Here is a 72089-nt window from a genome sequence, read left to right on the forward strand (position 1 = left end):
AGGTTATCAAGCTCAGGGCTCACCACCCTAATTATCCGATCAAATCTATTCGATTGAATAATGTTGGATAATTCACATCTAAAACTTTTGATGACTATTGCATGTCGATTGGGGTTAAATTTGAACATCTAATACCTCATGTTCATACCCAGAACAGCCTGGCAGAGACATTCATTAAGCATTTACAAATGATTGCTCGATCATTGATCATACGTACCAATCTCTCGATCGCTGCTTGGGGCCATGCAATATTGCACGTAGCCATGTTGGTCTGCCTGAAGGCTATTGCGACCCCACCATATAACCATTTAGTTGGTTACCAAATACGAACCCGACATATCGCATCTACGTGTTTTTTGTTGTGTGATCTATGTGTCGATTTCGTTGCCCTTACGTACAAAAATGGGGCCTCAGGGAATGATGGGAATCTATTTCGAATATGATTCTCCTTCAATCATTCGTTACTTAGAACCTTTGACAGATGATCTGTTTACTGCTCATTTTATGGATTGTCACTTCTATATGACGGTATTCCCGTCATTAAGAGGAGATAAGAACATTAACATTCATGATGAACGACGCGAATTATTATGGACAACTCCCACTTTGTCTCATTTAGATTCGCGCACCGCTCAGTCTGAAACTGAAGTGCAGCGTATATTAGATCTTCAGAGTATAGCTCAGAGCATACCAGATGCTTTCATCGATCTAGCGCGAGTGACAAGATCACATATTCCAGCTGCGAATGTGCCTGCAAAGATGGATGTACTAAATGTACGACAGACTTCTCTCCTAGAGGCCCAGGACGACACTTTAGCTAATCCACGTACATTAACGACTAGCCAATCTTGTGCCCTACACAAAAGCGTGGCAGACCTCTTGTTCAAAGGATTCACACCTCGAGAAGAGGAAACCCACGACACAGGCCCTTGAAGAGCCTACCGTGAATCTGATTGTCGCCTACTTATTCTATCCAACTTATGAGGAAATTCTATATTACAGAAGTGTCCTTGAAGAGACAAATCTACCTCCCGAGAATCGTGAGATTTCGGTCTATTATGCTAGCTTGGATGATGTTTGGCGTAGAAATAAGATGATCATGATGATGTTTGGTGTAGAAATAAGATGATCGTCGACGATGCAGTAACTATTAAGATCATGTTGAGTGATGACATTAAACCACGTATTGTTGATGAATGTCGACGTATAAACAATTGGTCAAACTAAAACAAGCAATCAAAGTCGAACTCAATTCGTTTACGAAACGTAAGGTGTTTGGACCTATAGCTCCTACTCCTCCACATGTGAAGCCCGTTGACTACAAGTGGGTTCACTAGTTCTGGATGTGATTACTTTTCGCTACCTTATTAGTTTGGTAGTTTCCAAAAAATTGAGTATACAACTGATGGACATAGTAACTGTATATCTCTATGGGGTTCTTAGTATGCAAATTTATATGAAAGTTCTCAAAGGACTTACATTGACTGGATCAAATATTTCTAAACCCCAAAGCATGCTCTCAATTCTGCTGAGGCGTTCACTCTACTGTTTGAAGCAATCCGAAAGAATATGGTATAATCGTCTGAGTGAGTATTTGACTAGTCAAGGGTATGTGACACAACAAACTATGCCCTTGTGTGTTCATTAAGAAGTCACAATCCGGTCTTCCAATTGTTGCAGTATATGTCGATGACATGAATCTCATCGGAATTCTTGAAGAGCTCCAGAGAATTGTCGCGCACTGAAGTCAGAATTTGAGATAAAAGATCTAAGAAAGACTCAATATTGTCTCGGTCTCGAGATAGAGCACCGTTTGGATGGAATCCTAGTACATCAATCAAATACACCCAGAAGGTGTTGCATTTCTTTAACGAGGATAAAGCGAAGCCTTCAAGTACTCCTCTAGTCTTTCGATCGCTAGATACAAAACGAAATCCCTTTCGTCCAAATGAGGATGATGAAGAGATTTTGGAGCCTGAAGTTCCTTATCTAAGTGTGATAGGTGTTTTATTGTACTTAGCTCAATGCACTAGACCCGACATCTCCTTCGTTGTTAATCTTTTGGCAAGATATAGTAATGCACCACATGCAGATGCTGGACTGGTGTTAAAGACATCTTCTGTTATCTTAAAGGTACTACGGATCTGGGCTTGTTCTATCCCTACAGATCCTCAAGTGATGTCGCAACCCCCTTATCTCGAGTCGATTCTTGCCTTGTTGGTTATGCCAACACATGATACTTATCTGATTCGCACAAGGCGTCCTGTCAAACTGGTTATGTCTTTACCGTTAGAGGCACCGCAATCTCTTAGAGGTCAACTAAACAGACCTTAGTTGCCACTTCGTCTAACCATGCTAAAATTCTCGCCCTGCATGAAGCAACTTGGGAATGCTTCTGGTTGAGAGTAGTTGTAGGCCATATTCGAAGCTCCTACGATCTTTACCCCGTCATTGATGTCTCGACGACGATCTATAAAGGATCAATGTTTCACGTTTTCGTCATGTGAAAAAAAAAACAAAAAAGAATAAAAAAAGAAAGGAAAATAATACTTTTTATTTTGTGATATTACAATTAAGGCTACTGGAGTAATGCGAAGTCGTTAACATTGAGACCCTGTGAATCAAACCTAATACATTTAAATTTTTTTATATACTAAAATGTGGAGTAGTAAATTAATTGCAAACTTGTCATTCACAATATAAAAATTTAAGATCTTTAACTCACAAGTGAAAGTAATACTAAAAAACCATGATACTACGTGGCAACGCATCTACTTATAAGTGTATGAAAATATGACTAGGATTTACAGTGCTAATTGACAGTATGCCAAAAAAGAAGTTAACAGTAGACTGTAAACACGAAAATCTTGTAACAAATAAAACAAGAACACGTACAAACTAATAATTGTATTAATGAGTTTAGGGTTACAATCTCTTAACAAATTGAATCCTCTAATTCGATCTCCGAAATGTAAAGTGTGGAGTGTTGTTGACCCAATGGTCGTGTTAACTTGATCTCGAATGAACGAACGCCTCAAGGTTTTGGCTTGCAGCGATGGAAGAATTGATCGTGTAGTGGTGCTTGACTAGTTATTTTCCACCAAATGTTGACATGTGTCCTCAATGACTCATCCGCCCTTGCATGCCACGTAAACCCTCGCATGCCGAAATTTATTGCGTTAGTGAACATTTATTTTCATCGAAATTTGCATGTCTACATAGACATAACCAGTTAAAATTATTTAATTAATATTGCAATATATTCATTTGATTATCTGATAATACACATCAAGAGCTTAAACAACCCCCAACCCCTGGACGCAAGCCCCTCCTCACTACACTCAAAATGCTCTAATAGTACACAGCAAATTACAATGCCAGCCTGAGTTATTCCGGCATATGATACAACGGCAGCTTCCCATAACTTACAAACAAATTATAATGCCGGCCTCTGTTATGCTGAAACTCAAAAGCTACCTCGTCAAGTAAAAAGAAGCAGTTCGTCTCAGCACTCCACAAGCCACCTTTCATCACCAGTAACCAAAATCAGTGACCCACACCACGAAATGATGTTTCCATTCACCAAGGCTTGCGAAAGGCAAGAGGCCGCAAAACACTGGAAGAAGCAGAAACAAAATAGCAAAGAACACCACTTGCCGGATACAGTATGGCAACCTTGTTTTTCTTTTTGCTCCTTGGGAAACATCAACTGATCCATACAGGATAAGGTACAAGGTCGATGTAAAGACATTACATAAGAAGTGCAAAGCGCAAAAAATCTCCCACCACATAACCCAAATATTACCGTTCCCTCCCAATGTGTCTATGCAGAACTTGCCCGCAGTACCACACAAAAGTCCCAACAGCAAGACTATGTAAGTTACTGGCATTATCCGTTTTGCAGTTGCTGAGCAATGGAGGAAAACGAAAGTAATTGCAACAATCGTTAAGAGACCAATTAGCGCTCGAGATACAACTTGAACCTTACACCATAGAACATTAAACCATGAATTGAAAGATGTCATTGGATCCCAGGCTTCCCATCTCAACCAAGACTTCGACCCCTGAGACAAAAAAGAATCACCAAGATTTCCCAGACAACTTAAATCAATGTTAGTGCATGAAGTGGAGAAACATCATATTTCACGCATATGATTTTTCTTCCAGTAGAATAACTACAATTTCCAAAAGGTTTGGGATTGGTTTTTAAAGTTGGCCACGACGTTCAGTTTTTATAAACTTACAACGCTAAGTTTTAGAATTTCATGAATTTAACCTTCGGTCAGATTGATCATTACTTCTGCTGTTTAAGTTGATGTTGTGGGAAGCTAGTGTCTATCATCTTACGAGAATAGAGTATGGTATAGATCAACCGGACGAGGTATGCATAATAGTATTTGCCTCAAGGAGGAATCCTAGAATTCCATTTGTTTTCTGGGTTTGGAAAAGTGCGGATTTTCAAGAATAACCATACAAGAACAATTTTATTAATATCTTAAATCCTATTAGTTTTGACCTATCTCTGTGCTTTTAAATTTTTTATTAACTTTCTTCCCAACGTTAGCATAAAAAATGAATTTCGTAATTGCTACATCACCAATTAAGCAAGACTTAACTTAATCATCATGAAAGCTTTTAGTTAATGTAATCTTAAAACTTCAGGGTGTCAAATGCTAACATTAAAACCTTGTGGTCCATCTTGAAAAAAATGTAGTTTATCCTAAAAACCTATACAACAGAATGCAATAATAATCAAACTCAACTAACCAAATTCTTAAATTCTAAAGATTTAAAAAGTTACATAGCTGAACCCTGAAATTATAGGTTTAAAAGAATAAAACCAAATGAAGTGAACCTAATTTCTTAGCTTGAATCTAAGCCCAAATAAATAAAAAATTTATTTTAGTACTGGTCATCGGATAGTCTTCCCTCTATAGTAAAATCAAATCCTAAATATTTTCATATGAGATTTTCTCACCTGCAATCGATTGATGATGTAACTCTATGAACAATCCAAAGATCCAAAAATCTGAAGCCAATGAATAGTTCTGGCTGTTTTTGAAGATCTTTCTATGAACGCGACCAAGAAAGAGGTTGTTGCTGATTTTTCATATATACAGCTTAGTATGAGAGATTTATTTTTCCTACATAATGTGTCTTGGTATTTTTCCTACATCAATGCATACACAAAAAGAGTGTAGTGGAGATGAGAATGCTTCGTTGGATGTGTGGGCACACAAGAATTGACAAAACTAGGAATGAGAATATCTGAGGTAAATTACGAGTAGCCGAAATTGAAGACAAGATTATAGAGAATCGGTTAAGGTGGTTTGGACATGTGAAACGAAGACCTACAGACACTCCGGTTAGACGATGTGATTACAAGATAGGGGCTCAAGGCCAAAGGGATAAGGGAAGACCTAGGAAGACTTGGAAAGGAACTCTAAGGAAAAACTTGGACTACTTAGATCTAACAAAAGAAATGGCACAAAACCGAGCACAATGGCATTCTAGGATTCATATAGCCGACCCCACTTAGTGGTATAAGGCTTTGTTGTTGTTTTGAACTGTGTCTTGGTATTCTCTCGCATTGTAAACAATTTGCAACATCTTGTCAACAGGATTATGTGTACTTGTGTAGGAAAGCCAAGTCATAGCAGTACCGACAAATAAATGAACCTTGTACCAAATCAGATAAAGCCACAGAGAAAAAGGGAAATACCTTTTTTGAAGGAGATGTACAGGATGCAGTTCCTTCTGTAAGTCTTTCATATGAATAGACATAAACACCATACATCAGGAATCCAGCCATGACAAGCAAACCAAAAACTAGACAGTCGTTACACCTTCGGAGCAGCTCAGCATGTCTGGTGTCTTCTAATTGACTCTTAAACTTTTCAGCTTTAAACGATTGCTTTGATATGCCCATTGCAAATTTTGATCTTTCTAGTTGATTAGAATCATAGTGGAGATCCAGCTGTGTCTCTTTCATCTTCAGTCTTTGCATTGTAAGATTAAGCTCCAATGTTTTGAGGTCATTTGCACGGGCTTGCTCCATGACAGATTTCCCAATAGTTTTAAGAATAGACTGGTTGGTTCCAGATTCAGATGTCCTTGGGAAAACACAAGCCAACTGGTTTGTTTGCCCATGCAAAGAGAGCTCCAGATTAAGAGAATTTGTTAACATATTCTGCTGTACTTCGTCTCTATAATTTAAACGACCCAGGGTTGCATTAGTGTGGGGAATCTCTTCTGAGTGACAATCTTCTATAACAGAACTGCTTTCTCTTCTTAAACAATCATCATGCTCGTCATGAGGCACACGTAGATTTGACCTGTCCATGTTTTGGTGGCTTGAGATATATCCCCTGTTTTCTGTAGATGATTCCTTGATCAATTTTAGAGTCCTCAAGGTGCTTCCAAATGATTCTTCAAAGTTCCTGATAAAACAATCATATGTGTTCCCAAAATCCTGTTGGCACATAGGCATTCAAGGAAGATAAATATCACTTTAGCATCTAGGACCTGTGGGGCGTTGATTATGAACTACAAGAAGGAACTTCTAAAACCACTTTCAATGGATGAATCAGCAGTTAGGTCTGGCTTACATTGGCTAAAGATTCTCTGACAGCTGAAGCACATATCTGCATTACAGAAGATAGATTATATTAGAAAGAAAAAAAACACTATTATGAAGGATAGCGAAAGGAAAAGCTCAACCCCACCATTACAGACAGACTTCACTTTTTGTGTGACAACAATTCCATCAATTGAAGCAAAATGCCTCATACCACAAGCCAAAATGTCACTAGAAGTGTGACTTTTGCCATATGAACATGCAGTTTTCATTAGTAGTAAACAAGTAATAGTCAATTACATGTCCAATGGACTAACTAACTATAAATAGTGAAGTTTGAAAATGAAAGAAATTAAATACAAACAGATAACCGATGGTGTAAGGTAAAGCTTATTGTTGACGTAGGCCATCTAGGATGGAACGAAGAATACCTTAGCAAGATGATCAGATGACATCCCTCCACCTAGCTCACCATTCCTTTCCAGAATCTGGAATAAGAAAGCATCGGACCCAAATTGTCAATGTTTAATAGTTACTGAGAACAAAAAGTGGAAATGAAGCATAGAAGTTATCTCTGAAAGAACCACAATTAGCCAGATAGGAATCACCATGTGAAAGTAATAGCCGGAGAAGAATGACCACATGAAACTAACACCGGAAAAACCCAGGAGCCAAGACTAAAGAAAAGAAATTAAAGATGAAGACCAAATGAATTTTCAAAAACACGAAAAATACAATAATACCATGTGAATAAAATACTGTTTCCATCACAAAGTAATAAAACTAGAACATGTAAAACAAACACCAAGCACCTTCAACTGACATAGGATTTCTACGTTTAGCATGGACCACATCTGTAATTACATCCTCACAAATCCATTTCACTGAAGCTTTACAGGACCACAACATGATATCCACATTCACACGCAGGAGCATATTACTTAAGAAATAGAAGATAAAGATACTATACTCATAATCTATAATTCGCAAACACCAAATCACGTTTAAACCAGAAAAGGAATCGCTACATAAAGAAATACCAACAAGCCGCAACCCCAGGCTAATCCAAATATGTTCCATATTTCCTTAAAGAGCGACAATTAACAATATTTTGTACATATAAATCCCCACCAGCCAATACCTATTTAACCACCACCATCAATCCTTGTAAAGAAGCTCATTACTATTAAACATGAAATCAAAAGACACAAACTTTATATCAATACAACATTGTGAACTACAAAAATAACGCAGCGTTGGCCACCAAATCCAAATCATCCACGGTTCAATTTCAGAAACTAGCGACAGAATTCTTTGAATTAAACCATAAACCCAGCTCACAGTTACCTAGCTACGCAAACTTCAACTGCATTAAGCCCATTCCAGAGTCCAATAACAAAAAAATAAACTTCGTGAGAGTTGAAGAAGCCGAATTACAAACAACTAATGCTTAAATGTCACAACTTTTCCACAAGCACCACAAACGAATGTCAAAATTCAACTAAAGATATGAAATTTACACATGAACATCAATTAATTATTAGAAACCCACAATTTCGCAAATCAAACACAGAACAAATACCCACCAAACAACCAAAATAGAAAAAATGGGACCTGGGCAACAAAAGCTGCAATTGACATCCCCAGCCGAAACGCAATCTCGTCTGCATTAGGGTTTCTTCGAGACGCCGTGGAAACCACCTTAGGGGTTCGGCGCTTGCCCGCCACGCGTGTTCCTCTGACAGACGAACCCGAAGATGTTGAAGCAGAAGAAGAGGATGACGCTGCAAAAGGGTCTCTTAATACCCTCTTCTTCGCCTTCATTTTGTTCCTGCCGATGGGTTTTTCTGGGCTTGCATCACCCGGCAAAGGGTTTGGGACCGCCGGATTTGAAGGGTTGGGGTTGGCATCAACGGTGGTGGTGGTGGTGGTGTTTTCATGGTCTGCGGCGTCGGGTTGATCGGCGGGAACGGAAGGAGTGGAGCCCAGGGGATGTAGAGAAGGTGAAGGAGAAAAAGGGGCATCCATGGAACGCAAGGAACGGTGGGAAAGGGAGCAAATTTTCCTTCATAAATATTTGAAAAGTAGTCAAGTCTTCTCGATACGGTTTTGGTTTGGGAAATTTTATTTAAATAGATGTAATTTATTTCTACACCTATTTGACTTTTTTTTTTTTGAACAAATCGATATTATCTACGCTAAGGGGAGGAGGTGTCATCTTTTGCGAGAGTTAAACCTAAGACCTCTCAAAGACCTCTCACTAATCAGTGAGGAGGAATGGAGTTGAACCTAAGACCGCTGCACTACCCCACCAAAACTGAGCTACCATTTGATTGAGCTCATCACAAAATGTTTTGGGCAACAAGAACGTCTGCATTGTATACAATGTAATTGCTTGAGCAACTGATTTTATCAAAATTTCTTTACCCACACTACTCAACAATAATCCCCGCCATCCATTCAACTTCTTCCAAAGCCGATCCTTAATATAGGCAAAGGTTGCTTTCTTGGACCGACCCACCAGTACAGGAAGACCAAGATACCGTTCATGAAAATCCACTCTTTCCATTCCAAGACAATCAGCAAGCAACTGCGCATCAAACACCGTGAGGTTGCTACTAAAAGCCACACTACTTTTTGTAAGATTCACAGCCTACTCAGACGCTTGTTCATAATATCGTAACAATCCTTTTACCTGTAAGCATTCCTGAAGCGTACTCCTAAGAAAGATGAAGTTGTCATCCGCAAACAGAAGATGGTGAAACACTAGGGGCCTCCTTACAAATCTTAACTCCTTGAATGCGCCCTTGTGCTTCCCAAGAATCAAGCAACGCCGACAAACCCTCTGCACATAACACAAATAAAAATGAAGATAACGGGTCACCCTGCCGTATACCGCGTTTTGGTTTAACAAACCCCACAGGTTCCCCATTGAGCTTAAAGGAATAGGAAACTGTAGTAATACACATCATAATCCAGTTAATCCATTTAACTTTTAGCTAAACTATTAATATCTCTTTAAACCTAAATTTATTACCTATTATACCCTCATTAACCCAATTCAATATGTAGATTTTTCTTTATACCCATTTGATTTTTTAACTTTATCTTTACGCCGTTTGAAAATGGACACTGAAAATTGGGGTGTGAATTCTGTGACGACCCGTCCCTAATTTTCATATGTAATTTCTCCCCGAGTATGTAATTTAACGATTATGCCCTTATTGGCAAGTGACGTGGACTTATCCCTATTGCTTTCCATTTTAGTTCTCGCAATCGTATTTAAATTGTACACACTAGTACGAGTAGACGTAGATTTTAAAGTGTAAAAATATCTACTTCGGATAGATTTCGATTTCCTTTTATTGTAGGAAATCTAACCTATCCATTGGATCCCCTTTTTATCCTACCCATGCACCCTCCATTATTTCACTCCCTCACCTATCCCATCTCTTCTTTATTTTCTGTCCCCCCCCCAATCAGAAAAGCATTTCTCTCCCTATCTTCTCCCTCTCCCTCGCCGCACTTCTTTTTCTTCTTGCTCTCTGCAACCTTCACAAAAACACACCAAAACACTCAAATGTGAAAAACAAATTACACCATTGTGATCATCTCAGTCCCACGATCACAACCATGTCCTTGAAATCTGGTGTGGACGAGTTTTGACTCACCAACTCGGAAGTTCGACTCGGCGAGTTCGACTCGACAGTTCGACATATCGATTTTCAAGCCATTCATGGCTTAGGTAAGCCTTGAGAAACCCTTAGAACCTTCATTTCACTTCTATGGGTTGTTATTGATCTTTTGTTTGTGTTTTGAACGTATGGTTTCACCCAAAAAACTCGAGAAGAAGGAGGACCTGCGTTTTTTCATTCAAGAACCGTGGTCACTTTCAAACCATTTTTCTGGTCAACCTCGACCACAATTGGACTCCTACTAGTTACAAACTTATTCTCTACATTCCTAACTTCATAATGGCTTTTGAATCACTGAGTTTGGTTAAGTAACGACTTAGAAATCAACTCTGGAAGTTAGGAAGAAAATTTCAGTTTTCTGGAAAATTTCAGCCGTGGTCATTTGGCCACTTTCAGGCTAAATTTCCGATTAACACGGGCTATATTCAAACTTTCTGTGAAGTGGGATCGGTACACCACATTCCTAGCTTTAATTTGGCTTTTGTACAGTGTACTCGCGGGCGCATGGGTTTTCTGGCAGCCCCTTTGGGCGACGCATGTGGGCACGTCCGGCCTCCGGTCAGCGTGTGGTTGACACGTGTGTGTTCGTGTCGTCAAGTAGATCGATTTCATATATTTAAACCCTAGGTTTGAGCAAACTATGGGGGTTTTATTTAGGTTTCCGTTATGTGCTTTAATTAATGTTATTTTAGTTATTTCACATATAGGGGAAACTTATCCCGAGATTTACGAGGCCAAGCTAGGCTCGAGGGCTACGACTTAGCGACGTACTTATGAGTGGGCAGTTGTTTTATACCTATCCATATTTATAGTTTCCATAAATGCGTATTTACTTCACTTTTATGCCTATATTGCCTAGTATCATTATTGTGACATAAATTGTGATAAATGTTGCTATATGGTTGTGATATTACTGTCATGGCATTCATACATATTTGTATATGCTCATCTTGCTGCACCCGGTGTTAGTACTCGCCCTAGGGCCAGGGCCAATCCTTCACGTGTTTGTTCACATCCACACCATTCGCACACCTTGGATCCAAGTTAGGTGCCAGTCCTGTCGCGTAGATTGCACTAGGCAATCCAACTTGTATGTGATGTGCTTCTGCGCCAGTATTCACGTCATCGTAGTACTAGAGCATATTGATTACACCTAGTCCTGTTCATGTCAGAAATCATCTGTTCGAACTTGTGTGTCAGCTTAGATGCATGAGCACTTAGCTATATTTGATTATCACATGATTATTACTGTGGCATTCAATACATCATTACTTGGCATATTTCTGATTAATATACTGCTTAAATATTATCGAATTATCGTTTAGATACTTGAGTAGTATGTTTAAGGAAACTATACTTATTTTACGGCGAGGGGTTAGTATTTTCAAAGTTAAGGGTTTTGTTATAAGCATTGTTTTACCGACTCACTCAACTTTGTTTTTTGCCCCTCCAAGACCTAGATAGCTGTACTCTTTGTGGCACTCGAGGAATTCCGATAGTTCTAACATTTCCTTCTATTTTAGACGTACAAACTTATCATTATTATGTAATAAGTGTACTTTGGTTGCTTTGAATACTCCACTGTAGTCTCACTGTCTTACGCTCTGAATAATTGTAGTGGGTTCATCCCACGATTGTGCACTCTTTCACTATTTAGTTCTAATTAGTTTTAATTTTGTTCACTTTTTGCATCACTTACCCTTGTTGATACACAAAATCAGCGAGGACTTTGGTACAACATAAAGTGTTAAGTTTGTGACCTTCGCTAGATTGCTCCAGTCACTGTGTGGATAAGTATGTAAATGGATAAGGACAGGGAAGCAAACACAAGATGTACGTGGTTCACCCAGATTGGCTACGTCCACGGAGTAGAGGAGTTTTCATTAATTGTGAAGGGTTTAAACAAGTACATAGGTTCAAGCTCTCATTTAGTGAGTACAAGTGAGTGATTTAGTACAAATGACATTAGGAAATATTGTGAGAGAATGATCTCTATTTATAGAATAGAGTTTCTAGTTTCATTCTGACTTTGACACGTGTCATGTTATGATTGGCTTCTGATGTTGACACGTATCGCGCTATGATTGGCTTCTGATGTCGACACGTGTCACACTGTGATTGGCCTTCTGGTTGAAGGGAAACTCTTCTGGGTCCTTAACGGTATAACGTTGACCGGTGCTCAGTAGTTTCGGGATTAGTCAAGTATGGTACAAATAGTGATCCCTTAAGTTCCCGAGTGAGGGAAGCTCCTCGGTTGGGGACTTGCAAGATCCAAGCCATTGAGTAATCACGAAACTTCTAAGTACCGAAGTGTGGTATCATTTTCACTTGCCTTATCTGTCTTATACGTAGATGTGGCATCTTCTCTGGAAGTACTTTTCCTCTATCCAGGGGAGGTATCTTTAACCGATGAAGATGGACAAGGTAATATATCAATTTCACTTGAAGCTTACTTGTAGTTTCGGGCTTGGTCAAGTGCGATACAAAACCCTATAGTAGGAGTCCCCCAAGTCGCCGAGCTAGGAGATTTGCCGAAAGAGGTAACAGAAAGGGTAAGCAATCAGACTTCCAAGCAAGCAACCTGGATCGAAGGTTCGACTTCAGCTTCTGGTTGATTGTTCTCCTTCTCCTTGTGTCGTAACTAGCACCAAGGATAAGGAGAAGCAAATGGAGAAGAGATGATATGAGATACTTTTGCTTTTGAAGAAGTAACTTTCCACAGGCTTATTCTTGAACTGAGCTGGAGGGTTTTCTGGTTTCCTCCAAAGTATAAAGCCAACTCAAGAATTTGAGGGTCGAAACAAGTCCATTAAATCTAGAGTACGTTTAACCCTGATGATATGAGATACTTTTGTTGTTGACAAAGTAGTGGATGTATCGGCACGTGTTCTGTTACGCTTGTCTCCACATGATTCCTTGTATCCTTCTCACTTGCCCTATCTGTTCCTCAGGCAGATGTGGTATCTTCTCTAGAAGCATAAGATGTTGAAGATGAGTACTCAAGAGCAATGACAGGTAAGTAATCAGGCAAGGGATTCCAGGTAGTCAGTTCCTAACTGGAAGCTTGATTCCAAGTGCTGACTGATTGCTATCTTTCTCCTTGTCTTGCAGGTAAAAACAAGGCCAAAGGAAAAGACAGGGAAAAAGCATGATATGGGATACTCTTGCTTTTAACCCAGGTGATATGAGATACTCTTGCTTTGGTGTGGCTTGTTTGCAGAGGTATTATCGGGAGGAAAAGAAGCTGAGTATTTCGAGAGACTTCGTTGGGAGTGCCCTCTCAGATATGAGGAAGGGTTGAGCATTTTTACAGGTCTACCTGTCCGTGGAGGATGGAGGTTAACATATATAAGAGTTTCTCGAATAACAAGTAGTAATACTATTCTTTTACCCTTCTTGGTCGTAGCAATGTAGTGGGAGCTGCAAGCTTCACGTGTTTTAACTTTGTTAGAGCACTTTGAAAAAATGGTATGTGGTATCTGGAAAGCTGATGTTGCGTGTGAAGATTGCAGACAAGCTTTATCTAAGGAAATCTGGCTCTTGAAGTTCGAAGAGCGATGCCTCTTCGGTTTTCGAACAAGTAATCCTGTCAGGGATCTGGCTCTCGAGATTTGGAGAACGGTGCCTCTTCGATTTTTGAGAAAGCAATCATGTTGGTAGTCTGGCTCTTGAGATTCGGAGAGCGGTGCCTTTTCAATTTTTGAGAAAGTAATCATGTTGAGAGTCTGGCTCTCGAGATTTGGAGGGCGGTGCCTCTTCGATTTTTGAGCAAGTAATAATGCTATTCCTTTACCCTTCTTGGTCATAGCAATGTAGTTGGAATTGCAAGCTTCACATGTTTTAACTTTGTCATAGCGCTTTGAAAAAGTGATCTGTGGTATCTGGAAATCTGATGTTGCTTGTGAAGATTGCAGCCAAACTTTATCCAAGGAAATCTGACTCTCGAAGTTCGGAGAGCGGTGCCTCTTAGGTTTTTGAACCAGCAATCCTGTCGGGGATCTGGCTCTCGAGATTCAGATAACGGTGCCTCTTCAATTTTTGAGAAAGCAATCCTGTTGGGAGTCTGACTTTTGAGATTCGGAGAGCAGTGTCTCTTCGATTTTTTAGAAAGTAATCCTGTTGGGAGTCTGGCTCTCGAGATTTGGAGAGTGGTGCCTCTTCGATTTTTGAGCAAGCAATCTTGTTGGGAGTGTTTTCTCCAATGTGAGTAAAGGTTAGGCATTTTTGCCAGTCTGGCTTGCCAATGAGCATGGAGGTTGACACATATTGAGACTTTTTAGTTATCAAGTAGTGGTGTTGTTCCTTTACCCTTGTGAGTAATAGTAGGGTAGCTGGACCTTCAAAATTTATGTGTCTAAACTTTGTCAGGGGTCGTAAGGACTAGTCCTGCTCCACAACCCTGTTGGTTGGACGAGTCATCAACATATAGACTCCATGCTGGGGCTGTTGGTTCTATTTTCTAAGCTTCCGAGGGTAATGAAACCACTTCTTTAGGTGTAGAAACAATGTCAGCAGGATATGTGAAGTCGGCGATGAAGTCTGCCACTGCTTGGCCCTTCTCAGCTGGCTTTAGTTGGTAGGAGATGTCAAACTCACCCAATGCTATCGTCCATTTGATCATTCGCCCGGAAGTGTCAGGACTTTAGAGTATTTGTCGAAGAGGATGATTGGTAAGCACGATGATGGAGTGTGCTTGGAAGTAAGGGCAAAGTTTTCGATGACCAATGCTAGAGCCAATTTCTCAATGTTGGAGTATCGTGTCTCCGCATCTTGTAAGGCCTTGCTAGCGTAGTAGACAGGCCGTTCGACATTACCATCATTTTGAATGAGAACGGAACTTACTGCTGAAGTTGATACCGACAGATAGATAATGAGAGTGTCACCAACCTCAGGTTTGGAGAGCAAAAGGGCTTTACTCATGTAGTCTTTGAGGTTTTTGAATGCCTCAGCACATTCATCAGTCCAGGTAATGTACTTCTTACTTCTCTTAAGTGCTTTGAAGAAATGAGCACATCTGTCGGTGGCCTTAAAGATGAACCTAGTTAAGGCTGCCACCTTGCCAGTAAGGCTCTGGATGTCTTTTGAAGTTACCGGTTCCTTCATGTCGAGGATTGCTTTGATCTTCTCGGGATTAGCCTCAATGCCTCGTTGGCTTATCATGAAGCCTAAGAATTTGCCAGAGCCTACGCCAAAGGCACATTTGTTGGGGTTCAACCTCATTCGATACCTCTTCAGAATGGTGAAAGTTTTAGATAGGTTGGTGATATGTTGGTCAGCATGTTTGCTCTTAACTAGCATATCATCAACGTAAACTTCCATGCTCTTCCCAATCTGTTCGGCAAACATTGAATTGATCAGTCTCTGATAAGTCGCTCCTGCATTCTTTAGGTCGAAGGGCATGACTTTATAGCAATATAGTCCCCTGTCAGTAGTGAAGGTTGTGTGTTCTTGGTTCGGAGGGTTCATGAGGATTTAGTTGTATCTTGATTAAGCATCCATAAAGCCTAGGAGTTCATACTCTGTCGTAGAGTCTATAAGTCTGTCTATGAGAGGAAGAGGAAAGCTATCCTTTGGGCATCCTTTGTTTAGGTTGGTGTAATCGACACACATTCTCCACAAGACCATTTGAAGCAAGAGACTTTCCTTGGTCGGATTCTTCTTAACAAGGACAACATTTGCTACCCACATTGGATAATTGACTTTGCGGACGAAGCCTATGCCTTTGAGTTTTTCAACTTCTACCTTCATTGCCTCGTACCGTTCAACGTCATAAGATCTTCGCTTCTGTCTCACTGGCTTGGTCTTAGGGTCAATACTTAAGCGATGACAGATTATATCGGGAAAGATGTCTAGCATGTCCTCGTATGACCAGGCGAATACCTCAGTGTTCTCTTGCAAAAAAAAGATCAATGCCAACCGAATGGGTAGTGACAAGGTGGTACCAATCTTCACCATGCGATCCGGATAATCTTTTGAGATAGAGACCTTCTCCAACTCTTTAACGGGTTGTGCTTGCTGGGTGAAAGAGTCATCTCGAGGATCGTCGGGTTGACTGTTGCCACCGTGAAGATCCAAGTTGGCTTCGTCTGGGCTGGTCTTTATGACTTAGTCATGTATAGAAAGGGTTTCCTTGGGCACAGGTAGGTGATGTTGCTTGACCGAAGTGTTGTAACATGATCGTGCACTAAGTTGATCTCATCTGATGTAACCATTGCCATAGGGGGTTGGAAATTTCATCAACAACATATGTGTGGATACCATGGCCTTGAGATCATTGATGTCTGTGCATCCGAAGATGACATTATATGCCGTTGGGCAATCAACCACCAGGAAGTTAGTGGTAATGGTAGTTGTGTAAGGGCCTGTACCAATGGTGAAAGGTAAGTGTATGCTCCCTAAAGGTTGCAAGATATCACCGGAGAAGCTTATCAAAGGGGAAATCGAGCGGTCAAGCAAGTGTTCAGCTACATTAAGTGCCCTGAAAGCTTCAACAAACATGATATTGACTGAAGCCCCCGTGTCTACCAGGATTCGTCGTACTTCAAAGTTGGCTATGTGAGCTTCCACGATCAGTGCGTCGTTGTGAGGGTAGATGATACCTCTTTCTTCCTCAGGGTAGAAACGTATTGGATCCCAGTTGGGCTTTTGATACTTACCTCCCCTGATGTCTTCCACGTGAAACACTTGGTGGCCAGACCTTAAAGCTCGTTCACTATTTTTCATGGCCCTGTTGGAAGATTTAGATATGGGTGTGCCACCACTTATGGAATATATCACATTTACTTGGCGTTGGTTACAGTTACCCCTTGGAGGGTGAATGAGGAATTGATCAATTTTTCCTTCACGTGCCAAAACTTCAATATGATCACGAAGGGTGATACATTTCTCATCGTCATGGCCGTTATGCTCGTGGTAGCAGCAAAACGTGCCCGTGTTTTTCGTGGGCTTGTAATCCGGGTGCCTCGGCTTTCGCTTCGGTATCAAGTGTGTTATGCTGGGGTAAATGGCCACGCATGTGGCGTTCAAAGGTGTGTATGCCTCATACCTCGGGGCAGGGGCTGTCCTAACACGTGCTTGACCCATTGTGTTGACTGCCTGGGGTCGGGGATTATTATGGCGATACCCTTGGTTATCGCGGTACTGTCCCTTACTCATTTTACTAAAATGAGACTGGTGAGGATGGAAATCTTTCCTTTTGCCCTGAGATTGATATGTCTATTGACTTGGCAAAGTATTAAGTAAGGCAGGGGGAGGCACCGCTGTCGTTTGGAATGTCGAGATCGTCTCATTTGGTTGGATCTGGCTTCCACTCCCTACTTGCTGATAATGGGTGGTTGTTGGGGGGTTTCCCTTGATATGTCCTTACCTCAACAGATGCATGGTTGTAAGCCTGTGCCATCACCTCAGAGTAAGTCTTCCAAGTGTTGGCATTTATCATGTACTTGAAGAAACAATCACGTAGGCCTACCGTGAAGGCCTTGAGGGTGGTTTTATCATCTGCCTCAGCGCATCGAGAATATTCATGGTTGAAACGACCAGTATACTCTCGTAGTGACTCGTCTGGCTTCTGGCGAATAGTGTACAAGTCATCTGTAGAATGCAAGTGATCGGTCTGGAAGATGTGTTGAGAGACAAATAGTTTCCTCAGTTCCTCAAATGAGTCTACTGTCTCAGGTGGAAGACGACAATACCAGTTTAGAGCTCCGCCAGAGAGGGTGGAGGGGAAGAGAAGACATCGCTCTTCGTCGGTGTGCATTTGATATGCCATGGTGGACTCAAAGAGGTTAAGGTGTTCAATTGGGTCTTCCCTTCCAGTATAAAGTTGTAAACCAAGCTTTTGTTTTGTATTCGCTTGAAGGGGGGGTGTCGAGGATCCTCCTTGTGAGAGGGCCAGGCCTGGGTTGGTTCCAGTCAGGTATCTCGGCCTGACATTCGGCCTTCAACTTATTTACTTCCTCAAGAAGCTATAGAACAAGGGGGTCCTGAGTGATGTCATATACCACTGGTATTTTCTTTCGTAAGTCTCCATCGCCTCTTGGAAGTAGTAAAGTTTGAGCAAAGACGTGTGATTTTTCCTTGGACTCGTCGTACTGACTTCTAGGGCGAGTCTGTCGGAATACCTCAGAGTCTCATATACCTTCATGTTCCTCTAGGACCTATCATTCCTTCCCTAGATGGGCAGTTAGCCTGGGTCGTGGGAGGGGATCGAGTCTTTGAGGAACCTTTGGGTCATTGATCTTAGAGCATATGTGGAGAGGATTCTCTCGACATTGCTTTAGGAAGTCTCGGCAGTCACGATAAACGGTTTTCGATCTTTCCAACCCTTCTGCAAGGAGGTGTTTTCCTCTACTTCTCCTGATTCGGGTCGAAGCAGCTGGGTTGTGAGATGTCTCATGTTGATCAATGTTTTGATGATTAGCTCACTCTTCATCAGGGATACCCATGTCGAAGGAAGGTGACCCTTCATGTTGGAGGGCACCCAGATGATGGTTGATGTCCACAGAGGTAACGAGCTCGTGTGTTTGAGTACGCCTTGTTTCATTGAGTGTCTCAAAGAGCTTCTCATACTGCTCCTAGAGGACCTCATCTTCATTGCTATCTTGTTGTTCTGAGCTTCTAGCTCATCGACTTTAGCTTGAAGAGCAAACCTTTTTCCTTCCCTCTTTCGTTGTTTTGCACTAAGTGCAAAGGGGTGTCATTCTGCGTGCTGCGGCTTCCTTTGCTCCCCATGTTGGAGAGGGATGCCTGGTCAAAAGAGAGTGTACGAATGGTGGAAACCAGCTTAACAAAGCTGAAAAGAGTGGGAATAAGTGTCGTTTCCCACAGACGGCGCCAAATGTTGATGCACAAAATCAGCGAGGACTTTGGTACAACAGAAAGTGTTAAGTTTGTGACCTTCGCTAGATTGCTCCGGTCACTAGTGTGGATAAATATGTAAATGGATAAGGACAAGGAAGCAAACACAAGATGTACGTGGTTCACCCAGATTGGCTACGTCCACGGAGTAGAGGAGTTCTTATTAATTATAAAGGGTTTACACAAGTACATAGGTTCAAGCTCTCCTTTAGTGAGTACAAGTGAATGATTTAGTACAAATAACATTAGGAAATATTGTGAGAGAATAATCTCTATTTATAGAAGAGAGTTTCTAGTTTCATTCTGACTTTGACACGTGTCGTGTTATGATTGGCTTCTGATGTTGACACATGTCGCGATATGATTGGCTTCTGATGTCGACACGTGTCGCGCTGTGATTGGCCTCCTGGTTGGAGGGAAACTCTTCTAGGTCCTTGACGGCATAACGTTGACCGGTGCTTAGTAGTTTCGGGATTGGTCAAGTATGGTACAAACAACCCTTATGGTTACGTCACCTCACAGTGATGGCCAACATGCTTCGACCTTTCCAGGTCAGGGTGTGTCAAATTCAGCCATGACTGATAACAAGACTAACACTTCTATAAATGTTGACAAAAACCATGTATCACCATCTCTCCCTTTGCATTATCGGTCAACGAGTGCATTGTTCTGGTTTTGTTTTTCTCTTCAAGTCCCCCCCCCCTTTTTTATTTTTTAATTCGATAAAAGGCCATATATGAAAGGAGATTGGAAGTTTGAATAAATTGATGAGCTTAAAATTTATTCATGATGATTTTTGGTTAATTAATAAATTAGGTAGGGTTGGAGGTGATTAGGTTGTGTTTTATCGAAGTAGATTTTTTTTTCTTTGTTTATGATTGGAGGGTTTCACATAGTTGCAGGTAGCTGCAGAAAAAAGAAAATCAGCACAAAAGATGGAAAGGACAAGAGAGAAGGTGGTGGTGGTGGTGGTGGTGGTAGTGGTGGTAGAGACGAATCGCTGCACGTGAATCAGGAATAAGCATTGAATTGGAGCAGGAGCTACGCAGGGACTCCTCCTTCAATCAATTGATTTCAACATGGCTTCTAATATTAATTGAAACACTTTCTTTCTTTATTTTTTTGTTGAGCGACTGCAGCAATTTGCTGTTACAGAAAGATAAACAAACTATGCGGGATTGATTGAAAAAAAAATTAAAACCAAAATACTCATCTTCTAAATTCTAAAAAATTGAAATCCAACGAACAAAAAATTCATAAATTGAGTCATATCTTGGTTGGAGGATTCAAAACTTCAAAATCATCATCCATCAATAAAAAAAACTTATTTTTCTCTATGAGAGCTATTAGTGTTTTCGCTGGATGAACATAGGATAAACAAAGAGTGATCGTAGGGTTTAATTATAGTGTTTGGGTTTATTGATAAATTTAAGTTTTATTATTAATTTCATTTTGTACTTAATAATAATTATGCAACAGGGTAAAATAGACAACTAACATTTAATATTTAAGTTGGGTGTAGAAAGATATTACATGGGTTTAAATAAAATTTCCCTTTTGGTTTTTATTGGTATATTCAAACTACTTTTCCTTTTTTCTCTTCGTTTTCATTACTTTTGGGTTTTAATCGCAAATATTCTTTTCTGTTTCATCAACTATCAGTTTGTTTCAAACTCATCAATTGCATTCCTCATCATGTCTTGTTTCAATTCTTAAATTTGTTCTTGTCATCTAACATCGTTAAAAAACCTGTTAGTGTGCTTACTTGTTATTCATATAGAGTCCACAACCCAATCATGTGTTGCCAATGGATTACTTAAATATCAATTTTAAAAGCGTTCTCAGTATATTGATTATATGACACTTGTATTTCTTGTTATTAATGATGAGATTTCATCCACTTACAAAGAAGCAATCAAAAGTTTAAAGTTTGGAGATTGGAATGTGTCTGTGGATGAGGAGATGGATAATTTCATAAGAATGAAACTTGGAAAAGAAGAGAAAGCAATTGGGTGCAAATGGGTTTATGCTAAGAAGTTGAAATCTTTGGGAAAAGGCAATGTAAGATTTGTTGACCCTAAAATAATTCCAAAAATTCGAAAGGCGACACGTGGACATTTTGCTCAAGAAAGACAAGATTGCCCTCAAGAAAGACAAGATTGCCCTAATTAAATGAGCAGGCTCATCAGATACTCTCACGCGCAGCTCACACCTCTGAAGGTCCATGCAGTGGAATACGACTGCCCACAGCTTACCTGCCCTTGACAAGGAAAAGTCAAAGCTTAATCTTTTCCTTCGGAGGCAGCCCACCTTTCTTCTGACGGAGAGGACTAAGCAGCCAACGCCACTCACGGTACTTAGCAGAAATGCCCAAGGCAATGTGCACCTTCTTCATATCCACCTCTTGGAGTTGAGCCAAAATCCGAATCTACATAAAGTAAGAAGGACAATCAATAAATTGAAGTCATGGAGCAGCTAAAAAAATTCAAGCAGGCTAAGAATGAAGTAGTTCACTTACCGCTGATAGATAAAGTCGGAACACGCAGCTTGGGTGAGGAGTCGAACTCCTACTCTCCACTTACCTCTAAGGTATCTCTCGCCCACTCATAATCACCTTTGCAGGAAGCAACAAGCAACCTATGGTTAGACCACAGCTGCCCCATGCCTTCCTTGTGGCCAGTTTCAAAGTAGTACCATAACTCATTGATGGTCAAGCCAAGATCAAAGAACCTACTCAAGTTTGAAAATCCCACCATCGCAAGAACTGCATTTGAGGAGCACTGAGCAGACGCGCATTTCATGGAGCAGATCACCTCCTGAAAAAGACGCGGCATGGGAAAAGTAAATCCCAACACGAACTAATACAGATGGAATTTGATGTCCATTTTCCTATCAATGGCACCCTCGCCGCTATCATCCTTCACCCGCTTGAAATGAACCCCTGACGGAATTGCATGCTTGTACGTCTCAAGAAAATCCCGAAACAGCTCATTGAAATTGATCTTGACATGTGCAACCTTGAAATAGCCCACCTTGACAATACAAAGGTGGAAGATATTCGTCACTTTTTCCATAAGAGGAAGACATCTCAAAATTTATGCAAAAAAGTACGAAGAAAAATATTTAGAAGGTAGCTCACGACAAGAAAAATAAAATATATATATATATAAAGGGGGGACCACAGAGCCCAGCGTCCCAGCACCAGGCCCTACGACCCAGCTCGCCAGCTTGGCTAGGCCATAAAGGCCCAACCCTCATACTTTCTCTCTTCTAACGCATGCCTAAACAGTAGGAACCTAGCTATGCACTAGGCCTCACGGTCCGGACCCCTGCCATCTCTTTCTCGTGCCCAGCGTGTCCAACAGGCCCAACAGGGCCCAAGGCCTCTTGGCCCAACCTGCAAGCAAGCGCCCTATGCCAGTTTCTTTCTCTCTTCAGCCCTCCACATCAAGCTCAAGCCTGCTCCTTCATGCTTGGCATGTGCCAAGCTCGAACCCAAAAGGGTTAGAGCCTCATGGCTCGCCCAGCTCCGCTCCCCAATGCGCCTGCACCTCGACCCAGCTAAGCCAAGTTCTAGTCAACGCCAGCCGAGCTCCGCCACTGCACCCTCTACACATCCAGCAGCCCCGTGGCACCCTTGCCATGTGTTTCACATGTCCTCGGCCCTATGCGAGCTAATTTTTCAAGCCCCAAGGCTCTCAAGAATTAAGAAGAAGAAAGTTCAAATTTTTCTTACCTTGGTGCAGCACAAAGGAGAAAGGAAAAAAACGATGACAGATGACTCTTTGCAAAGGCAAGAGAAGAAGAAAGTTAGGGAAGGGGGAACAAATTTCCTCTGGCTTCTCTCTTCCTTGTTGGAATGATGATTGTTCTTCAAATTTATTTAATCCCTTGCTTAAGGAAAAATTAAATAGGTATTGGGGGCAATTGGCTTCCTTTTCCTATAAGAAGTCTATCTCCAAATCCAGGAAGGAGATCTTATTCAAATTGGGACACAACTCTACAAGCTCATGTAGCTTGGGATTTCTACACTTACTGCCATTTTCCTACGTACAGCCCAGCAGGTGTGGCGGCATTTGTGGAAACTAAAATAATCCCAAAAATTCAAGAGGTGACACGTTGATTTTTGCTCAAGAAAGACAAGGTTGCCATCATTAATTGGGCAAGCTCCTCAAATACTCTCACGCGCAACTCACACCTTTAAAGGTCCATCCAGCTGAATATGACTGCTAATAGCTCACATGCTCTTGGCAAGGAAAAGTCAAAACATTAAAGATAAGGATTAATTACCCAAATCCTATCTTTAATACATTCCCAATTGAATATTGACTCCATTCAAGTAAGTAATCCCTATTTAAATCAATTAGGGATATTTACTTCATTATCTCAAGATATTATTTCCTATCTAATATCTTGAGAATATTTCTCCATAAACCTTGGCCAATAGGATGCCGCCATGTGTAGGGCAAAACCCTAACACCATGGCCAGCCCTCTCCTCTCGATATATATCCCCAATTCTACCAAATTTCAGTAAGATTTTGCTACCTCTAAAAGCCCTAAACACTTACTCTTTTTCAGAGAAACTAACTTAGGCATCAGAGATCCATTGGCCTAACCCCCCCAACTCGTGGGCGCGTGAAGCTTAGGTTTTTTTTTTTTTTATTATCAAAGGTGTTGATTGTTTTGCAGGTGCATTTTAGTCAAAGCTAGAGATGGAGGAAATTTGCATCAACAAGAGTCAAAGCAGATTGGTAGCTAAGGGCTATGCTTAGAAAGAAGGCATTGACTACAATGAGGTATTTTATCCTGTTGTAAAGCATTTTTTCTATTCGTATTTTGCTAGCTTTGGTTGTGGAGTATGACCTTGATTTCACAACTTGATGTCAAGATGGTGTTCTTACATGGTGATTTGAAAGAAGAGTTTAGGCCATCTCCAACCGAAGGGTCCAGAGGGTCAAAGGGCTGAAAATAGCTCGAAAACCGTTTCCAACCGAGGGTTAGGCCAGAGGGCTGTGGAATTTGAGAGGGCCCTACAGAATCGGAAAGGGCTGGCCAGAAAACCGATTAATCATGTCGGTTATAACCGACAAGAATTCTTAAAAAGAATTTTGAATCCAACGACTAGTTGGCGCAAGTTACCGTTGGATTCAAATTTTTTTATTTTTTTAGGTTTTTTGGGCCTTTTTTTTTAATTCTAAAAAATTCTATTTTTTTTTTCCTATCAATACCTAAACTATTCATTCACCATGCCTCACAAAATTTTTAAATTTAAGTTACTATTGTTTTCAAATTTAATTTGTAGTTTTTAAATTTAATTTGCCATTTTTAAATTTTAGTTGTAGTTTTTAAATATAAGTTGTAGTTTTTAAATTTAAGTTGTTGTAGTTTTTAAATTGAAATAATAAATTATATTTGGCCCTATGACCATCGGTTGGAGAAGGAGGCAAATATGGCCATGTACTGTTCATTAAAATATTAATATCCTGGAGGGTCAGAGGGCTAAAACGAGCCCTTTAGCTAGTCATCGGTTGGAGATGGCCTTACATTCTCAGCCATAAAGTTTTAAAGTTAAGTTGCTGGTAAGGAGGTTTGCAAATTACAGAAGTCATTGTATGATTTAAGATAGCCTCCACGACAATGATATAAGCGATTTGATTGATTGAAGTTCCAGTAGAAATAGACAATAAGTCCTTATGACCATTATGTCGATTTTCGTAAGCTACAAGATGGTACCTTCATTTAGTTGCTATGATATGTTGATGATATGTTGATAACTTGTAAGAGCAAGGTGGAGATTGAAAAACCGAAGACTTGGTTGAGTAATGAATTTGATATGAATGATTTGTGAGAAGCAAAGAAGGTATTGGTATGGAGATTGAAAGAAATTGAAAGAATGACAATATCAGTCTGTCTTAGATGCATTATTTGAAGAAGGTACTACATGTTTTGGGATGAACGACAAAACAAAACCGATTAGTACACCTCCTGTTTTTCATTTCAAACTTAATGCTTCTGTGTCTCCTAGAACAAAAGAAGAAAGTCGGGACATGTTACAAATTCCATATGCTAGTGTTGTTGTTGGCTTGATGTATGTTACGGCGTGTTAGGTCTGATATCTCACAAGTTGTTAGCATTGTGAGTAGATGATTTTGTCAAGAAAACAATGATTATGACAAAAACAATGATAATATGTATAATTCAGGAAAGGGCATTGATGAATCGTGAAATGGATTATACGGTATATTCATGGGTGTGATACTTGAGTTCCTATGTATTGTTATGGAGATACATGAATGCGGAATAAAGAATCTTATCGCCATCTACTGAAACCACTTGGAGAGCCATCTCGAAAATCTCTTGCCAAAGTAATTGTTGATCAAGCTATGTTTGTAAGAACTGCTTCAACATAAGATGCATCATGGTGACCATAGATATCTATATGTGATTTGACATTAATCCATTGCACTTAAATCTTGATTGGGAAATGTATGGTAGAAGAACCGAGTTACGTTGTAACTACAATCAAGGTTTGAAGGAGTATCATGATTATTTCGCGTATACTTCTTCTAATTCAGTTAGCCATGAAATGCTACTAAATGTCACTCATTGCTTGTGAAATTTAATTAATTAATTAATCAATCAATGTCTCTACTGACTTTAGTTAGAACCTAAGATGTCACACACCTATGGTAGTTTTAGCAATGTTAACTAGGATAATGATTAGATGGACTTAATTATTAATTATATTAGATTAATTATTTTGGGCCCATTGGACATGTTTAATTAAATATGCTTCAGGCTTTATTTAATTAAAAATGAGTCCAAGTCACAAGCTCAAGTAGACTCTATTTATTAGATGGCCATTCTAGTGGGAAACAATACACTTGGGCCGACGATATCTTGCTTGAGGATATTATGGTTGCAGTGGTTAATGATATAGATAAGACAAGTTGAGGCTTTGTAGCAGCCATAAGGTGAAAAGGGTAGCTAAACAGCCTCCAAAAGAATGTCCAGTGATAAGTATCGATGAGTTGGAATTGCTGCTTTCTACCAGCTGAAATATTGCATGAAGTTGGTCAGTTACTGAACTGCTAGCTATATAATTAATTCGGAGACGTCTTTTACAAATAAGTTCCTCAAAATACATTCGTGGTAAAAACAAATAACATTCAACACCATTTTGAACAACAAAAAAAACAAAATAGAATCGATTTTACGACATTCGGCTCTTATAACACTAATAATGAGGTGTTTGTAAGTGTTTCTCGCTAATATTAAGAGTTGTCAAAGAAGCCAAACTAATTAAGTAGAAAGTAATCTAACATTATAAATATCATTTCTAACCGTTTCTCACTAAAATTAATAGTCGTCAAAGCAATGAAAAAGTTTGATTCAGTAGGAGAAGAATAGACAAAAATTGGAAATCATTATTTGAGATAACAGTACACACCTTTGTTTGCAGAAGATCGAGGTTGGTGTGATTCAAGGCGAAGAATTTGATTGCCAATTCATTGATGGAGTAACTTGGTGTTTTTTTGCTGCACAAAAACTCAAAGAGAAGAAAATTTGTGCCCTTGAGAGTCGTCGATGAAATCATCGCTTGTGGATCTTGAACCTTGACTGGTGAAGTAAGAAAAGATATGATGGTGGTGTTTGAGTGCTTGGTTTCACTAATGTATAAGGCCATTTGTGCATTCGGATCAGCAGCTGTCTGGAGCTTTTGCTTCTGAATTGCGTCCCATGACTGGTGCAGGGGAGGAGAAGTCACCAGCACATTTGCTAGTTCCAGCCCCGCACTGCTAATTCTGTCCATCACCAACAAAAAATTGAAGCAAAGTTAAACGGAGAGAATGTTTTTGAAATAGTTAAAAACGGTGATTGAAACTTGATAGGGATGTGGTTTAAGTTTTTCTGTGGTGAAGCGGTGAGCGATAGAAGAGATGAAGAGGGATGAAGGTTTGCCAGATGGGGTGAGGATGGAGGGGGGAAGAAGGAAGAAAGCGGTCGAGGATCCCACGCATCACAAAACTGTTACTCATTTGACAGCAAAACAATAGGGGCAAAATTGAAATAACAAAAAAGAAGCAGGGATGAAAATGGAAGAACACTGTTAATGAACAGTATTTTTTGTGTTGGGTTTTAGTATATGTATAATGTCGACTTTATTGAAAGCAATGGTTTCCCCCGGCAGCTCTGAAGAGAATAACTAGACTAGCATTTGAAAAATAAACTCTAGTTCAAATGTCTCTTCAAGGGATTAAAATAAATGTTCCTCAATCTACCATTTAAAAACGTCTCAAAGAGAATATAATGTTATGTAATAGTTACAGGATGCAACCCTGATTTCTGTGTTTATAAGTGCAGGTATGGGTAATCATAGCCAAGGACAGGCTGCACTTCCATCAGCTGTGACAAGTTTCCTTAACGAGAATGGGTCTAACAAGTTGCCATTGGTATTGCTTAGTTTGTTGTGTAAATGATGAAATGTTGTATTGCAGGTATCGTTTTGAGGAGTTGAGTCCAGGTGTAATCACGGTACGGCCCAAGTTCCGTCACAGATGATTGCTTTCTTTGCCCATAATACAAATCAGGCAGTTTCCTTCTTGTTATCGGAATCTCATATTTGCATGATTAGGAGTAAAGATTTAGTTTTGTAAGATCGATAAGCGAGATATTTGTATTAGTAGCCTAACCCATGTGCTAATTTGAAACAGATGGATCTCATTTCTAGATCTAGACTCGTTTAATTGTTGAGAACTAATCGTGAACTTGATTGATTTGCAACCAGTAAGCAACCGCAACATCACTTGGTGTTAAAATGCTTATGTGAGTTTGTGTCTCTAGGGTTTTTCCGGAAGAGAAGTGCTGGATATATTTGAAAGGTTTTTTGGCTCACCATCCTTAAGTGGTGGAGAACATTACCATCATATTAATTGTCGTTGGATGAGCTGGACGTAAATTACTTGCATACATAAATATCATAAGTCATATTCATCCAATCGATGTAATTAAGCCTTTGCCTTGTGGGTTGAAACTCAAGCACAATTCAATTACAAACTTGAACAACTCAATTGCAAACTAGAACGGCTTGATTTCGACCCAAAAAACAAAAAACAAAACAACCTTGAGCTTGAAGTGATGTTTATATGCACGTGCGCATTTAATTCGGCTAAATTACAGACTACAGAGAACGAAATTCAAAATCGAGTGGTGAGCACGTGCATATTTAATTCATTTAAATCATGGAGAAGGGAATTCAAACACGAGGAATTCCAACAGGAATAGAAAGGGTGGAGCACAGCAAGCACTGTCTATCTTTGCAGTCACAAAATTCTCCGACTGACACGTCAGCCAAAGCAATCTCTGAGAGTGGCGCGCGAGCCTCGCAGCCAATGAGAAGCCTCCTTCTTCAAAACACTCATCCGCCTTACTTGCCACGTGTCCTCCCCACCTCCACCCCTTTCCCTCCCTTTTCTTCTTCGTTTTCCTCAGTTGCATCTCCCTTCCTCACTCCCAAACACTCTCCGTCTGTCTGTCTGTCTGTCTTCTTCTGCTTCTCTCTCTCCCGGGCATGAAGATTGGAGATTAGGGTTTTGATCAAATTCCCGATTCCTTCACCTCAATGGCTGCTCGTTCTCTACCGCTGCCGGAACTCACGTTTCTCTCACCACAAACCACTCCTAAACGCCGCCTTTCTATTTCTGGAGTTTCTCTCTCTAAATTCTCTCGTAATGGATACCCAAGGTCTGGTGTTCGATCCCGAATCAGAGCGGTTAAAGAGGAAGGTGTTGTAGTTGAAGAGAGGATCAAGAAAGTCAATGGTGTCGAGTTGGGTGGTAATGGAGCTGCTGCTGCTAGTACTAGCGGTAGCGGTTACGGGTCCAATGGCTCAGTCAACAGCTACTCCAATGGCAGTGCGGGTGTAATTCGAAGTAAGAATGGGGCAGTTAATGGGAGCTTGGTGAAGTTCGTGAGTGGCAATGGAGTGGCAGCGGAAGTGGTGCAAGGAGTTCAAGTGTTGGAGACGAAGGAGGAAGGAAGGAGGAAGAATATTGAGGAAATTGGAAAGGAAGATGCGTGGTTTAAGCAAAGCGGGCTGCCAAAAGTTGAGGTATGATTCCATGATGTTGATTGATTGGATTGTCTTTATGGGAACTGCGTGTTTGTGCTAAGTTATGTTGAGAGTGTGAATCCCACATCGGGGAATTAAAGGCTTACGTAATAGTTTGAAGGCGTGCCTCTCTGCCTATTTCAATTGGTTTAGGGTTGGATGCTCCGAGTCAGCATTTCCGCAGAGTTTGTAACAAAACATTGATTTCGAAAGTAGATGGTAGATGTTGGATTTCAGTTGAATTCCTAATTGGATTGAATGCACAGACAGAAAAATTATTGATCTGCATTTGGATCGGACTAGAATTCTAATTCACATAGAGGTTTATTTTGTAGTGTTTAAGGTTTTGATTCTAGCTTTAATTGTTTTTGTATAACATTCAAGCTGTATCTATTAAAGAAACAGTTGTTTACAGATTGTTCTTAGTAATAGTAATGGTATAGGTAACTCTGAAGCTGGCCAAATTTTATTGGATGAGGAAAGGATGAAAGATGTTTAACAAGTGAAGATGGAAACTGAAAGAAAAATTGTTCATGCAAACCTTAAAAGGGGATCATTGATCATTTTAGAGTTCTTATTCATGCTTTAATGACAAATAGATGCTTCTAGTACTTTATTGCGAACAGTGTCTTGTATCTGGATTCTGGGGGGAGAATCTACTCTATATAGCATTGTGCATTTGAGTTGGCTGTATAATATTGAAATGGCTTCATTTAATAACTTTGTAGGTTGCTTCATTTGAATTTTGAGGTTTATTATGTGCACAAGTATGCCATAGTAATATGGTACTTTTGGTTTTTTCAGGTCTCCGTTGCTCCTGGTGGCCGTTGGAGTAGATTTAAAACTTACTCGACAATCCAGAGGACCTTGGAAATATGGGGATTTGTTCTAAAATTCATCATAAAGGCTTGGTTGGGCAATAAAAAATTCACTTATCGAGGTTAGTCACTTCCTGTAGAATGAAATTTCATGAGTTCTTTGTTTTGGCTTTCCAATTGAGTAATTAACCAAAAATGTAAGAAACATTTCAAACTGGGAAGTCCTTGCAAAGCTCATGAAATAATAATTTTGGAGCCTTATTTCCACTTCCCATGGAAATGCTTTCTAATTTTACAATCTAATAGTATGTTGTCAGTTTTGGAGATAATTAGCACAATTTGAAGTTAACCACAATGTACCTTGTAACTGGTACCAATTTGATATGGTGGTGGAAGACTCTTTGGTTTTGGTACCAGGTACCAATACACAGTACATTGGTACCTGGTACCAATATACAGTACATTTGTGCTGGTACCAATATACATTACATTGGTTCCTGGTACCAGACAATCTATATACATTTCAATAGTTAAGAAGAAATGCTTGGCTTCCATGTCACATGATTTTGAAGACTAGAGTACCGTACATGGTTTAAGTTATGATCTGGATTATAGCTCTGGAATAGTAAATCCTTGTAACATTATTCAAAGTAGGGGGCCTAAAAATGTTATTCAATGGTACAAGTAATAGTCAGTCTTGATTATGTGCAAATGGGAGGTTGAAATTGCTCCATTCCTTTAAGCTTTGGCACAAGTTGTTAATGGGATGCGAATTTTGTTAGTTTTACTGTGGAAGTGAGTGATGCCTCGATTGTTGTATGCATGAACAAAATATCAGGTTTTTATTTTAATTAATTTTTCACGGTAAGGAACCAGGAGTGTTTGTGGGATAAAGTTTGCATTTGGTCATCTTTGTGGTTTCCACTTTCTCTGGATTTTGGGATATACCTTTCTTTCTTATGAAGGCCGATTTGCAGTGTACACCCGAACTCTCTCAGATATAATTTTGTGAAAGTACATAAAGGACAATTATAGAAACTGAGGGTGCTGGTGCCATGGCAGTGTCCATGTCATCTGGGAATTTCCATGGGAAACACCCTCGAGAAAAAGGAAAAAGAAATTGGATGGGGTGCTGCCCAATCAGCCATACAATACTGAGTGAGCTAAAGATGGTGGATCGGCGGAGCAGTTTGGGCATGATAATCACACTGCCTAATAATTCTTTTGGTCTTTCTTATAAATAAATGGTTAATGGGAACTAATCTTCTCGGAATATGTTGAATTTTATTTGTAATCTAGAATTCTTTTGATTAGGCATCCCTCTGTAAGATAGCTACCTGTACTATTTGGTGCTTATATCTAATTTAAAGGAAACAAATGTTCAGGGGGAATGACAGAGGAGAAGAAAACCTTGAGGCGTAAGGCACTTGCCAAGTGGCTTAAGGAGAACATTTTGAGATTAGGTCCAACATTCATTAAAATTGGCCAGCAGTTCTCCACAAGGGTGGACATTCTTGCCCAAGAATATGTTGATCAATTGTCAGAACTTCAGGTTGGAAATTCTTTAATTCAATGTCAACAAGATTGCACATTCCTACTGTATGCTTCTGTTCTTATATCAGACTCCTAAATCTGTAGTTCTTCAAGTTCTTTCCTGTTCAACAATTATTTGTTGGAATTTGAAGCCTTGACTTGTGATGCGTCTTCTGTTTTTGTTTTGTTTATCTTTTTCACTCTTTTGCTATCATGTTTAAAATTTGGCTGTGCAAGAGGCTGGGATTTGTGAGATGACATCCTCTATGCTTATTATATTGTCTGGGTTGTTGTTCCCAGATGTTTTAATCTATTCTCTAACTTATCAAAAATTGAAAAGAAAAATAGAGTTTTTGAGAGGGTAGAAGAAGAAATACATTCTTATTTTCTTCTACTTCATAACTCAAATTTTCTTGTCAACTGAAAAAACCGCATTTTTTTAGTACGGGAATCTAATATTGCTGTATGTTTTAGTACTATACAATGCTGTTAGGGTAGCAGTTGTCTCTGAGCATGCTGAATATGTAAACAGTGATGAAAGATTTGCTTTTTCTTTTAATCATGTAAGTTAGCTTAAGCCTCTGTCATTTATAGACACTTGCTCTGAGCACACCAAACATGCAAAAACATCATGAAATATATGTTTTTTATTAATGAAAAAAAAATTATAAACCTAGCTTAGTGAGCTTAGTGAGCTTTGACTTTTAGTTTTCTTTTCTTCCACTTTCCATACTACACTGTTTATATCCAATCCGCTACTTAATGTAGTGCCAAATTTTGTTTGTCGTATCCTTTCTAAAAAACTATCAGTTACCTATCTATTTTTAATTGGTAATTCCTAAGGCATAACTGAAACACGGTTTAATTTTCAGGATCAAGTTCCTCCTTTCCCATCAGATACAGCTGTTTCTATTGTTGAAGAAGAGCTTGGTGCTCCGGTGGGAGATATCTTTGATCGGTTTGATTATGAACCAATAGCTGCTGCTAGTCTTGGTACTCCTGATTGCATTTGTACAGTTTCTGATAGCAAAATTTGTGCAAAAAAACGAGAAATCAGAAAATGAAACTAGCATAATTGTTTTATTTATTTATTTATTTTTTATTTTTAAAAGTTATAGTCCAGTTTTATAAGAGACAAAATGTAAGAATATGGTATCATCCTTTATGCAGGTCAGGTTCACCGTGCAAGATTGAAGGGACAGGAAGTTGTTGTTAAAGTACAGAGGCCTGGACTCAAGGATCTTTTCAATATTGATCTTAAGAACCTGAGGGTCAGTTTCTCATATTGGCTTACAGTTCTAGATTAGGACTATCAATTTTGGGATTTTTTGTACATGTTCACTTGATGCCTTTCTTGTTGAATGTGAATTCAACTGTATCATTAGATCTCATAACTTTCTCTCTATCCGTTTGGTTGTGTCTTGTGTATTATGTGCTTGTTTTACTATGTTGTACATGAAATACACGTGAAGGTTCCTCTTGATCTTGTGAAGGCAGTGGGAATTCTGATGAACATTGTCATATTGTCATTTTCTTTTCCAGGTAATTGCAGAATATCTTCAAAAAATTGACCCAAAGTCAGATGGTGCGAAGAGGGATTGGGTTGCTATCTATGATGAGTGTGCAAATGTTTTATATGAGGTGTTGAGATCCACTTTCGTTGTTTTAACCATTTTGGCACTAAATAGTGAGCCAAAAGGCACATAAATCTTGTGTTTTTTTTTGGTTTTGTTTAGTGTAGGTAAAGGTCACATTCTCCACAGTGGCTTCTGTTTCCCTCTACATAATACGTTGAACTCTTCATGGAATAAGATGTCATCCATGTTGAGTGTAATGCAAGGATATTGACTTGGATGAGTAAAGGTGTAGGAAGACATGGAGTAATAATTATGAACTCACGTGAGGGAACTTAGGTGATATAGATACAGGAAAAGAGGTCAATAATAGATGGTTCAAAGTCCAACAAAGACAAAGCAAGGCAATTGAATATTGAATTTTTGTTCTTGAAAAGAAACAAATTTTATTGTTCACAGCTTGACAGCATTCTTAAACTTTTTAAATATAGATTTTTTTTTCTTTCTATTACATGGTAAAGATAATAATAGCAGATAGTTTATGCTCATTTGTCACGTGCAAAATATAGAAACAGAAAACTTCAACAGTAAGTTTTCCTGATTGTATTGAATGAATAATTCAGTTACACAGGTGTCAATATATATAGCCTTAGCTGCCTTAGGCTAATTACAAAAGTACCCTCAACTACCTAAACTAATCACAGTTACTAACAAAAACAATTACATTTATCTTTAACAACTATTTAACAGTAACTATATTGGATGACTTATCATTCTCCCTAATACACCCCCTCAAGCTAAAGGAGGAATCAGATAGGATTCCGATTGGAAGCTTGGAACACAAATAAGAGAATCTGCTTTTAGACAAGGATTTGGTGTGAAGATCAGCCACTTGGTCATCACTGCGAACATAGCTGACTTTGATAAGCTTGGCAAGAACCAACTCCCTGATGTAGTGGTAATCAATCTCAACATGCTTAGTTCGAGCATGAAAAATAGGATTAGATGCCAAAGAGATTGCTGAAATATTATCACACCATAGATGAGGCAGTTTAGGTAGAGAGAACTTAAGATCTTTGAGGATTTTGCAGACCCAAGTTAGTTCTGCAGCAGTATGTGCTAAGGAACGATACTCAGCTTCGGTAGAGGAACGAGCAACAGTGCTTTGTTTCTTTGCACTCCAACTGATGAGATTAGAACCAAGAAATACACAATATCCACTAGTAGACCGCCTATCAAATGTGCAGCCAGCCCAGTCAGCATCAGAGAATGCTGAAAGATTAATGGGACCTTTGGTGAACCATAAACCATGAGAGATGGATCCTTTAAGAAACCTGAGAACCCGTTTGGCTGCTTGAAGGTGTTGTTCTCTGGGAGCATGCATAAATTGGCAGATCTGATTAACAGCAAATGCAAGATCTGGGCGAGTCCAAGTGAGATATTGTAAACCACCAACTATAGCGCGGTATTCAGTAGGATTGGATAAGAGAGGTCCGCTATGATCCAGCTTTTGAGAGCCAAGAGGAGTGCAACACGGTTTTGCACCCTCCATATTCGATTTCTTGAGAAGATCAAGTAAGTACTTGGTCTGATGTAAAAAGATTCCTTTTGTGGATCTGTGGACTTCCAACCCCAAGAAATAGTGTAAAGGACCAAGATCCTTCACTGGAAACTGAGTACTAAGCTGTTGGATAAACTGTTGGCAAAGCTGAGAGTTGGGTCCGGTGACTAGGATGTCATCCACATAAACGAGGACAATGACCAACTGAGGTCCATTAAGAACAAACAAAGAAGCATCAGATTGAGATTGATGAAAGCCAAGTGTTCGAAGAGCTTGAAACAGTTTTTCAAACCAAGCTCGAGGGGCTTGTTTGAGGCCATATAAGGATTTCTTCAACTTGCAGACAAAGTGTGGAGAGGTAGGAGCAATAAAACCAGGAGGTTGTTGCATATAAACATCCTCCTTTAAATCACCATGAAGAAACGCATTGCTTATGTCTAATTGGTTTAAAAACCAATTATCTTGGACAGCAAGTGTAAGAAGAATTCGAATTGTGACGGGCTTAGCAACAGGACTGAAGGTTTCTTGGAAATCAACTCCTTCTTGCTGGTGAAATCCCTTTGCCACCAAGCGGGCTTTGTATCTGTCAATGGTTCCATCAGGATTTTTCTTGATCCGAAACACCCATTTACAACCAACAACATTCTGAGATGGATGAGATGGAACAAGAGACCAAGTGCCTGTGTTTATTAAGGCATTATATTCATCCTGCATTGCTGCTCTCCAGTGAGAATGCTTTGAGGCTTGCAAGTAAGTACTAGGAACAAAATCAAGATCAACCGGAAGTGGGTGTTTGGTTGCTGCATAAGCTCTAGACATGTGAAGACCAGCCTTAGATCTGGTAATCATAGGATGTGTATTCCGAGAAATAGGTGGTGGCCTTGACTGTAGTGGTGCAAGAGAGGAGTCATTGAGAGAGACAGAACTGGAGGAACTGAGAGAATGATCCACGGACTGAGTACAGGAAGAAGGCTCTGTGGAAGATGGGATCTGAGTAATAGGTTGAGGTACAGAAGGACACTGTGGTTCTGAAGAGTTATTGGCTGGAGGAGAAGGAGAGACATGTTTGCTGAAATGAAGATCCAAGGATGGTGAAAAATCAGAAGATGAAGTTTCTGAAGTGAAACTGTTGAGTGGCAGTGATTTAAAGGGATAAGTTGTTTCATCAAAGACAACATGTCTTGATATGTAGATCCGAGTGGTGAGAGGATCAAGGCATCTATAGCCTTTATGTTGAAGACTATAGCCCAAAAACACACAACTTTTGCTCTTAGCATCCAATTTGCTGGGAGTGTAAGGTTTAAGCCATGGATAACATTGACAACCAAAGACTTTCAGTTTAGAGTAATCTGGAGGTTGATTGAAGAGAAGTTCCCAAGGTGACTTTGTAAGACCAGAAATAGGAAGTCTGTTAATAAGGTAAATTGCAGTGGAGAAAGCTTCAACCCAAAAAATCTGAGGAACATGAGAAGCAACAAGTAATGTGCGAGCTGTCTCAACAAGATGTCTGTGCTTTCTCTCTGCACAGCCATTTTGTTCAGGCGTATGAGGACAACTGAACTGATGTAATATACCATGTGCACGAAGAAATGAAGCAAGAGAATGACTAGTAAATTCACCCCCTGAATCTGAACGCAGAATCTTGATTTTATTTCCACTGAAGTTTTCTACATAGGTTTTGAAAGTAACAAACGTAGAAAATACATCGGATTTAGACTTCAATGGAAAAAACCAACTGTATTTGCTAAAATCATCAACAAACAGTAGGTAATACTTGAAGCCACTAGTAGATGTAACAGTAGGTCCCCACAGATCACAATGCAGAAGCTGGAGACTCTGAGTTGTTGATGAAGAAGACACTGCAAAAGGAAGCTTGTGATTTTTAGCAAGCGCACAATCTGAGCAGAAAAAATCAACAGTCTTCTGGCCTTGCAGTGGAAGATTATTAGTGGATATAACTCTTCTAAAAATTGAGGAGGAAGGATGGCCGAGGCGCTTGTGCCATACAGGGACAGGTGCTTGAATGCTGAGAAAAGCTGAAGGTGAAGTGGGAGAACTGGTGGAACTGTGAAGAGGATAGAAACCATCCTTAACAGGGCCTTGCAAAAGCATCTTCCCCGAAATGCGATCCTTGACAGTGGATCCATAAGGGTCAAGAGTCAATGAACAGTTATTATCCTTAAGAAACTGATAAGCAGATAAGAGATTATGTTTTATGAAAGGAACATGTAAAACATTTCTCAGCTTAAAGGAAGTATAAGGAGTGTGCAGAGATGAAGAACCAATATGATGAATAGATAGTCCTTTACCATCTCCAATGTATACTTTGTCTTCTCCAGTGTAAGGAGTAGGAGAAGAGATGTTAGCTACATCATTAGTGATGTGAGAAGTAGCTCCAGAGTCAATCAACCAAGGCTGAGAGGGTTTTGCTGAATGATGCACACACATAGCAGCAAGTTTGGCTGGAGGAATTCTACCACAGATATCCAGATTCATTCGATCAAAACAATCAAGTGCCTCATGACTGGTAGATCCACAAATCTGACAAGTGACTTTAAAATTGGAAGGACCTTGATAATTGTGAAAGCCTTGATAATTGCGATTGCCACGATTGTTGATGAAATTACCCCTATTATTGTTATGAAAGGTGCGATTGCTGCGATTTGAGGAGAAATTACCTCTAAATGTCTTACCACGATTTGAGTTAAATCGAGAAGCAGGATGAAATGATTGATTTTTAGCAGCAAAGGCAGATGGAGTAGGAAGCAGGGGAGGCTGAGATTGCACTGAGAATGCTTGAAAGGGCTCAGAGGATGAAAGAACAGCCTTGCGACGGGTCATAGACAACTCTTTGGTGAGTAAGAGACCATGGAGTTCATCAAGGGATGTAGAAGAGAGCCGCAGCATGATGGAGTCAATAAAGGACTCGAATTCATCAGGTAATCCATGTAGAGTGGCAGCAATTAGGTCACGATCAGACACTGAAGCACCAGCAGCTTGCAAGGAATCAGCAATTTCCTTGATTTGTTGAAGATACGCAGAAATGGACTGAGAACCTTTCTGAATCGATTGAAGTCTGGACCTTAATTGATGAATGTGAGCTTCCGAAACTCCACCAAAACGCTGTTCAAGCTTTACCCAGAGCTCACGAGAAGAAGAAACTCCAACCGTGAACGGAATGATCTCTTCGGACAGGGTAGAATTAAGCCAAATCAAAAGATTTTGATCTTTTTCATACCAATCCTCAAAGGCAGGGTTCATCGAGCGATCAGGCAAGAATGGCGAAGGACAAACCTCAGTGCCGTCAATAATACTAAGAAGCTTGTATCGCCTGAAAATTGGAGCAAACAGTGCTCGCCATGGCAGATAGTTGGAACTTTTCAGCTTGATCGGCACCATACTGCCAATGTTGTGAATCGTCAGAGAGGTATACGAATTCAGAGGACTCGGATTGGAAGAGGAATTAGGGTTTTGAACCGAAGGAGAGATGACCGGAGAAGACGATCCAGTCGGTTGCGACGCAGATTGAGCAGCCATAGCTTGCAGAAAACAAGATTCAAGAGAGATCGAGAACAAAAAGTGAAGAATCAGAGAGAAGAAAGCAAGAATCGATCAAGACACGATCGAGATGACGTGCGGAAGAGAAGGTCGGTGCTGTAAAGCAGAATGGCTCGATACCATATAGAAACAGAAAACTTCAACAGTAAGTTTTCCTGATTGTATTGAATGAATAATTCAGTTACACAGGTGTCAATATATATAGCCTTAGCTGCCTTAGGCTAATTACAAAAGTACCCTCAACTACCTAAACTAATCACAGTTACTAACAAAAACAATTACATTTATCTTTAACAACTATTTAACAGTAACTATATTGGATGACTTATCATTCTCCCTAATACAAAATTCTGTGTTTAGTAAATTGTTGATAACTTATTTTCAAAACATTTTAATCTTAAAAACTGCCTTCTTAAAGACATTGTGTTTGTTCCTATTCAGTAAATGATAGCTAATAATTATAAAGTTTTCCAGGAGATTGATTATACCAAGGAAGCTGCTAACGCTGAGCTATTTGCCAGTAACTTCAAAAACATGGATTATGTCAAAGTCCCAACAATAATATGGGAATACACTACACCACAGGTTTTAAGCTTTCACCGCTAAAGATTTTTGATCCTCTAGATGTTATTATGCTTATTAAATCCAACTACCGATAATATAATTATCAGGTTCTGACAATGGAGTATGTCCCGGGGATCAAGATAAACAAGATACAAGCTATAGATCAATTGGGCCTTGATCGGCAAAGGTCAGTACAGTTTCCTGTCTCTTATATTCTGGGTAAAATCTTGTTAACTTGTGACCTCTTCTTATCTCTCCTGTTGCTTCTAATATCAATTTGAATTTCCTCAGGCTGGGTCGATATGCTGTTGAATCGTACTTGGAACAAATTCTGTCTCATGGGTTTTTTCATGCTGATCCTGTGAGTTTTTGTTGTTTAATTCAATTTTGGTTCTAAAGCATGATTTGGATGTCAAAACATAGAAAACTGGGAAAACCTCAGAAGTATGGGTGTGGTATGAGAAAATACCTACTCCTCATTCATGGTCATCAAATTTAACAATATGGCCTCTTGTTTTTTAGTTCTCTTATACGTCATGTCTGTGAAATTCTGTAGTTTAAGAGGCAATTTTTGAAACTATTGCTTCAGATGGCAAGAAATTTGCATAATTGCAGAAAGAAAATTGTCCTGCTCAGATGCATAAGCAATCGCTCATGGCTGTCAGATTGGGACTTCTACTGATTTATGTGCTCTACCCTTTCAAAGTTTTAGGGATCAATATATCTGTTGCACTTGCACATAAGAAAGCTGTAGTCTTCATGTTTCTTGATTACACATTTCGGGATTCCTGTCATTTAATACCCGCTGCCAATGTGTAACCACAATTTTCTTTTACTCTTAATGCAGCATCCTGGCAATATTGCTGTGGATGATGTCAATGGTGGAAGGTTGATTTTTTATGATTTTGGAATGATGGGAAGGTAAATCCTTGATTGTGTTTGCTAATCTACAATCTACCAACCACCACTCTCCAAGTTTTAATTTATTTTAATATGTATCTCAATATTTATACCTTACAGTATCAGCCCAAACATTAGAGAAGGTTTGCTGGAAACCTTTTACGGAGTTTATGAGAAGGATCCAGATAAGGTTTTTTCATCTTTTCCCCGCATTTTGGTTTACTAAGTACGGTTCATTATACCTTGGTGGTCAGGCAATCAGAATTACAGTTGGCTTACATTAATTATACTATGGTTCGAATGTCTGGTTATGATCTTCAAGTGACGGAAACTATTTTAACTGGTGCAGGTCCTTCAGGCAATGGTTCAGATGGGTGTTCTTGTGCCTACTGGAGATATGACAGCTGTCAGACGAACAGCACTATTTTTTCTTAACAGGTGCTTCTGATAGAGAAGAATTAGCATGATTCCATTGTTCATTCCTTAATTAATTTGTTGAGTCGTTCTTTCTTTTTCTGTACAAAATTTAAATTCACTATTATTGAGGAATTTCAGAGCTACTTGGGGTATAATGCCTCCGTAGTAAATTAGAATTATATCCACATGTCTGCTATATGTAACTTGCTAGATAAGGCACTATATCAGCTATGGTTACGAATGGAGTTATTTATACCAGTTCGAATGTAAGGAAGTATTTATAATGGTTTGAATGCAGTTATTTGTATAGTTGTCAATTGTTTTACGAGCTGGGGTATAATTTACATTGACTGACAGCCTGCTCTCCTTGTTTTTGCAAGCAAGGTCTTAACCTAAACATACTGTGTTTACTTTGATTAGTAATTCCGTAATTTAAACTCTATATCTTGAGTTCTTTTCTAATGCTCAAATTTTGCAGTTTTGAAGAGCGACTTGCTGCACAGAGAAAGGAGAAAGAATTGGCGACAGCAGAGCTTGGGTTTAAAAAGCCATTGAGCAAGGAGGAAAAGATAATGAAAAAGAAAGAAAGGCTTGCTGCAATTGGTAATTTACCTTGTTTAAATCTTGTGTCTATGTTAGGGTTCTATACCCTACATAGTTTTGGTCTTAACAACTCAATATTTAATGGAAGAGTTGGAGGCTGAGCTTTCTTAGTTAGCCAGACCTATGTCAGGTATTAGAATTTAAGTCAAGTCCTGTGAAAATTTGATGCTAAATTAGTAAATTTAAAGCCATGTTTTGTGGGATAGAATGGAAATGAATTGTACTCCTTTACAGTCTCTAGCTTCTTGTTTAATTTAGTGAATAAGAACCAGTGAGCTTTTTCATTGCTACATTCATACTGGAGCCAGTTTATGCCATGCCAAGTTTAGACAGGATTAACTGAAAATTAAAAGACTTCGCAGTCCACAGAGATGTATAAGTTAGTAGGTAGCGTTACTCTCGTACTTGAATTTGGTTTACAGTTGAACAAGTAATCAATGAACACCAGGTCCAGTAATCATATGTCAAATATTTTCTAATCTGGTTAAACATGTTCCTTATTATCATGTATTCTATATTGTCTAAATAATATTTTGGGGTTTTCCTTGTGGCTACCTTACTGATATGAAACTTGGAATTATTCTTTTGGGTCTTTGGTTTAAGCTCAGCCACCTGAGCTACTTAAATTTGATGTCTAATTAGGGGTCTTTTAAATTAAACATGCTTATGCACCAAGTTTGATTATGCTAAATTTTCCAATTTAAATGATGTAAAATTTGAGTCTGGGCTCCAACTGTAATTAAGGGTACCAAGTTTCTGTCCAGTAGCTGGATTTCCAGGATTTGTTCGTTGTGAATAGTGGCTTGCATTCTTCCACTAAGCATTGATGTTTGATACTGAGTACCTTGCATTCTTTTAACAGGGGAAGATTTATTAGCCATTGCAGCAGACCAACCCTTCAGATTTCCTGCGACATTCACATTTGTTGTCAGAGCATTTTCAGGTACCGTAATAGAAACACGGTGGACATATTTTTGTTGGAAATATGTTTTCATTTTACTTTGTTTATGTAATGTGTTTATATGTACTTACAGTCTTGCACACAGAGATATATATTTATAGGGGGCGGATCTGTGGCACCACCCTTTTTACACAATTTTTTTACACACGTTTTTGTGGGGCCTACTCCGTAATGTATTTAACAATCCGAACTGTCTATCTTTTAGTAGACATGATATTTGACGGAGAACCTAAAAGATAGATAATTCGGATTGCTAAAATACATTAGAAGTGGCCCCACAAAAACGTGTCAAAGTTGTGCAAAAACGTGCCCCATATTTATATGTTTATATCGTCCTAAAAGGACTTCTTTGTTTTCTGTCTTTTCAGTATTGGATGGCATTGGAAAGGGTCTTGATCCTCGATTTGACATTACTGAGATAGCCAAACCGTGAGTTTAGTTTAGCTTTAAAACCATCCCAAAGTTGTTCCATAAATACCTTCAAAGATTTGGTAACTGTTCCTTCCCTTTATTTCTGACAAGGCTTGGACACTCTGCCTTGTAGCTATGCACTGGAATTGCTAAAATTTCGTGAAGCTGGAGTTGAAGTCATTATAAAGGCAAACTCTTGACCATCTATATTAAATTTCATATTGTACAATCTTTCTAATACAAACGCTATTCTTACACTAAACTTATAAATGTTCCAGGACCTAAGAAATAGGTGGGACAGGCAGTCGCGTGCATTCTATAACTTATTTAGACAGGCTGACAGAGTTGAAAAGCTTGCTGAAATTATCCAAAGATTGGTACCAACTGATTTTTTTATTTGTGTGCTAAATATGAATACTTTGAATATCTTGTTATGATTTTCTCAGTTGTGGATGTCCCTTGTTTATTTATAGGAGCAAGGTGATCTGAAGCTTAGAGTTCGGACTTTGGAATCTGAGAGGGCATTCCAGCGGGTTGCAACTGTCCAAAAGACTGTAGGAAATGTGAGTTGAGCTTACTCATGATCTAGTGGCATATACATCATACATCTATGTTGGAATTTGTTTTGATGTATCATATCCTGACAAGAGAACTCTGATTTGAATTTTCTTTTCTTTATTAGGTTCCATTAGATATATACAAAATATACTTTGTTAAAGCCTTGCTGAGCTTTGGCTCTATCCTACTCACGTCTGCAACCATGGAAGGAGTTTATTTTAATGATTTATACACATTTTCTCATACGTGTATGACACTGACATTATCTCTTCCTCGTCAACAGTGGGGGTAACATATCTGGATATCAAATGAACCAGTTTTCACTGTAACATTATTGAATGACTTTCAAAAAAGTTCTTACAGAACAAAAAAATAAAAAGGCAGAAGACCCACATTGACAGTTTGGGAAAAAGAGAAAAGAGGTTTCGATTACTTTTCTGAGTCATCTTACTAGGTGCACGTGCACAGTTCCGTATCTCTCTTGTCTGCTAAAGCTTATATGAAAAATATCATATTGTACTGATGTATTATTTACAGCTTAACTAGTTGAACGTCTCTCTTGTCTGCTAAATCTTATAATGGCATGATGTCTACTTGGATTGATCTTTACTTTGACTAACTTGCAGGCAGTTGCTGCTGGAAGCCTAATAAATCTCGCAACAATCTTGTATATTAATTCCATTCGAGTAAGCTATCAAGTTTACTTTTGGTATCTATGGCGTTGTGTGGACTCCCTGTTGTCTGATTTTATTCAGAGCTCAATTCTGATGGTACTTATTTATTTTCAGGTTCCTGCCATTGCAGCATATGTCTTTTGCGCATTTTTCAGTCTTCAGGTTCTCATTGGCCTCATAAAGGTGAAAAAGTTTGATGAGCGGGAGAGGTTGATAACAGGAACTGCTTAAACAATTGGTGAGTGAAACGTGTTCTATTAATGTAATCTCTCTTTTTTGGTTCTTCATCCTTGAGATAGAGAAACAAGGTTTCAAATGCAAATAGAGCCCAAGCTTCCATAAAGGGATGCTCCAAAATGCGGTTTCTGCTCATGTAGATAAGTTTATTGATAAGTGATATCATATTATTACTTTTCTTATGCTCATTGTTTTATGTCTTCGTGTTTGTAATGGATGGAAAAGTTTGGCAACGTGTTGAATGACTTATATTGTCAAACCTTGTCTGGGATGATTACTTGATCAAACCCACCAACATTTGTCTCTTATATTGTTAATGAATCTTATTGGGAGCAGCCTCTCCATAAATGGGGGTAAGGCTAGCCGACATTCACCTCTCCCAGACCCTGCGTAAAGCGGGAGCCTTGTGCACTGGGTACGACCTTTTTTTATTGTTAACGAATCTTACCACATCACTAACAGGAAAACGATATGATCCATATGATATAGATGGGTCTTAGAGAAACCAAATGGGTGAGTACGGCAACCCGTTAATTGTTAGAAATTCTTTGTAGTCAGTCTGTTAATGTCTGTTAACGTACAAGAATACCTTATGTGATTGCTATTTGCAACTACAAGTACACTTATTGTTTGCTCTTTCTTATAAACATATTATGTTGCATTTTTCAAGGGGAGGGAGATCCAGCGCACATCATTTTACAGGTCAACCTTCTGATTCTTGAAGAGAATTAGGATTGATCGTGGGAATACAGACTACACCCCGGTTCTTCCAGAAACAATATGATCTGAACTTCCATCTCACAGGTTTGTTTAGAATGGATGTGTAGAAGCTGAACACGGGGGCTTATTCATCCAAATTTTATTAAGAGTTAGATTTGTACCTGTGTTAGTGTTAGGTTAGGTTCGCTGTGTCCCAAAATTACGTTCCTAAATGTGGTTATATTGAAGGCGTGTCGTCATTTTTCGGGTCAAGGACTGTATAAGGCAGCTTGCTTGTTGTAGTCCTAACAAAGTGTAATTTGTAACAATCTTTTAGCTTAAGAGCCTGACATTGTCTCCCATAAAAAATTGGCCTGGTGGGATCAGGGATGTGCATAATTCTTGTATAATGTTGTATCGGACAGATTTTGTTTCGAATAAATTAAAGTTGGCCAAAGTGTGATATAAAGTTTATTTAACAAGTTTTCTATTTTAAATCAGTTGCATTTGTAAAACTTACAAGTTTGTTGCTTGCCTTTTGGCTTTCAGCAACAAAATAGACACTAATGGTGGTGTACTATTTGCACATATGGTAATCATCCACCGCACTGGTGATATTGGTTGCAAGAGTGTCGTAAACAATTTACATGACAAGGGTACATCTATGTGGACAAAACTTACGACTTTCCTTCATAGGCACAAATGTTACTATATCCATGTACCTGTGCTACTAATAGTGTTGTACTCGTGCCATATTGGTCGTTGTCGTGCTCCTTTTTCTTTGTGGTTAATTGTCTTCACAAGCTGACAGAGCTGCTGACAAGGATCCTTGTCACTGTGATCCATCCATCCAGCCCAGCGGGGTTGCTTTGCTTTTCCCTGTTTTTAATTATTGTAAGTTAGGGTTTTGATTTTGTGATTCAAAATCCCATCGCAAGTCAATCTGGCATCATCATTCTTTGCTGGAATATATTGTTCACATTTTAGCTGAGATAGCAAATATTCTCTCATTCTGCTGCCAACCAACCTCGCCCTCCATAGGTAATGAAAGAAAATATCACTCTTGTCCAACACTCTATCGTTTCATTAACTTCTCGATAGGAAGTAGTGCATAATGACTTTATTGGAGTGCTAATAATAGCTTGCTTTTTTAACCGTCCAAATTATAGTCATGGCTCTTATAGTTTGAGTGAAGTTTCACTTTGACAGCAAAATTAAAGAAAATCTCCATTCTCAAACTACAACTTATAGGCCATTTGATAACCATTTTATTTTTAGTTTTTGTTCACTTTTTGTAATTTAAAAACTTGTTCGTGTTGTAGGCCTATTTTACTGAGGAATTATAGAGATAGGGTGCGGCAGCAATAAAGAGAAGGAAGAGAGAATTTGGTGATTTTGTGGTGTGATTTCTCACCCTCTCGTGCGTTATTTATAGTGCTTACTGCTTAGGGAGAGAGAATCTTACTCCCCAAGGAATACAATTACAATAATCTACTAGGATTTATACAATCACATTCCTAACTAATTTAAGATTGCAACCCACCCCCTTGAGTGTGTAAATTCAAACAAATGTCGCATCAAATCTTCAGCGATGAAGAAGTGGTTGATGAAGTTGTCGGCACAATGAGTGAATGCTAATCTCAAAACAAACGAACCTTGCTATGGTAAAACCTAGGCTAGGATAAAACCCATAATCTAAGGAGAAAAGTGACAAGATGCATTAAGTAAAAAACTAAACGCCTTCAGGATGCTAGTAAAACGCGCACAAGGGTATGACTATCACAGGGATAGGTGCCTCATCAAAACCTCGTTAGGTAGTGAAATATCAAAGAGAAAAAAGCTCCTATCGTAGGAAAAAGAATACAAGGTCAAGATAGCTTACTACTGGGTACTCCCTTTCAGTTTGACAAAACTTCCAAATGAGAACCAAATAAGATAATTTACACATACCAATTCCTTTGGCATGCTTCTAGAAGACAGACTTTGGCAATGATTTCGTGAGAAGGCCGACAAGATTGTCTTGTGAACAGATTTGCTCGACTTCAATCATCTAATGCTTTTGTTGTTGATGTGAAAAGAATAATTTTGGTGCAATTTGTTGTTTCCTTTGATGTATTTGTTCTTGATCTGGTCGATACATGCGGCGTTCTCTTCATAAATCGTTATAGAGATGTCAATGACGGAAGAAAGTTTGCTAGTACTTTGAATATACTTAATAATAGCTCTCATGCAGAAGCATTCATGAGTAGCTTTGTGTAGGGCAAGAATTTAGCATGGTTCAAAGAAGTCGCAACTAAGGTCTACTTGGTTAACCTTTAAGATATTAAGGTGCCTCCAACGGTAATGACATAAACCGTTTGAGAGCGTGCCTTGTGTGGGTTAAATAAACAACTTGAATCAACATAACCAACAAGGCGAGAATCAACTCAAGAACCAAAGGGTGCAACAACTCCAATCGAGGACGCATAGGGATAGAATAAGTCCAAATCCGTAGTACCTTTGAGGTAACAAAGATGTCTTTAACAACAATCCAGTGTCTACGTGTAGGCACTCTTACCAAAAGATTAACATCGAAGGAGATGCCCAGTCTAGTGCACTGAGCTAAGTACAATAAAGCACCAATTGCACTTAGGTATGGAACTTCAGGCTACAAAATGTATTTCTCATCATCTTTAAGACAAATGATCTCGTTTTGCATCTAGCGTACAAACAACCATAGGAGTCTTAAAAGTTTCGATTTATCCTAAACACCTTTTAGGTGTAGTTCGATTGATGAACCAGACTACCATCCGAACAACGCTCAAGCTCCAACCATGACAATTTCACAAATCGGGAATGTGACTTCTTAATAAACATGCATGGGCATAATTCATTATTCACATATCCCTTACTAATCAAATACTCACTCAGACGGTTATACCATATATGCCTGGATTGTTTCAATCTGTAAAGTGAATGCCTCAATCTAATCAAGAGGGAGTTTTGTGGTTTAACACTGTATGATCCAATCAATGTAAGTCCTTCAGGAACTTTCATATAGATTTTTGTATCAAGATCCCTATAGAGATATGCTGTTACCACATCCATAAGCTGCATATTCAGTTTTTCAAAAACTACTAAACTGATGAGCTAGCGGAACGTTGTAACATTCATTACGTAGGAATGTCTTCGTAATCAATCCTAGAGCGTTGAGAGAAGCCTAACGTCATAAGGCGTGCCTTATATCACATTATTTCATTCTTCTTATTACGTTTCCCAATGAAAACTCACTTGTAGCCAATAGGCTTCACATGTAAAGGTGTAAGAACTACGAGTCCAAACAATATACGTTTTGCAAGTGAATCAAGTTTGACCCGAATTTCTTGTTTCCAGCTTGACCAATCAGTTCTACGTCCACATTCATCAATGAAACTCGGGTTCAATATCATCTCTCATCATGATATCAGTAGCTACTATGTATGCAAATGCATCGCTTACTATAATCTCATTTTGATTCCAAACCTCATCCAAACTAGTATAGTAGACGAAATTATCACAATTCTTGGGAGCAGATTCATCACATCAAGGATGCTTCCGTAATCTAGAATAACATCATGCATTGGAATTGTTGAGTACGCGATGGTCGGATTCAAACTAGTTTCACTAGCTTGTTTCGTGGGCTTCTTCTTATGGGATTGTGAATCATTTAGACCAACAGGTCTGCCACGCTTCATGATATGAGTAGATGATTGGCTAGCCGCCAATGTACCGGGCCGAACAGCATGTGCGGCCAAACATCCTTCAGAAGTAGCTCGTCCTTCGGGGGTGATGTTTCAACATATGTTAGGTACATTTATCCTAGCAAGCACATTTGTAGTAGGTATATGTGATCTCGTCGCTTTCGCTAGTTTAGTAAAAGCAACCGCCATGCTTTGAGCAACACTTTGTAGATCTAAAATACGTTGCACTTCAGTTTTAGATTGTGTAGTGCGAGATCTAAATGAGACATAGGGGGACTAATCCAACTATTCGTGGCATTCTTCAAGAATGTTAATGTTCTTATCACCCCTATAACGACATGAAGATTGTCTCATCAAAGTGAAAATCCACAAAACATGTGTTAAAGAGATCGCATGTCAAGGGCTCTAAATAACGAATAATTGATGGTGAATCTTAAACGACATTAGATTCCCATTCTTCTTTGAGGATTCATTTTGGTACGTAGTGGCGGTGCTATAGGCACATAAATTGCGCCACCTAAACATGCGTAATTGCAAGAAGTTAGGCTTGTACCAGTAACCAATTTTAATGATGAAAAAGATTGGGTGGTGGTGGACTTCAAGCGGACCAAGTTGCATGTACAATTGCATGGCCCTAAGTAGAGATTGGAAACTTGGTGCGCATGACCAAGGTCTGAAGGATCAATTAAAGATGCTTAATGAATGCTTCTGCTAGGCCATTTTGGGTGTGAACATAGGGAACATGATGTTCAACTTCAATCCCAACTAACTTGTAATAATTGTTGAAAGTCTGCGACGTAAACTCTCCAGCATTATCCAATCGAATCGACCTAGTCGGATAATCAAGGTGGTGAGCTCTAAACTTAATAATTTATGATAGGAGTTTTGCAAATACAACATTGCATGTGAACAGTAGGAAAACATTTGACAAACGTGTCGATGCATCAACCAACACCATAAACTATTTAAATAGTCAGAATGGTGGTTAAATAGGTCCACAAGTATCCCATTAAATCCTTTTAAGAAACTTCGGGGGTCACGAGTAATCTTTGTATTTGAGGGTTGAGTTAACAATTGTTCCAAAGTAATCAATTGCTCTGGAACTCGAACTCCTAGCAGGCCACATGGTGGGCCTCCATGGCTTATATGGTTGTAGTAAACAATCCATTCGGGAGGCATTCCATTTTCTAATGAATACATTTATGGACATATTCATATGAAGTGATACAAAGATATTCCAAACCATTCTCTTCAGTGGTGTCAACATGATAGTTATTCTCTCGAATATCCTTAAAGCTCAACAACGTTCTTCCTAAATAGGATGAGTAAAAGACCTCTTTAATGGTTAATTCAGTACCATGAACAACATTATAATCGCAGTGCCATACCTCTCATTAGGTTGGATAGGCCTCAAATGGTTGTTAACGGTAAATTTTTAGCTACGAAGTTAGTAAAATAGTGGTGTTCACGCTAGATGGTGTGCGTGATTGCACTATTTGTCTAACAACTAATATCCCCATAAGGCATACCTAGAAACAAATTAATTGAATTGGTCACATGTATAAGGAAAATTTGAATTCTATTCATTCAATTAAATATTCAAGAAATAATATCCATAAAGTAATTGTCTAAAAATTTAAAATAAAACACCAAATAAATAATCCAAATACATAGGAAATTGTTTGTAAAAATTAAATCAAGAGAAAATAGGGGATTCAACCACTAAGGGGAACTTGAACAACATGTCTAAAAAAGCTTAATCTAATCTTTCATAGAAGCGGATGCCTCATGAAAGTCTAAAATCTCCATGGCAGTATCTCATGATTGACCACATGTACAAAGTTTGTCTCAATCTTCTGACAATGTGAATGATATTCAGCAATAGCTTGAGGAGAAGCTCGGCAAACGCATGACCAATGTTCTTTTGAACCACAACGATAACACATATCAAGATTAGTAGAAGCTTGATTGGTTTGAGTTTTGCCTTTATTATTGAAGTTGGAAGCCTTGGAACCTAGTGAATTGTGCTTTGGGGTCAGATTCCTCCCTTGGAACCTAGGGATTCGGCCCTTTGCCACGACCATGAAGCCTCTTAAGTCCTTTGTGACCTTGAGAAGTGGTGGCTTGCGCTTTAGGTGTAGTGTCCGAGCCAGTAGGTCTAACTTGATGATTCCACATCGAAAGCTATTTTTTCTTTTCAGCAAGTAGTAAGACATATCAAATTCGAAAACTTAGTGAATTTATGTGCCTCATATTGTTGCTGCATGACAATATTGAAGGCATGGAAAGTTGAATAGGTCTTCTCCAAGATATCTTGTTCAGTTAAGTCTCCATTACAGAACTTGAAAAGTGATCAGATTTAACATACTTCGAAGTTGTACTCATGCACAGACTTGAAGTCTTGGAAACATAAATAATGTCAATTATGTCTTGCTTCAGGTAAGAAAACATCCTTATTGTGATTGAAGCGCTCTGCCAGAGTGAGCTAGAGAGTGCGTGAATCCTCTTTAACGACATATTTGGTTTGTAGTGAATCATGCATATGTGTTTGGGTGAAGATCATATCAGTTGCTTTGTCACCTTCACCAACCGGTATGTCCATAACCTCTTTAATGGTGGCTTTGAAACTTTTGACCGTGAGATGAAGCTTCACATCTTGAACTCATTTCAGGTAGTTTCGACCAGAAACTTCCAAAGCGGTAGAGTCGAGTTTGCTTAAGTTTGACATGGCGCTACAATTAAGAGAACAAGATTGTGGTTAGTCTTATGAAAAAGTAAATATCTATAAACATAACGTAGAATCTTCTAGTTCTACAGACATGTTTTTGTTTAACTTTCAAGAAAAGCTTTAGGTTTCATGGGTGTATGTTTTGTATGAAAACTTCGGGTTTCAAAGGCATTAAATTCAAAACTACCAGTTTGATTTTAGATGAACTTCATGTTTATAAAAAAGGTACCTGCAAGAATACAAGATACAATATACAACTAGTGTAGTGATTTCGGGTTGCTATGGGGACTCAATGTGAGTAGTTTCGGGACTATGAAAGACTGTCAACAGTTTAAGGAAAAATAATAAAATATTGATTCGTTAATTTATAAAAGTGCACTATGGGCCAAATTTTTTTTTTCTGTATTGAAGGACTGTAGGTCACTAAATTAATTCAATAATGGGCCCAAATAGGAGTCGACAATGGAAGCAAGAAAAATAATGATTCGGCCTTTAATATGATTGTATGGTTGTGGGCTAAATAAGTGGGAAAGCCCAAAAATTGGTGTGGGTTGTGAACAACACACCCTAGCAAAAATTAGGCGTGGGCTGGAAGCAAAAGAAACCTATAAGGGGCTTGGATTGAGAGTAGGTGGCAACCTAGCAACACAAGGCTGCAACTTTGCAAGGAAAAGGCCCTGCACAGGGGTTGGGCCAAGAAAATACCCCAACAACTTGGCCTAAAGAAGAAGCCTAGAAACATTTGGCTTGGGTTCCATGCACAGCAGGCCTAAAAGGCTTGGACTGCAAGACCAAGACACCAAAATGGTGCTGTTTTGGGGCGGCTTCAAGTGCATTTGGTAGGCGCAGCATGGCTCGACTCAGCTCGGCTTTAGGTCGTGCGAAGTGCACATCAGCTCGGCTTAGCTCAATGATTAGGGTTTTGAAAATGAAACTAAATTTACTATTTTCTTGTTTTTCCATTGTACTGACACATTTCATAATAGCAATATCGAATAATATAGTAAAATATAATATTACATAGCGAAATCAACATAATAAAATTATGCGCATGTATGAACAAAATATATATTGAGTAGCACATGCCCTTTATCCAAAGGGGTCTCTATTTTTGGTTAAAAATGGAGACTAATTGTAGGGCCCACTTCACGTTGAACTTCAATGATCTAAACCATTTATTTTGTAGTCTCGATTCATAGATCATCCTTGCAAAAATTCAATTTAATCCTAAATCATTTGCCTATTTAATTATCATGATGAGATTTCATTGTTTCTTATAGAACAAAGTGTTCGTCAATTTCTTTGAACTCAATTAGATGTCTTAATTATTTCTGATTTGGCTAATATTTTGCAAGGATAATCTATGAGGTCCAATTTGAAAAATAGACGGTTCAAATTGTTGAAGTTCGATGTGGTGTGGGCCCCACTACTAATCCCCATTCTTATAAAAAATAGGAATCCCCGTTCTTATAAAAAATAAGAATTCCTTCCCTAAAAGGCCTCATTGAGCAGTATAAGACAATATATAAAGCATTGGTAAATTTGAGGGTTCATGCATTATGGTGAATGTTTTCATGCAATTATGGCTTATAAAATATCGATTTCGTGTTTCTAGAAGAATTTGGATTAGATGGAAAAGATAAAAGCCTTTGAATATTTGATATTGTGTTTCTAGAATATCTTGGATTGGATGGAAAAGATAAAAGCCTTTGAATGTTTGATGCAGAAAAACTCATCAAAAAACCTTAAGTTTATTTGCGCAGCGGTGGGAGCATGTTGATAAAGTATTGTAAGCCTATTTTGGGTGCATGCAATAATGTCATAGACTCATAGATTCATTCAACATTGTATAAAGTTGAGTCTTGTGAGTTGAGAGACATGGGTAGCACTAAGGTTAAGTTGAAGTAGGAAAACATTACTTATTATAATATTAATTTGACACCAAGTTAAGCATTAGTTTATATGATTACTTAATAGTGCAATGAGACGATATATAAGTTCGAAAATCTCATAATGGTCCAAAATCATTAATTAAATGCTTCTAAATTATCTTGTAAAGGTCATGTTCCCATGTCTCTCTATCTCTGTCTATCTTCCTCTCAATATAAAATCTTAACTTGGTCGAAGCCAGGTCATATGCACTCAGATTACAAGGCAAACATCACATTAATTAGTCTCTTAATTTCATCAATACAACAGGTGTGTCCAAAATATATGTATGAGGACAAGATTTCACTTATAATCTCAATTATGAAGTTAAAACATATATTATTTTACAACTTTTTTTTTCATGATATGTAGTGCTGAGTTGTCTAGAAAATTAACGGTTAGGTCTTACATAGAGAGATCTAATGAATTGTAATGATTGAATCTTACATAAAACTTGTTCCACTCAATAGTACGTACATTGTAGCAAGACACTTTACTGAGTGTTAATGATATAATTATAATTAATGACCATGGAATATAGTCACTCATCTTTAGTCACAAAATGACCAAGAGAACGGAATTTGCCAACTTCAAGAATGCATATATGGTGTTGCAGTGCTTTAGGCAAAAGAAAATGCGAATTGTTTTTGTCACAGAATTGAGGACCTTCTGGTCGTTCGTCATACATTTTTGTACTGTTTTGTTCGAATAAAACTGTTTTACATCCATGCTTGTTATGCTCTAAGACAATTTTTCTATATTTCTGTTGGTTAAAAGGGCTTTGCATGCTTCAGAGCTGGTTCTTGTGGCCAAAGCAAGATACGAGAGAGAGATGCTGCAAGTTACATAAAGATAAACTAGTCCTATTCTCACTCTTTCTCACTCTCCCATATGTACATGCATATACAGTAAAACCTCTCTAAAGTAATACTCTACAATAGAGTACAGCCTACTCAAAGTTATAAAAAAATTTGGTCTCAACATGGGACCAGTTATGTATTCGAATAAATTCCATATTGTAATTGTTTGTACCATACTTAGGGCCTCCGTATTTAGACCTCGTATAAATACTCGGGGGACTCAAATGTAATTATGTCATAAATGGAGGTGCACATATGTAATAAGTAAGGAGCCTTTATTCTATAAAAAGGCCTCCTCACCCTCACAAACCTCAAGTCTCATATCCCCAAAGAGAGGCTCTCATCCTCACATACAAGCTCTCTTTCCCTCACAATCCTCTCACAAACAGAGAAATACAATATCAGTGTGGACGTAGCCCAAACATTGGGGTGAACCACGATACATCTTGTGTTCTTTACTTTCTTGCAGATTCACGGTCGGATTTACGTTGTTCCAAGACCCATTCGATTTTGTGCATCAACATTTGGCACCGTTTGTGGGAAACGACACAAAAAATCATGTCGGTTTCTCTTTCATTTTTTCATCTCACCACCATGAATCTGCAAAAACCCAAGAACCCAAAGCTTTCCCAGAAAACCCACAGAGCCACCTTCTCTCTCACCCAATCTCTAGTTCGACTCGGACGAGTGGATGGATAGCATAATAGGCGGTAGGGATTCAACAGATAGTTCCAACTTGCCTTCTGCTTGCGATACATGGCAGGGGAGCAATTCTGATTTCGATCTCTACGGCGCTGATCCGTTTCGACCCCACTGCCCGAGTTGACTCAGCAATCCCTGTTCTCCACTGTCAGATCTCAGCCGAGTCATATTCTTCGAGACCCAAAACCAATTGCCAGCGTGGATTCCACCGCTACCACAGCAACTACACCAGGTTTTGGTAAAGGAGTCCAAATCAACCGACCCTCAGTCACTCCAAAACAACATCGTCGGAGTGTCGTTAAGGTCGCCCAAGATTGAGTCAGAATCGCCGCTGCTAAAAGCCCTCTGTTGCTGCGTTTTCACTTTTCACACACCAAGCAAAAACAATAGAAAGTGAAAAATGCCTTGTCGTCGTTTTGCCCTCGCTGCTGCTTTCGTCCTCGTAATCCTTCCTCATATTCAGGGTTTGGCGAACGATGAGCAGCACGATCAGATCTCCATACGATCATCACCGTTCGAAATAGCCCTGGAAACCCTTCAGGTGCAAATTGGGTATAAGTTCAAAAAAAATTTGGTCTCCTGCGCCGTGCCATGACCCATGCCTCCTTCTCCTAAGAGAACAACAAGGCACTGAGCATTTTGGGTGCCAATGTCATAGAAACATCGGTCTTCATGAGAGCACTTGAAAGCAACCTTGAGATATCTGCAAAAGAGTTGAACCGTCGCATTTCTGAGGTCTCAAAAGTAGAATCTTCCTGTGCTGCTGACAGGAAGTGATTGGGGTTACATCTTCCTTGCTGTCCCCCTGCCTCACTATCCCTCTTGGCCTCAGTCCGACATTGTTTCTCGAGTCCCCTGTCATCCTCTCCAACATGAAGGGTTTGGAGCAGCTTCACAAGCGATGACCAAACTATTCGTTTATGGAACTGGCAGTCACGTACTTGTATTTCAGTGTTGACAGGGCACAATCATTATGTCATGTGTGCCTCATTCCATCCTAAAGAGGACCTTGTTGTATCTGCCTCTCTAGATCAGACTGTCCGTATTTGGGATATTCGTTCCCTGAAAAAGAAGACCGTATCTCCCTCAGATGACATTCTGCGACTAAATCAGATGAACACATATCTTTTTTGTGGTGTTGATGTTGTTGTTAAGTATGTCTTGGAAGGGCATGATCGTGGTGTCAATTGGGCTTCATTCCACCCCAACCTGCCTCTGATTGTCTCAGGAGCAGATGATCGCCAAGTTAAATTGTAGCGGATGAATGGTATCATAATAATTACTTTCCTTGTCAATGTTTATTTGCCTGAGTCGGATAACTCGGATTCGCAGATTCTATTAATGGTCTACTTCTACAAGTTCGTTGATTTTCTTGACCATGATCGCCTGCGGCAACCATTGAAGCAGCTCTGCGAAGAACTACCTTGTAGACTTCCTCGGTGCCGAAGATCGGAAATGAAGCTCACTGTTCTGCACTCGCATGGGAACGCAGCTGATCTGGGTCAGATGTACGAGTTGTCCAGTAAGTTGAGTCTTCACTTCTGAGTCAACTTCGTAGGGTATGATTATTCAAGTTACGGACAGTCTCTGGTCGGATTTCGTTTCTTGTCATCGTCTACTGGGAATGACTCTTTTTAACCGACCACCAAATACTTTTATTATTATATCTTCTCCATGAATAAAATATTGACGATGACAACTACCGACCTTCGTGGCCCATCATCTCAAGATGGAGGAAAGCAAAAGCAAAGCAGAAAACAAAAGGTCCCAGCAGCAACCAGGCCGAAAGTAAAAGCAAAGCAGAAAACAAAAGCAAAAGAAAAAGTAAAAAAACAAGGAAATGGCATTATTCCCTTGTCTGTCATCTGCCAAAAGAAAGAAAAATAAAGAGAAAGGAAAAGGTAAACGCTCAGTAGGCGCAATACACACATGGAAAAAGATCTGCAACAACCCAGTACGCAGTAAGTTCAGTACGCACCAACGATCTGTAACTGTCGAAGATTTTATGTCAAAACCTTTGTTTTGAATGATGTAATTTACTTTTCTTATCTTTTGGAGACATTTGTATAACCCCATCAGAGGGTAATAAAAAAATGGCAAGCCCAAAGTAATGGGCTGGAACGTTATGTGGAGGGCGAAGACCCATATGCCCAAAAGAGCTAAGCCCTCTATTATCACCAACCAGGTGATCAAAAGTATGTCCAGTACCACAAGAAAATTATTCGGCAGCCTGCCGCTATTATCACAAACCAGGTGATCAAAAGTACACCAAGTACTCCAAAATTATTCGGCAGCCTGCCGCTATTATCACCAACTAGGTGATCAAAAGTACGCCCAGTACTCCAAAATTATTCAGCAGCTTACCACTATTATCACCCACTAGATGATCAAAAGTACGTCTAGTACTCCAAAATTATACATGAGCATCACTCAATCATACATAAACATTCATGAGCATCACTCATGTCAATCATACACAAACATTCATGAGCATCACTCACAAACATTCATGAGCATCACTCATGTCAATCATACACAAACATTCATGAGCATCACTCACAAACATTCATGAGCATCACTTATGTCAATCATACATAAACATTCATGAGCATCACTCATGTCAATCAGCTTCGACAGCTTCATTTACAGAGTTCCAGCTTCAAAAGCTTCATTTACAAAAGCTTCAGCTTCAAAGTTTCACTTGCAACGCTTCACCTACAAAGCTTCAGTGCAGGGTATACAAATACCGCCTCTGAACAACCGCCACTTCGGCCCATACATGGATTCAATTTGAAATCTCCAGCCAACATGCTCTATTGATTGAAGACTTGGGGGACTACACTATGTACCATATATTGGGCTTCCACAACTGGGCCTCATAAAAAATACTTGGGGTACTTAACCCATTATTTATGTATTGAGGAGCAAACCTTTATTTTATAAAAGGGACTCCCTCACCTTCATTAGAGATAGACTTTTAGCCCATCACTTATGTATTGAGGAGCGATCCCTTATTCTATAAAATGGACTCCCTCACCATCATTAGAGAGCATTGCCGCCTCGCCACGAGCATCACTCCTAACCCATCATTTATGTATTGAGGAGTGAGCCCTTATTTTATAAAAGGGACTCCCTCACCTTCATTAGAGAGCATCACCGCTAGCTGAGCATACGCCTCGCCGCCAGCATCACTCTTAACCCATCATTGATGTATTGAGGAGCGAGCCCTTATTCTATAAAAAGGACTCCCTCACTATCATCAAAAAGCATTGCCGCCTGCTGAGCAACCACCTCGCCGTAAGCATCAACTCTAGCCCATCATTTATGTATTGAGGAGCGAACCCTTATTCTATAAAAGGGACTCATTCACCTTCAACACCACAAGCCAAGCCAACCAAGACAATATAAGCCACAAGCCGAGTAGCCTCGCAACATGTGCTACTTCTAGTTAAGCATCATTTCACATTGAGCACTGCCTCATATCGAGTATTCAGTTCTAGACGACATCTAGTTACTTTGGCCCACACATGGACTGAATTTCAAGTCTTCAGCCAAAAGACTTTCTTGACTGAAGACTTAGAGGACTACTATTTGTACCATACTTAGGGCCTCCGTATTTAGACCTCGTATAAATACTCAGGGGACTCAAATGTAATTATGTAATAAATGGAGGGGCAAATATGTAATAAGTGAGGAGCCCTTATTCTATAAAAGGGCCTCCTCACCCTCACAAACCTCAAGTCTCGTATCCCCAAAGAGAGGCTCTCATCCTCACATACAAGCTTTCTCCCCCTCACAATCCTCTCACAAACAGAGAAATACAATATCAGTGTGGACATAGCCCAAACATTGGAGTGAACCATGATACATCTTGTGTTCTTTACTTTCTTGCAAATTCACGGTCGGATTTACGTTGTTCCAATACCCCTCCGGTTTTGTGCATCAACAGTAATAAATTATATTTTTTCTTGGTCTAACTTAAAGAAACACGTCTTCACATAGTTATAATTGTCAATGAGTATGAGAATATATATATATATGTGTGTGTGTGTGTGTGTGTGTGTGTGTGTGTAAGTGTGCGCACATGAAACAACGGGGCCTTGGGAATCAAGGAACAATGCTTTCAAGTACAAGTAAAAAAATGTACACATGAGCAAAAAATAAAATACTTGACGCCTAAGAAATCATATTTAGGAGATACAACATTCATTAAGGATAGATAAGTAATGATTTTGTGAGGAATATCATATGCGTTTAACGGTGTTCATCCAAAAGAAGGCAAAGTTAGGACTGCGTACTACAAAAACAAAAGTACAATAGAGAACTTCAAGTGTAGTAAATGGATGTCTTCTTGAGTATTGTAAAAGCCCTTATTCCTTAGTGGATTATTTTGTCAACTACGTGCCTATGAATTTCCCACATTGTGCATGGGATTTTACTATGTAAAATATATATTTGTGTTCATTGTTCTCGTTATATATTTACCAATGTTTTTCACTGTTACACTACACCTAGTGTCACATCCCGACCCGGGTCCATCACATCTCGGACCCGTTCCACCACCGTAGCACGACATTGTCCGCTTTGGGCTTACCACTCCCTCACGGTTTTGTTTTTGGGAACTCACGAGCAACTTCCCCGTGGGTCACCCATCCTAGGAGTGCTCTGACCTCCTTCTAGCTTAACTTCGGAGTTCCTACGGAACCCGAAGCCAGTGAGCTCCCAAAATGCCTCGTGTTAGGTAGGGATGAGAATATACATATAAGGATCACTCCCCGGGGCGATGTGGGATGTTACAATCCACCCCCCCTTAAGGGCCTGACGTCCTCGTTGGCACACTTCCGGCCAGGGATTGGCTCTGATACCATTTGTCACATCCCGACCCGGGCCCACCACATCTCGGACCCGTTCCACCACCGTAGCACGACATTGTCCGCTTTGGGCTTACCATTCCCTCACGATTTTGTTTTTGGGAACTCATGAGCAACTTCCCAGTAGGTCACCCATCCTGGGAGTGCTCTGACCTCCTTCTCGCTTAACTTCGGAGTTCCTACGGAACCCGAAGCCAGTAAGCTCCCAAAAGGTCTAGTGCTAGGTAGGGATGAGAATATACATATAAGGATCACTCCCCTGGGCGATGTGGGATGTTACACCTAGGCTAGAACCATTCAAGTTATTGTTTCATAACTGTTCTTTTTACATTGTATGTGTGATCAATGATTTAACGGTTAAAAATCCTTAAGTATAGAATACTTTGAGTAACGAAGACTAAAATATCATTATTACCTGCCCCAAACACCATACCCAAAAGTTCCCCAAACCCATTATCGTCTTGCATTTTATTCAGTTGAATATCAGAATGTGCGAACAAAACTACAAAATAATAATAATATTATTAAACAACAAGAATGCCAAAACGGCTATAAAATCCTTAGATGTTACATCGTGACAAACTTATTCTACAGAGAATACGGAGCATTATATTTATAGAGAACAAAGCTAACCCTAATACTAATAGGCTAGGTTCAAACTAAACTTATAAGAAAACCCAAACAGTATAATACCTAAAATACTAATATTTTCCAACATATTCTTCATAGACGATTCATTTAGTGGCAAAGCTTTATGACAAACCAGACCCGTAGGAAAAATTGCCATCCTCGTGTCGAGAAGAAAGACAAATCTAATTATTGTTGTTCATTTGCTTGAAAATAAACAACAATTATTTTGGTAACGTAAGGTAACTGTTACCAAACAAATTGAAGAACTCAATATTTTAAAAATGGTTTCTTTAGATTTAAGTCATTGCAACTTTTAAACTCTAGACAAAAACCCACATATATTATAACTTCTAAATAAAATCCAAATTTTAAATATGATGTCATGTTGGATAAAAGATGTCCATGAATTTGTGTTTATTTACAAAATCATGCCACCAAATCTCTTATACATTTCTTTTAAACATTTAATTTGTTTAATATATTTTTAATTTGTGTGAACTCCTCCAATCCAAAACCTAATTAGATCAAATATATACGGACATATATTCTACATTTATGTACACTAAATTACTAATACCAGAAAAAAAAAAGTAGGTAAATTAATTTTGTTACAAATTTAAAAAGTAGGCATATTAATTTTCATGTAATTATACAGTAGGTAAATTATTTTCATAAAATTAAACAATAGATATTGTTTTCAAAAAATTAATTTTCATAGTAGGTAAATTTTTTCATGTAATTATACAGTAGGTAAATTGACACACCCTGATGCAGAATGTCCACTTGGACTCCGAATTGAGTTATGCAGGTCGACATCCGGAGGGTGACGAAGCCATAAAGTGTAATGATGAGGAAAATGTGAATAAATTTAAACATAAAAGAGCCTAATTATAAGAGTGCGCTGGTGAGCGGTAATGAACCAATTTCACACGTGATGTCAAAGCATAAGTAAACTACAGTAAAGTAAGATGAGAATTATACCATTGAAGGTAATCTCCAATACCAAGATTTGCCAAGAATGAGTGGGCCTGAAAAATAAAGTTTTATAAAAACCTTTTTGAAAACGTTATAACCCTTCACTGTAAAACAAGTATAGTTTCCAGAACATACATACTACGTATAGTATGAAAATACTTATCGTAACCAGCAATATCTCAATAATGCAATATGTCACGACATTTCGTTAATAAACACATAATGCCCAGTAATCACAATATCTCGCCGAACTAAACATATCACATTAAGTGCTCATTGACATATGTTGACACACGAGTTCATGCAGAGGTATTCTGACATGAATAGGACTAGGTGTAATAATGATATACGCTCTAGTACTACAATCACGTGAAGAATGACGTTATGCGCAGCGCATATGAGTCCTAATTGCATATAGCAATCTAGGATAGGACTGGCACCTACAATGGATCCAAAAGTGAGCGTACGGTGCGATGTGCACATACACGTGAAAGATTGGCCCTGGCCCGGGCGAGTACTAACACAGGTGTAGCAAAGATGAGCAAGTAACACAAATATAGTCATGCCATAGTGATTCGATAGTTCTAATCAACATAATATCATTCATAGCCGTAAATATAATTATGGCATCAATAATAATACTCATACCTGTGCATCCTGTAGGACGTAGCATAACTTCATAATTTCTATCAATGTGCTAAATCTTATAAATGTCACGTTAATCTAGGCGTATTGTAGAAAACTCTTTATGAAATGTATAAATGGAAACTAACAATTATATATATATATATATGCTATATAAAAGAAAAGACCCACTCACAGTTACTTGCGATGTCACATCCGTTTAAGCTAGGAAGGCTGAAGTCTCCGATGGTAATCACACCTAAGCATAATATTGGAGCCCGTTAGTAAAATTTAACTAAAACGACTAAATTTGGAAAAATGGAGTGCAGATTTGGAATCAGTACGTAGAATTACGCTAAGAGAGGTCCCGAGCAAATTTTGTAATAAGTCAACGGTCAACCCTAAAAAGTCAACTGAGACGCCCCGATGGTCAACCACGTTAAAACTTTGAAATTTCACTAAATGGATGTCAAAAACGGACTCGGGACGTTGAAATTATCCTAGAAGGCTTTTTGAGAAAATTTCAAAAAATCGACATAAGGAATATTCCAAGAATATTCCATAGAATATTCTCAGCCCATTTGGAAATTGGGCCGGTTGGAGCAGTGGCCCAATGGTTTGGGTCACAGATTTTTGAGCTTAAAGCCTTCTTTTTTCCCTCTTTTTCTTCTTCGGTTGGTTACCATTGCAACCGCTGGAATTTGGAATTACATTGCCCAGGATAAATCCCAGTTTCGACTAGCCAAACACATCACTAAACCTAGCCTTCCAATATACCAAATCGAAGCTCGGAGAACAAGGAATCAGAATATACCTTTGGTTTCCTCGTCTGTGGTTGGAGTTAGCCGGAAAAAGGCTCGAAAGCCGTCGAAAAATTGGGGGAGTTTTCTTGCTTTGTTCCTACACTCACCAAACCCTATCGAAAAGTGTCTAAACCTTGAGATTGTTCACTGGCAATGAAAAATGTGAGGGAGAGAGGGGTCCTAACATTTACCTTGGTTGGGATTCATGGAACTCGTAAAAAGCACAATGAACAGTGGAATGAACGGCATCGTGCTTTGGTTTAATTTCTTGGTCTATGTACCTAGGTTTTAGGAAAGGATAGAAGGTCAGGGAACAATGGTGGAGTTGAAACTCATCGGCTAGGTTGGTCTTTTAGTTCACTGAAGAAATGGTGAGGTGGTGGTGCGTGACCTTTGTACATAGAAAATGGCGGGAAAGAGAAGAGAGAGAGAGAAAGAAGTCAAGATAAGAGATAGCTGAAAGGGTTAAAGGGAAGGGATGATGTGGCAACGAGAGAGTGGAGATTGAGATGGGAGATAATTAACAAATGAGAGAGAGTCCCAAGAGATAGGGAGACATGAGAGAGGGTAAAGGAATGGAGTGTGGGCCCCACTTGGCACACATCCCAATCCACAACAAGTTGAAACATGAATAAAATATCCTGTAAATGTAAAATTATTAAAACACCCTTCGAGTTCCTAGTTTCGTAAAATTTTAACCGTAGTTCCAAATTTGATTTCTTTTGCACCTACGCGTTCGTAGTGACGAGCACTATGAGGATACACTAAAAGAATGTTTCCGAAGTCTCCCAATATGTTGGTCAATGAAAGTCAACACACTCGCCTCTAGGGGCATTTTCGTCAATTCACTTATTTAAAATTTATAAAATCTTAAAATTAGGGACGGGTTATCACATAAATTATTTCATAAAATTAAACAATAGATATTTCTTTCAAAAAATTAATTTTCATAGCAGGTAAACTATTTTCATGTAATTATATTGTAAGTATAAAATTAAACAATAGATATTGTTTTCATATAATTAATTTTCATAGTAGGTAAATTATTTTCATAAAATTAAACAACAGATATTGGTATTTTTATATTAGCACCCCACAAAATGTTGAATGCACCCCACATTAAATTTTAATATTAAATAACTTATTTACCCTACTATGCAATGGCAATTTTGACCTTATTAGGTTTAAAAAAAAAATTTCTATGTACACCACAATTCACTTTTAATGTATTATTTATCTTCTTCAACTATCAAAACTCCTCCGACAATCTATTATTGAACAAAACCCTAACCAATGAAACTACAACATGTTGATTGAGAAAAATTATTTTTGACGAATGAAACACAAAATCAATGTTTCAGAAGCTTCACTTGAGGTAAGACTTCATATTTTTTATTGTTTTAGTGATTTTGATGACATCGATAATTATTTAATCTTGCTTTTGATGCGTTATTCAAGCTTTTATGTTCGTATTCATCTTTTAGGGATCACATGGATTATATGAAGAATTAAACACCTAAAATTACCACCAAATATTAAAAAAAAAATGACATGGGTTTTAATGAGGGAATTGAAAACAACTGTGAAGACCTATCCCTAATTTTCCATGTAATTTCTCCCCAAGTGTGTAAATTGACATTTATGCCCTTGTTGGCAAAGTGACGTGGACGTGGTTATTTGAATTTTACTTATTTTTCTCGTTAGCATAATTAAATGGTACTCGTTGTTACGAACGCGTGAGCGCGAGTTAGGCTCGAAATAGACTTGTAATGAAAAAGTTACATTTATTTAAAGCGTGTTAATAGCGGGTAGATTTGTACACGTGCTTATAAATTATTCAGTGTTGGAAACACTGTTTTAGATAGAAAGTTAGATTACAGTGGATTTCGAATTGTATGAATTTTATCTCTTTTTCTCCTTAAAAATGGGATATGTGTTCCCTTTCTTCACACATTCACAAATCACAACCCTTAAAACCCTCACATTCACTTGTTTTTCCCTATGTCCCTCATCACCAATCAAATTCACGCTCACTCGCACTCTCACTAAACCAATCAGAAACACTGTCTCTCACTTCTCTTCCCCAATCAGAACACACACACACACACACACTCTTTCTCTCTCTCTCTCTCTCTCTCTCTCTCTCATCTTCTTCTCTTTCTCTCTCTATCCTATAACTCTCTCATCTCTGTAACAACAAGGACCCTCATAAAAAATCATAGATCAAGCTCATAAACTCCACCATTGTACTCCTCTCGAACCCACGAACCCAACCATACCAACTGATGGTGAAATGATCGAGTTTTGACTTGTCAACTCGGAAGGTCTGACTTGGTGGGTTTTGCTCTGACGGGTTTCAGGTCGACTTACAAGGTTTTATGATGTGGGAAAGCTTCTACACAACTCCCTAGGGTCCCTAGACTAAGTTCAGAGTCGAGTTGACGTCGAAACAAGCGAGTTCGAGGAGTCGAAGTTTAGGCCGAACCTTGTGAGGATTTTTCAAGCCATTTCTTGTCCATTTTTGGACTTTTGGTAGGTAAAATCTTGTTCTCCTTGTCATGGGATTCATTTCCATATAAAGATCGTTGAATTTTTTTCCAAAAATCGACGCACTGGACAGCGGCGGACGACAAGGCTCACGGGAGAAGACGAAGAATATTCCATCAATCTTGACATATTGTGATGTGGCATACTTCTGGATTTACTGTTGATTTGCATTTGATTTCATATATATACATAGTATGATTTTCTGGAAACTATACATGTTTTACAGCGAGGGGTTAGTATGTTCAGAAAATAAATGGATTTTATAAACTTTTGTTTTTGCCCACTTACCCTTATGTTTTTCACCTCTCCAGGTCCTAGATAGATGAATTACTCAGTGGCATATGAGGATTAGCCGGCGATTCTAACATATCCTTATTTAAATGTAGGAACTGTTCCCGTTATGTATTAAGTACTTAACTAGTTTCGACTGCACTATTTGTCATCTATGCTCTGAATATTTGTATTCTATGGGTTCTACCCACTACTGCACACCCACTTTATTAGTTTAAATTAGTTCTAGTTTTGGTTTTAATTTATTCACATTTTTGCATCACTTACACTTTTGGTTACGTCACCTTTAGGTGATGGCCAACATGCCTGACTCCGGTCGGGGTGTGTTAACAACCCACATATGCTTTAAATCCCAGGTGACATCTTTTGTCAAAATTCTAGTTGGCATTTTTTGTCCAAATTAAAGGTGTCACATCCAGGCCCGGGGCAGATCACTTCCCGGGCCCGCTCCACCACCGTTGCACGATATTGTCCGCTTTGAGCCCTAACCACGCCCTCACGGTTTTGTTTTTGGGAACTCACGAACAACTTCCTAGTGGATCACCCATCATGGGAGTGCTCTGTCCACCTTCTCGCTTAACTTCGGAGTTCCGACGGAACCCGAAGCCAGGGAGCTCCCAAAAGGCCTCGTGCTAGGTAGAGATGAGAATATACATTTAAGGATCACTTCCTTGGGCGATGTGGGATGTCATAAAAGGCTTTATAAGATTTGAGAAATATGGGGTGTATAGAAAATATGGGGGTGCATGTAGAAAATGTAAGGTGTATATTAAGAATGTGGGGTGTGAGGGTATTATGGGAAAGTATGTGGGGTGTATTAACATATTTTTTAATTGAAAAACCAAATGTGGGGTGTATTAAGTTTGTGGGGTTTATTCAACAATTTGTGGGGTGTTAATATGATAAGCCTAGATATTGTTAAAAATAAACACTAAATTAGGTATATTCAAATTGAAATTTATTGTTGAAATTAAAAAAATTTCCAAATTAATTCCTCCATCTAGAACCATATTTCATGGCTACAAGACCTTGCCAAATTCAATGCACGTGATCAATTAAAACAAAATTACAAGAACTTTCTATACTGGCTTAGATGGAGTATATTAGGGATCAAAAAAAAAATATAAAAACAGACACACAAACTTAATTTGGTAAGTTGCTTACTTGGATCCTAATCATTGGGTTTAATTCCTCCATCTAGAACCATATTTCATGGCTACAAGACCTTGCCAAATTCAATGCACGTGATCAATTAAAACAAAATTACAAGAACTTTCTATACTGGCTTAGATGGAGTATATTAGGGATCCAAAAAAAATATAAAAACGGACACACAAACTTAATTTGGTAAGTTGCTTACTTGGATCCTAATCATTGGGTTTTATTCGGATAAATATTATATGATGGGCTAGAGGTTAGAAAAAATGAGTTTGGAGGGGAAAAGTTAAATTTTCAGTAAAATACTTAAATGGTCACCATTTAACGAAATAATTCACTAGTAGGAAAAATAGCAAGTCACGGTAATAGGCATAATCTGTGGCTAGGGTGGGGTGATTATATATTCAAGTGTGACTTAAGTTATTTATTTTTAGTGACAAGAAATTGTGCCTAATAGGCACAACTAATACCAACAGTTACACTCAGTGGCGAAGCTACGTGAGGGCGAGGAGTGGCGGCCGCCACTCCCCTCGCCGGAAAAACAAGGTTGGAGCGCTGGCTAGCCCCTCCACTCCTGCTGCTGCTGCTCTTCATCTCCTCTGTTCCATAACTTCCATTCAGTCTCTCTCTCTGTGCTCTTTTTCAATCTCCAATCAAAGCAAAAGGTGCAGCAGCGCTGCCCTTCCCTCGCCGGAAATCAAGTCCAGAAATTACGGTCCACCCCTCTGGTGTCGTCGGAAAACTTGCAAACTGAATCCATGTCTGTTGCAGCGATGCGGAGCAGCTACGTTCTGTTATAAAAAAACCAAAAAGAAGACTTTTTAAACATTGTCGTTTGGCTTTAAAGATGCAATCTTTTTAACTTATTTGACCTTTACCAAACTACCCACGTGGGAGAACAAGATAACCAAAAGCAAAAGCTTTTACCTTTATGGGATAAGGAGTATCTCCGCAAGTGGCTGAAACAACAAAAATTACAGTGCTCTATTGAGCTAAGCATCCCTAAGTAAAACAGTAAAAAAAAAGAAAAAAAAAAGAGCAGCATAAGTAAACAATTTATTTATTTATTTGAGTGAAACGATAGCATTAGTAAGTTAAATGTTAGATTAGCCATCAACGGGGTTCGAACCCACACTGTCACACAAGGACATAACACCTTTCCACCAGTGTGGTAAATGGCCACTTGCACAATTTATTATTATTTAGGCATTATTGTGCTAAATTTTTCTTTTTATTCCTATCTCTGTTTTTTGTTTCTTTTAATCTGGACTTTTTTATTAATCAGTTCTTATCATGAAATTCATGAATTTATGATCGTAAGCCATATAAGGTTTGGAAGCACTCTGGTATTTAAAAGAACTATATATAGGACTAATACATATAGAATTTGGTTTGTACAACAAACTGTACAAGGAATTCAACTTAAATGACCAAGTATAACAAGTGCTTTTCCCGATAAACTAGAACTAAAAAACAATAGGCATCATAGCTCTCTTCTGATCATTCATGAAATGTGCAGTAGAGAGTCAATGATTATCAAATATGACAACATTTTATCATTTTGCTCTTCCCAAAAATCACAATTCAACCTATATTTATTCAAGACACCATCACCAGGGGTATTTTGGTCATTTGATAGGTATTGATTATAACAAACATTAATATTGTCCACTATTTGGTTGTCTAAAATTTTTAAGACCTATTACCCTTTGAAGTCCCGCCCCTCCTCCCCAAAATTCCTGGCTTCGCCACTGGTTACACTTACAAAAAAACGAGTGACTATTACTTTTTTTTATTTTTTATTTTTTATGGAAAAATAAATTTATTCAAAAAGAGAAATCTCGGGTACAACCGCTTTCAGTACAATCAAAGAGATGAGCATTTCTAGCAATAGTGGGTAAGGACCTATCCCAATTAAAAGTATCATGAATGGAGTGTACAATGCTAGTAGTGATACTAGCAAGAAAGTTGACCTCCCGAAAAACATGAGCCCAAGATATAGAAGAAAAAGAATGTGCAAGTAATTTGATGTCCTCAATAATAGTCTTCAATCCCCAAGGCATTTTGTACTTGTTCAACATAGAATCAATAACGAGCTTGGAATCACCTTCAACATAGACATCCTTAAAACCTTTAACTTTTGCAAATTTCAGCACATCACTTAAGACAAGTGCTTCAGTAACAAATATAGTATTCTCCCCAAAATTGCAAGTCCTAGCAACAATAGGAGACCCATTAACCTTGGAATGCCTCTCGTGCTTCATGGCTCAATTAATTTTGATAGTTCGGTGGTAGGATCTCAAGCGGGTGACTATTACTATTGAGACTATTAGATCATTGAATTATAAAAAGGAATGAAAAACATTATGTGCATGGATCCATCAACTGAAGACTATTGTAAGAATATGCATATGTTTTTGCATCAAGCCATTCAAGACTTCAAGATTAAGGTCATGTTTGTAGGTGATTGAAAACACTAGTTTCTAGCAAACATGAAATCATGCATGAATTTTTATCACAAATATATGGTTTTTTTTTTTTTTTTCAAGATTTCGAACGGGCAGCTGGGTACCTTTCGGTACAGTTCCCACATACCATAATGTGAAATTTTAAAGTTTTAGTAACTATTGCGTCCATGAAAGGGAATGATTTAGCTTTAGTCATAATTTTTTTTTTAATATAACAAGACATTTACATTAAAGAGTGGGAAAATAAATCATAAAAATTAAATTTTCATTTCAAACTTTTCATTTCTTATATTTACAATATATAGTGGATATAAGGATAGTTAATACTTAGTTTTAGGCACTTTAGAAATATTTCTGAATCTTTAAAATTTTGTGCTTGCAAGTAATGGTATTAATTGAAGAAAAATAATTAAATAAAATATAAGGGAAACAACTTAAAAAGATAAATATTAGGGGAAATGTTATTAGCACTTCAAAAATCTCTTTCTACACTCCTCACAAGTGTATTTTCCTTTCTAATTATAGAAAGTTTGGAGTGCAAGATGAGTTTTTTGGAGTGCCAATAACAATTCCCAAAATTAAATGCAATAAAATATGTAAATTATACATAATGTGCGTGATTAGAAAAGAGAAAAACCTCGTAAGCGCTCATATCTTATTGGCGAGCTTTATCGACGAGAAAAGGTGGAAATTTGGACTCAGCCGTACAATGAGCTATGTTGAAACCAAAATTCCGCACCATCTCGGACGGAGGAGAGTGCGAGGTCAACCACCTACAAAAGAAAGTAATAATCGTAGTTAACATAGGGTACCGGTATGGTTCAATAAAAATCATGGTCTAACAAATGTGCCTAACTATGCTTCGGAAACGGCGTTCCTTTTAGGATGAATAGTTACCAAGGACCATGCCTTTTGGGGTAGATTGGAATAACTTACCATTTGGAATTCTTTAACATTACCTGTCCATCCAGTTTCGTTGAGACGTTCCAAATTTAGGCATGCAACTTTGAGTCATGCCATAAAGACATCAATGATGAAGGGACGCCATATTGTGTGTGCATGAGAAACGAGAACTACATTTTTACGTCTCCTTTCTCCTTCTCATTTTTATGTGCAAAAAAACCTCCATAAAACTTGAATCCCATTTTTGGCTTTCTTCTCCAAATTTTCGACGAAAACAAGGACTGCCATTCTTGATGTTTATCCTACCCCTCACCCAAATTACCATACTTTGTTCGAGCCTCCATTTCTTCGAGTGAGGAACCAAGAAGATTGCGAGGGTTTCATACAATCCAGACATAATATTCTGAATGACTACATCATCTAGTGGGAGGCCGACAAACATATCCACTCTCAATCCCCGAATTCATCCAACCCAAAATGTCCTTATAGTAGGATTTAGCCTTGGTACCTAGAATTGGGTATGAGATTCTATTGACCCTAAAAACTACCAGGCCTACGTGGCGCACAGGCTGAGTAACTAATGAGCTAACTACGTCATTCGGTTGTATGCGAGCGTGCCAACTCGTCAACCGAACTTGGCTGATGAGTAAAATGGGTTGATTTTACGCTAGGTGTGTGACTGACTTCTTGATCTTGCGACTGCGGCCGAGGAAGGAACACATCCCGACCTTTGGGTTTTAGAGCCTGAAGACAAGGCTACTAGTTCTGCGAAGTTCACAAATCGTCAGCGCCGGATTCGGTCACAGTGAGTATATTCGTAAGAGTATAAGCACGCCGAATCGACACCAAAGTATAGGGGCATAGATACTCAAAACAGATATATGTCTTGATGGTAAATGTGGTTTGGCCGTCAGAATGCCGAACTCTAAAGCCTACTTGTGAGTATCCAATCATAAAACTAACTCGGCATTCAATGTGCCGAGCCCTAGTAACACTTCATTTTGTCGAAAAGGCTGATGAGATGACCTGACACACCCCGACTGAGATTAAGGCATGTTGACCGTCACGTAAGGGTGACGTAGCCATATGCACAATGCGGAAGCAATGAGGATAAGAATATACAAATAATTAAAAACCAAAAGTTAATAAAGTGCACTAATAAACGGGAAGTGTTAGGAGTGAGATACAAAAGTAAATACTCATAATCAGAGCATAGAAAGTCTAAGTGCAGTCCCGTAGGACAAGTACTAATTATACAATACCATAAGATGTCCTACAATTATTTATTATGTCAGAACCGCCAAAATCCTCAAGGCCACCAATAGCTAGGTTACCTAAAACCTGGAGGGGTGCAAAACAGAAAACGTGAGTGGGCAAAAACAAATGTTTTACAAACCATTTCATTTCTCAAAAGTTCTAACCCCTCGCCGTAAAACATGTATATTTTCCCAGAAATAAAATATAAGGATATGCATATATATATATATATATATATATATATATATATATATATATATATATATCAATTCAAATCATGCGTCACATATTCATAATCATAGTATGCCATGCCAAGATATAACAGAGTAAGTAATTCATGTGAGAATACATTCATGGAAAATAACATATTAGCCGGAACCCCTGTGGAAGTCTGTACGGCTAAATTCACAGCTCAATAGTCAATCTAGCTGGAGTCACTACAATGACCTATACGGCACTATACAGCACACGAGTCAGAACCAAATGAAAAGGTCTGTACGACAATACTGGGTGTAATATAATTATGCTTAATACTATTCTTTCATAATAGCTGGGCAATAAATCGCTAGTCACATATGAGTCGGAACCCTAGTAAAGATCTGTACGACAAGACTGTGCACCTAAATTGGATCCAATGTGAGCATATGGTGCGGGAGGTGACATTATAAATAGGCCTGTGCCATATCTCTGGCTAAATCACAATCACCCTAGGTGCAGTTTTATGAGTCTAAGTTTCTCAATTAATCACAACCGTTATTCACTTTCATATTTCATAACTCACCTGGGCTTACCTGAGCGTCCACAGCACCACAATTATATATATGCATTATATACCAATTCATATACGAAATATAAATTTATTTGCATGGAAGTCAAGGCATACTTTCATTTAAACGCATTTTCTAGGAAATTATCAAGTATATAAGTATATACTGAAAACCAAAAGCCCACTCACTGGTATGTTGAAGGGTTGTAGCCCCTTAAGTCGCCCTTGAACGCGCTCGTCCTCAGGATAAGTCTCCCCTATATGCGAAACAACTATAAAAATGTTAATTTAAAGCACATAGACAAAACTAGCTAATAACTTCTCATACATTGCTCAAATGGGGTGTTTGAATATACCAACGTGATCTACAAAACTAGCTAATAACTTCCGTTAAAAAGGTAGCATATACCATTAATTATTAACGGCGTCATCCAACGCCGTTAGCATATTCTGTTAGTTTTGACGGAATATACCTTCATCTTTTCTGATGAGTCACTGGACGCCGGTGACTTCGCCGGTTTTTGGTTTAATTTTCAAAACCTTATATCTC

The 72089-nt window shown here is 38.8% G+C and overlaps 2 protein-coding genes across 3 annotated transcripts; one reads left to right on the top strand and one right to left on the bottom strand.

Moving 5' to 3' along the window:
- Positions 1–3225: 3225 nt before the first annotated feature.
- Positions 3226–8691, bottom strand: LOC114825013 (protein CPR-5). Its single transcript, XM_029103146.2, has 5 exons — positions 8192–8691; positions 7009–7065; positions 6609–6644; positions 5723–6472; positions 3226–4064 (listed from the first exon to the last, which is right to left on the bottom strand). The coding sequence occupies exons 1-5, from the start codon at positions 8603–8605 to the stop codon at positions 3531–3533; spliced, it is 1791 nt and encodes a 596-aa protein (XP_028958979.1). The 5' UTR covers positions 8606–8691; the 3' UTR covers positions 3226–3530.
- A 19647-nt stretch (positions 8692–28338) lies between these two features.
- LOC103454713 (protein ACTIVITY OF BC1 COMPLEX KINASE 8, chloroplastic) lies at positions 28339–44765 on the top strand. Of its 2 annotated transcripts, XR_532045.4 has the most exons (22): positions 28392–29240; positions 30045–30180; positions 31444–31610; positions 32464–32584; positions 32762–32862; positions 33134–33232; positions 38759–38869; positions 38956–39035; positions 39140–39209; positions 39696–39769; positions 39869–39938; positions 40098–40186; positions 40644–40768; positions 41631–41711; positions 42098–42158; positions 42274–42328; positions 42419–42517; positions 42614–42703; positions 43325–43384; positions 43487–43610; positions 44072–44122; positions 44280–44765. XR_532045.4 is itself a non-coding variant. In XM_008394315.4 (21 exons), exons 1-20 carry the CDS (start codon positions 28752–28754, stop codon positions 43601–43603), a joined length of 2295 nt encoding a protein of 764 aa, XP_008392537.2. In that variant the 5' UTR covers positions 28339–28751; the 3' UTR covers positions 43604–43610; positions 44280–44765. The 2 variants fall into 2 exon arrangements, 1 of the variants encoding a protein (XP_008392537.2); XM_008394315.4 differs by lacking the exon at positions 44072–44122 and having other exon boundaries at positions 28339–29240.
- Positions 44766–72089: the final 27324 nt, after the last annotated feature.

The sequence above is a fragment of the Malus domestica genome, chromosome 01 (genome assembly GCF_042453785.1).
Source record: "Malus domestica chromosome 01, GDT2T_hap1".
In the NCBI taxonomy this organism is placed as follows: domain Eukaryota; kingdom Viridiplantae; phylum Streptophyta; class Magnoliopsida; order Rosales; family Rosaceae; genus Malus; species Malus domestica.

What these genes read in the sequence shown, in the direction of transcription:
- LOC114825013 (XM_029103146.2), bottom strand. Translation starts at nt 8,605, where the DNA reads ATGGATGCCCCTTTTTCTCCTTCACCTTCTCTACATCCCCTGGGCTCC. An exon ending in TTGCAGCTTTTGTTGCCCAG is followed by an intron (nt 7,066 to 8,191) that starts GTCCCATTTTTT and finishes TTCTTATTCCAG; the next exon opens with ATTCTGGAAAGGAATGGTGA. An exon ending in TCAGAGAATCTTTAGCCAAT is followed by an intron (nt 6,473 to 6,608) that starts GTAAGCCAGACC and finishes ATGTGCCAACAG; the next exon opens with GATTTTGGGAACACATATGA.
- LOC103454713 (XM_008394315.4), top strand. Translation starts at nt 28,752, where the DNA reads ATGGCTGCTCGTTCTCTACCGCTGCCGGAACTCACGTTTCTCTCACCA. An exon ending in AGAAAGGCTTGCTGCAATTG is followed by an intron (nt 40,769 to 41,630) that starts GTAATTTACCTT and finishes TTCTTTTAACAG; the next exon opens with GGGAAGATTTATTAGCCATT. An exon ending in TGTTGTCAGAGCATTTTCAG is followed by an intron (nt 41,712 to 42,097) that starts GTACCGTAATAG and finishes CTGTCTTTTCAG; the next exon opens with TATTGGATGGCATTGGAAAG.